This window comes from Silene latifolia, chromosome Y (assembly GCF_048544455.1).
Source record: "Silene latifolia isolate original U9 population chromosome Y, ASM4854445v1, whole genome shotgun sequence".
Lineage (NCBI taxonomy): Eukaryota > Viridiplantae > Streptophyta > Magnoliopsida > Caryophyllales > Caryophyllaceae > Silene > Silene latifolia.
The window spans coordinates 485,272,016-485,327,973 of NC_133538.1; the positions used below are offsets into that span (position 1 = coordinate 485,272,016).

A 55,958-nucleotide genomic window follows, 5' to 3' on the forward strand; every position below is an offset into this window, starting at 1 on the left:
AACACTTGAAAGATTAAAGAGAATTTGAGATTTGATTAATATTGAGATGAGTGATTACATCTTGATTAGTATTATCCAAACTAGATTAAGGCTAAATTAGAACTTGATAAACTTGGTTTTTAATCCACTAACACAATGGGGTATTTATACTAAGTACAAGTATTAGGGTAACTAAGGCCTTAAATGACGATTAAGTCCCTAAGAAGATGATTAGTGCTTTGCAAGTCCTAGAGGAAGCCGTCCGGATTGTCATTGAAGCAAACTCGTGCTGCCCAAGGATCCGCTCGACCTGAGCTCGGGACGCTCGGATCATGGCATGAGACGCCCTGATTGAGGGTGGAGTCGCTCGAACTGGGCTCGGGACGCCCGGATCAAGCTTGAGACGCCCGGATATTTGATCAGCTCCTCTTCTTCTTCTTTGACTGCGCAAGGATCCGTGGGGATCGATGGGAGGTCGTGGGGCTCTTCATCATTTCCCATTTATAATTCATTTATTCACTTAGGCCTTTAGTAATGGTCTCCTCTTTGATGCTTGGTCAATAGATGCACTCCATTTAGTTCTACTTTGCTCCATAGATGCAAGGTTAGCAATCGTCTCTTACCAAGGACACAAAGCCTCAAAGAATATGCAAAGTAGGGAACTAAAGATAAGAAACGACCCTAATAAGCGCTATAAAGCATAGGAACGAGGCTAGTTCGGGGACTAAATGTGCACAAATATGAGTCACATCAAATATCCCCAAACCGAACCTTTGCTCATCCCGAGTAAAGAGGTGACTAAAACTATGACCTTTATTAATACTACTAGCCAATGTGAGACAATTAGCGGGTCTCACTCTGCCCCTTCAACTCACAACAAGACATCCATGAGGTAAGATGCCTTCTTGCAAGGCAAGGCGGGGCTTGCCAAAATGGCGATACATCCAAGCAATTAAGCACACAAGATCAAGTAGAGGATGCATCTACGAAAAGAATAACCACTTTCCTCATCTAAGTGGCGAAAATCATCTAGAGGGGAAGCAATTTAAGGGTACACATTCCATTATAGATATTATTTCTCCAAGCTACTAAGTCCAAAAGGATACCAACTAATCACCTCCAAGTTGTGTCAAACTAGGGTACTTTTATCCTCAATCGCTAAATGCTTTTGTCAAGATTAGGCTCCTTATGGTGTTAGAAATACTGTAGGATCACGGAATTCCCCCTCTCTACCATGCAACAAAGAAAAGATTTATCCATGGATAAAAGGGATTGTTATGATTTGACTTTCACAATGGTAGTTTGCTTTTGTTTTGTTTCCCCCTAATTTCTTGTGGTATTTTGACTTTTGAGAACATTTCTTTGCCACTTTTGATGTTTGGCATTTTGATACTTGGCAAATTTTTCAATCTTTGCATTTTTGAACATTTTCAAAGTAACCCCATTTTGTAGCAAGGGCACTTTTATTGAAGCTTAGGAGTCTATTTTTGCTCCTCTTTTCATTGATACAATTTTTGTGCAAACTTTTTGATTTTCACTTTTGTACTTGAACTCAATTTGGAGATTTTTGTGCCCCCTTTTGTATTGGCAAAACATGATGATAACAATGAAAGAACGGTCGCATGGCATCAAGGGTCACCTTGGAATAAACGGTAGCCAAGGAGTCATCACACCACAAGGTACCCTTGAGTAGGCCTTAGTCCATGGGTCAAAAGATACTAGTATGACACATCCTAGGGTGTCTTGAGGGTATTCTAGCAAACAAAGTCTCAAGGAGAAAAATTATCTACAAGGGACTATATACACTTGCCAAGCTTCCCAACTAGACATTTTCACAAAATTTTTCCTAAAATGCAACTACATGCCATGATGCAACTAACATATATACAACCTAATGCAATGCTACTATTACTAGTATTCCATATAATCTAAATGCAACTTCTAGAATCACATTGGTTTGTACCGCATCAAACAAAAAGAAGCCACATTGTCATTAACATAGAGAGGAAAAAGGAGATTTGGAAACATCATACCATGCGGTCTTCATATTCCTAATGCCTCGGATGTGGTGTAGTCGGTCCAATGTAATAGGAGTGAATACAAACAAACAAATATATACAATATATACATTTCTATACTACAAAAGGAAGAACATGTTTTTGGATTTTTGAAAATTTTGAAAATTTTCATTTTTTGAATTTTTGAGTTAGAAGGTGTTAGAATTCCCCATCCCCACACTTAGAATGGACATTGTCCCCAATGGACAAAACAATAGGGAACTGTGCAAATGCAATGAAATGAATGATGCATGATTCTATACTAAATGCAAACTATATGTGAGATATGTACATGTGATAAATATATACATGTGATGCAAAGTAAACTATACTATATGATGCATGCTTTCTATTGTTCGGAGAGCTAATTTGAATTAACTCGCATTCCTTATGATTGAACTTCCCCAAACCGGAAAAAACATTATTGCTAGTGCAAAAAAAGAAAGGGAAGTTCATTCACAAGGCATGGAATGCAGTGCATGAATGAAGATTGTCGTTTTGAATTCTTGTAGTGGGAGCAAAAAGATAACACCTCAATGGGACCGAGGTGGGAGTCCTTTGAGTGGTGCTAGGATTCCAAACTCAAAACTACCAAGAACCCGAAATGACTCTCAAAGTGGTGCAAGTTAAATATTATACAAGTCATGGAAACATGAGATAAAAACAAAGCAAAAAGAGGGGTAGGAGATTTACAATGGAATTGGTTGGTACTAGCATAAGTGATCAACCCCGCATTGTAGTGCCCTCCTTCATACTTTGTCAACCATCAATTGTCACTCATCGTGACATCATCATCATCATCTAACCATCATTATCTTCACTTGAACTTTCTTCTTCCTCATCATCTTGGCAAGACCTACTACTTTCCCCGCTCTCATCATCAACTTCCTCCTCTCTCCTTGTATCCCTTTCTTCATCTTGAGAAGCATTAGGAAAAAAATACTTTTCTATCCACCCAATCCGGCAAAGAACTCGAAGGATCAAGGAGTCTTTGCCTAGCAAGATGGTATAGGGATGGATATTGGGCTTAATATGCACTCACCCGATCATTGTGAGCTTCTCTATGCATGTGTTGCATTAGTTGGGTCAAGTAGTCATTGCCCGCCATATCACCATTAGCTTTGAATTCTTGGTAGGCAAAGGGATAAGGCGGTGTAACAATGGAGGAGTAAGGTTCTTCTCTTGGTTGTTATTGTTGTTTGATGATGGTCTCGGCTTACTCGGAAACGGGGATGAGGTAGTTGGTCCGGTGGGTGGAGATGCGACAAATCTTACTTGGTAAGAAAATGGACTTGACATCCTTGATGAGCCACTCATATTTATGGTCCAAGTTTTCATGCTTGATCCATTGAAACTTGTGAATCATGTTGCTCATATCAAGAAGGTGGCTCCCTTTAACCGGTTTATAGGTGTTATCCTTGTTGAAATCCGAGTTAAAATGTTTTGCCAACCTCTTCACCAAGCCTCCATTAACAATAAAGGCCTCACCATCCTTCCCATTCTCAATATCCAACCATCTTTTTATCGATAGTTTAAGAACATTATAATCACTCTTGGGTTTCCCACCAACATTCCATAAAGACTCAAGGTAAACAAAGTCTAATTCCGTCAAGTGATTGGCTTCTTTTCTAATAATCAAAGTGTTTGCCACGAACTTGTGCCAATACCTTATACTCGGATGATGAATGTACAAGGCATGGCACTCTTTGAAAGTAGTGAACTTACGACCGGAGATAGCTAGCCAAATTGGTTTGGCATCAAATTCCAATGGTTTCTTTGTGAACCGGTCATGGTACGTAAGCCCGAAGACTTCACCAAATTCACCTTTGAGCATCGTTCTAGTCTTGTTTTCGAGACGGAATTCTACATAATTTCGAGTCTCAATCTTATACTCCCTCAAGGAGCTAATGAAATCCAAAGTCAAGGAGGGGTAGGTCAATTCATTCATTTAAAAGAGGGTTGCTAACCCCATGGACTCGAAAAATGCCTTAGTTTGTTCAAGGACACCCAATTTTCTCAAAGCATCTTGACATACAAATTTTGTAGCTAGAATCTTTTTCTTGGCTAGGGATTCGAATGCATTACTATGCTTATCGGATAAGAAAGTTACCTCCGGTTAGTTCTTCAATTGTTCCACTTTCGGGATAGATTTAGTAGCTTCCTCAATAGCATGGACGGTTGAAGTAGTAGCTTGCTCCCTTTGTACCAAGACCATTGCTTTGGATGCTAGAGCTTGTTGTCTTTTAGACATTGTTGGTGTTTTTGTTGCCTTGATTCCTCCCTTGGTTCTTGCCATTGCTTTCCTTCTTGTATCAACATACCAAGTAAATGCTTGAATGCTTCTTTCTTCAAGTTTCAATGGAATGCCCAATCAATATGGGTTTTTTAAAATTTCACCAAACCCTAGAGAAATTGATTGATTTTTTGAAGAAATTGTTGTTTGAATGGTCTTATGTTGATGAAGGAGTGATTTGCTTTTGTTTTGAGCAAGTTTGGACTTGATTTGGGTGAATTTGGATGAGAGATTGTTGTTTTTAGATGAGGGTTTGACGGTTGGAGTGAGGGAAATAATGGTGTTTGTGTTTGGATGTAATGAAATGAAATGAAGAAGAGGGGTTTTGGTCCGTATTTGGTGATATAAAAGGTCGGGACGGGCGACTCAAGGGCAAGTCGGGCGGATTTTTGGGCAATGGAAAATCAGTTTTCTGGAGGGCTTTGGAGACGGGCGTCTCAAGGTCAGGTCGGGCGGATTTTCAGTTTGCTCGCTCGACTTGAGCTAGAGACGGGCAGATTTGTACTCCAGTGCAAGTTTGACGATAGAGAACCCCTCCAGTCCCCATGACTTGAGGTGAGGTCGGGCGTCTTGAGCTTTGGCTCACTCGACCTGAAGTCGACTCGGGCAGATTCTTTCACAGAGCAGATTTTTATTTTGCAGCCCTTTCCCAATCCCCACGAGCTCAGGTCTGCTCGTGGGTCTTCACCCCGTGTCAATTCTTCTTATTTTTCTTCTTCAATTCTTCTTGGGTAGCATTATAAAGACTTGGCTGGCCTAGGCATGTGCTTCCCCACACTTGATCATCAAACACTACACATTTGAAGCACATTAAAATCCCTCCCTCCCTTGCTCTCATGTTACACAATTCCGTCAAACAAAGCATGTAAAATGCAATGCAAAAATGAGTAATGTACAAGTTAAATAAAATGCAAGTTAAGAGGTTAGAATATTTACAAATGGTGGTTTAGGGAGGACTCCACCAAACTCTCCTTCTTTTGAGAGGTGTCAAGGAGGCAAAGCCAAGGTGTTGTTGATGTTGCTCAACACCTTGTAGAAGTAGTTAAAGGCTTGTTCATTCTCATGGTAAAGGTCTTGCCTCTTGCACATTGTTGTCTTCATTATGGCGTTAACAAAGATCCATCAAGCCTTGGTCTATATGTTGGAGTTAGTGTCCTCCACAATAGTGCGTTAACATATTAAATCTCATTAATGGAATATAATCAGATATTTATTTATTTGATCCTCGTCAGTTGATTAACGTAAATCGATAACGGTTGGCTGACTAGAGTTTGACGTTATTGTCGTGAGACGGTGGTGATCAACTGACCCCTTTCGGTCACAACTAAAGGAACGAACCCCAATAGACAACTAATTAATTGTATGAGATACAATTTATTTAGTCCTTTGATTTGTAGACTAAAAGGTTAGTCAATTATTTTTAGAGAGATTTCGAGTTGCGAACTCGAGGAGCGGCAGTTATTATTTAATTATGCGATAATTGATTAATAAGTTTTGAGAGACGGGTTTTAGTTAATTAACTGTTAATTTACTAAAATTGTACTAATTGATTAATGTGATTAATATTAGTACGTAAATAATATGTGTAGTGGTACACGTATATTTACGGAGTGAATTGGACGAATTTATTATGGAAGTATTTAAACATGATACGATGTTTAAAATAAAAATTACACGGATTTGTGCGACAAATATAAGAACCAACATGGACCCGTAAATGGGCAAGTGGACCGTGTAAAATAAGAGTAGTGGATGATTACTCACATAATCATTTCACCTTATTTTGTATACTACCATAATTTATCTTATACAAGATTTTGCCTTCTATTTCACTCCATCAATTGTTCACATTTTCACTCAACCTTACTACTACACACAACACTTATGCATGTGAACTTTTCCTCCAACATCTCTCTAAAATAATAAGCATCTTTTTACTAAGTTGTTAGTAAAACAAAATTAATACTAAGAGTGTTAGTATTATTAACATATTATCAAGGGTTAAATTTTACTAGTATCTAGTTAATACTTGTAAAATTATTTGGGTGTAAGTTCTTGGGTGGATTAAGGAAGGAGACCTTCTACTTTGCAGGTTGGTTTTTCATATAGCTCAAGAACAAACTAGTGAGGAGAACTAGTTCGTGCTCTTTTTACCACCAAATCAATGTAAGGAAATTGTTTTTCCTTATACTTTCATTTTTATGCTTTCATATTAGCATGCATGTTACATAGATCACCTAAATGACAATTTATGAGATAAATTAATTTTATTAGAGAGTCTAATATGGATCTATGATCTTTCACTATAGTCATAGCATTCCCAATGTAGGGATTAACCAATCCTTCAAATTCATCGTCCCATAGACTATAAACTTCATTTGCTTTCTCTCCTATGTAGGGTGGATCATGAGTTGACAAGAGCAACTCTCCTTCCTTGTTATCATGGCCAATAAGGCCTTCATCAAAACTTATCATGGGTGAGCTTTGCAAGCTCTCATTCTTGTTGTGAAAAATTCCATGCTCTCCGAATAGAGGAATTTCAACTTCATCAATATCTTTCTTCCAATTGGGCGGTGTGTCTTTGCCCTTTTCTTTGATATTTCCATCTTTCCCTTGTTCTTTGGATGAAGATTCCATCTTGTTCTTGTCACCCTTCTGAGTATAGTGATCAACCATAAAACATGGCTCAATTATTTTGGATTTTTATTTTAATATTATGATTTTATCGATTAAATTAGCAAAATATCACCAAATCAAACTAATTATTTATCATAAAATTAGTGAGGACTAATTTTGAGGTTCAAAACAGTTTGGACAATTAGTTTCGACTTAAATGAGATTTAAGAGTTGATTATTGATTTTTTACATGTTAAAAATCGATTAAATCCACAAAAACCGAGATGGATGCCAACGAATGATAGATGGGGCGATTTTTGCATCATTTTACAGCATTTTAAGCATATTTATTTAAGTTGAATGAATGATTGTCATTTATTTAAAGTATTTATCTTGTTGTACCTAGTATGACCTAGTTAATTTTAATCGTTATTACCCGAAATGAATGGGAATATCGATTTGTTTGTAATTAAATACGATCTCGTATTGTCGGTTTGTAATTAATTAATAGTTTTATTTATTTTATTAATTAATGTATAATAGGAATAACTATGTAATTTAATTGTAATAGTTATTTTTACCGGCGTTTCCAAAAGACGGATTACAACGAGACGGAGTCTATTTTTGGAAGGTGTTCCAAATCCCACAAGGAAGAGCCACTTATGGAATGAAGAGGCAAGGGACCAAGGAGTTGGTTTCCGAAATGTAATAGACTAGTTTTTATCAACTAGGTGGCCATGCTAGGATTTATTCATATGCTTACATGTTTGCTTGTTTTATTTTCGCGCATGCCAAAATCGCCATTCACATGCATTTTATTTTTCGCGATTGTCAATTCACGTCATTTACATTCACCGAATTAATTCACTTATAAGGAATTTATGACTAAATTGACAAGATCTCTCACCTACCTAAAATTGAGATTAGCCTTACCAATTAGTAACACCTATGAATCTCTTGTTCATTAGAGCCACGCTCGCCCAAGCGGGGTGTTCTCTTTTTACCTTGGGTAAGTAGGGTGGTAAATGGTTATCACATGCTAAAATTGGTTGGACTCAACGGGATATAAGACGGTCTTGTGTTCCGGGGCTAGTAGATGGATTTAAGGAAATTCTTCGACCAAGAGTTCTAGAGGTAGAATTAGTCAACGTGACTTACCGAATTTACACAATTATGGGATGTTTCGCCCAAGCGATGCTCATTTTTTTTAATATTTGGGTCTTGGAATCATTTATATAATTTAGTGGGAGATCATTATATAAATGCTATAACTTGTTGAACATGTTTTTCACAAGTATTTTTAAAACATTGAATGTTATTTTTTCCTATTTTCCGTTCATTCTCATAAATGTGTGACATCGCGCACTTCATCCTCCTTTCTCTATTTATTGTTATACTCGTTTCGTTCTTTCATAGGAAGCGGTTTCTTTGAAGGAATTCGGTAGCAATGATTGGTAACATGATTTACTAATTCACCTACATCAGCTTACAACAATTATTTCGATTATTATACAACTTAACATCCATACATATTTAAAAGGGGTTTTCATGTTGCAAACTCTTATTACGAGTTTAAAAGGGAGTCACATTTTATCAAGAGAGTCTTGATTTCGGAAGTGACACCTCCGTCATGAAGATGACATATTAGTTTTTAATTACTTAACAGTAATTCAAAAGTATGCGAAAAGAGTTCTCAAAACACAAATGATACTCAAATATAATACCGTCAAATGGCTCAATTCAATAAAAGCCAAATCGATTGTTTATGCGCTAAGGAGTTTAGACATATGATGACAATTGAACGGTTAGGTAGTCCAATTTCGCAAGAAATTGAGATTTTGCCACATGTTGCACTCACTTTATAGTAATTCACTCTTACTAAGTGTATAAAATATCACAAATGACTTGAAGAGAGGTCTTCATGAGATTCATTTTTTGCTTGATTGAAGCAAAGAGGAATGTGAAAGTGAGTGGGAGTTAAGAAGAATCAACCCTAGATGTATGCGATAGAACAAAGTTGAAAGAGACATCTACTCAATGGATAGGCTAGTTCCACTATCTTGATATGAGATACCAAGTATGGATCATTTCTTTGTAAAGAAGTTTACATGAATTGATAAAACGTAAGACGTCTAGCTTAGGACATTTTTGTATCGAAATGGTGCTAGATTAGCAATGATTTCAATGAGGACAAATGTACCTAAATTTAGTTTTAAAAGAATGTAATCATCTATGTTCATACATAGAAGGCTTCACTTATGTGATTTAAAACAAAATGTTGTACCTACTCCTATGATGACTTAGTGGTTGGTTTAGACCACTCAAGTTAGAGGAATTTTACATCCTTCACGAAAACTAAATGTTATACTATCTTGTTGATTTTAAAGTCTCTACTCCGGTGAACCTAAATTGGTCAAACCTCAAATACATTCGTTTCACGTATAAACGATAAGCACATCGAACAACCATTTGATTGTGAGTCTTGATGTGACCATAATTGGCGCATATTTAGCCCCCGAATTAGCCTTGTTTCCATGCTTTTTAGTGCTTATTTGGGTCATTTCTTATCTTTAGTTCTTTGTTTTGTATATTCTTTGAGATTTTGATCCCTTGGTAGGAAAGGAGTAAGAATCTTGCATTTTCATGGCAAAACGAGACTAAATTGATCGAATTCAATGACCAAGCATCAAGGAGAGACAAGATTAGAAGGCCTTTGTACATATCATAATAGAAGAGAAATGTTGAGAAAGGATCCTTGAGTCCCCAAGGAAATCCCCAAGGAATTTATGAAGAAAAGGGAAGAAAAGAAGAAGTTACTATGCTGACTGACAATCCGAGCGGATTGTCAACAATCCGTCCGTCCAGCCCCTGCACAATCCGAGCGTCCCATGCCAGAATCCGCTCGGATTCCCCCTCAACAATCCGTCCGGACTCCTCAGAATCCGCTCGGATTCCACCGCCCAAATCCGTCCGTCCCGACCTTATTCCGCCCGGATTTCTTCACAGCACGGATTGTCTTCTTCAAGCTACGAAAAGAGAAGCCCTTCTCTCAGAAAATACCGGGTCCTCCTTGCTCAACTTAAAAAGTGTAATTACTAGTTTAGCCCTTAGTTAACCCTAATGCATCCTCTCTAATTTTCACTATAAATACCCCATTAGGCTAATTAGAGGAGTATGTTCTTCTTATCAATAATTAGTGTAGTTAATATCAATCAAACCTCTCTTCAATATTGTAATCAAGTATTAATCAAGTTTTAATCCAAGTTCTAGTTCTTTAATCTCTCTTTTGTTCATCCTTTATTTTGGGTAATTGAAGATTATTTGGGTTATTATTGGGAGATTGACAACCTCTCAATCAAACATCAAGTACTTCTATTATTCTTGCTTTATTATTGGAATCATTAGTAGATATAATCTCTTAATCCCTTTTTAATTATTGTTAATTACTTTCATTTATTCATCATGTTTCATATTGTTGGTATGATTGACAACCTTGCTAGCATGATCAACATGATAATGAGTGAGTAGTCTCTTAGCTAGGGTTAATGGGTGATTAGGGGAAACCAACATGGGGAATGATTCATGCTTAAATTAATATGCTTTCATGTTTTATTTGCTTGCTTGTTTTGATCTCAACTCATGCACATGTTATATTTGATGAAATGCTAAGCCTATGAATCCTTGCATTTACTATCATCTTCTATCTTTTCAATGAGACTTGTAAGACATAACCCAACTCGAGTCTCATTAGACCATGCATGTTGTTGAGTAGGGAAGATTAAGTCGACTTGTAGGTGTTGTACAATCTAATCGATTCGGCTCCAGGACCCAAACTTTCCTAGGATTGTAAGATATAACCCAACTCAATCCATCACAACAATAATTGCTTGCTTATAATTTGAGAACATGTTTGTATGATCATATCCCATGATTCCCCTATGACCCCATGACACCCTAGTGCCTTTAATCAATTGTTTACACCCCTTTAATTCATCTTGCTTGTTTATTTTCATTGTTATTCTAGTTTAGTAACCTTCTACATCAAACCAATTTGTGACACCCCTTAGACACCACTAGTTACAATAGAAATCTCATTTCAACTCCCGTCCCTTGGGATCCGACCTTTACTTGCCTCTTTACTAATTGTAGAGTTGCTTGTTAAGCTATAAATTGTGTTTTGATTCGACCGTGACCAACGACCACATCTTAATTTGTGAACACTTAGCGGGATCGCATCAAAAATGGCGCCGTTGCCGGGGACGGTGTTTGTTTGACTTAAATTTCCTTTTTGTTATTAGTTGTGTCTTTCTTCGCCTTGAGGAAGTAAAACTCCTCAAGGTTTGTTCTAATTGTTTTTGAGTTGTTTGATATTTTGAATGTCTAGAAGGTTACAAGGTGATTTGTTACCTTTTGACCGTGAAATCGAAAGAACCTTGACGAACAATAGGAGACTTGTTAGGAGGAATTTGAGAGGTGTTGGTAAAGTTGTTCAACCCACTAGTGAGTTTGTCAATCCTTTCGCAATAGAAGGAGAAGAAAACCCATTACACAATACCCCACAAAATCCACCTACAATGCCAAAATTCTCGTTACACTCCGTACCCACCGAGGAGAATCTACCAAAAGGTACTCCTACACCGCAACATCTCACCGGAAATTTTATTGCCAAGTCCGCCTTCATCCAACTAGTTGAGAGGAGCCAATTTGGGGGGATGCCTAGTGAGGATCCTCATTCTCATATGGAAACCTTTTGCGATTATTGTGATGCTATCTCTCAAACGGGCGTGACTCAAGACCAAATTAGATGGGTCTTATTTCCTTTTTCCTTAATCGGCACCGCAAAGCAATGGTTGAAGGGCCTTGATAAGGCCACCCTTGGAATAGATTCTTGGAAGAAGTTGGCTCTAGCTTTCTACAAAAAATTCTACCCACCGGAAAAGACCAACATGCTAAGAGCTCAAATTACGGGTTTTAAGCAAAGGGATGAAGAGTCTTTGTATGAAGCTTGGGAGCGGTTTAAAGGTATTTGTCGCTCATGTCCTCACCATGGACTTAGCGAATGGTTTTTGGTGCAACAATTTTGGAATGGTTTATATGAAGATTCTAGGAACATTCTCAATATGGGATCAAATGGAATGTTCACCGAAGTTGATGACAATCAAACATGGAACAAGATTGAGGAAATGGCGGTCCATAACTCACAATATAGTAGACCTCACAAGGCTACTAGAGGAGGAAAGCATGAAGTGGACTCCGTTACTCAATTGGGTGCTCAACTTAGTGCTCACATTGACACAATCAACTTGATGTTTGAACAAGCTATGGCTAGACTTGAGGAAAACTCAAAATCATCGAAGCATCATGTTAATGCCATGACAGCATCCTCATCAATCCCAAGTGGGATATGTGAGAATTGTGGAACTTTGGGACATGACCAAAATGAATGTAGGGGAACAAATGAACAAGTGAATGCTTTCCAAGCATACAAGAGTGGTACCCCTTATTCCAACTTTTACAATGAAAACACCAAATTCCATCCAAATCTCTCATACAAAAGCCAAAATGTTCAAAACCCTCAAACAACATACACTCCACCACCCATGAGAAACCAAAATCAAAGACCCTTTTACAATCAAAACCAAGGTTACCAAAATCAAAATCCATACCAATCACCAAAATGACCAAGGTTTTGATGTCCAAAAAGCGGTCCTCCAAATGCAAAAGAATCAACAAGAATTTTTCACCCAAATGCAAAAAGATAGCCAAGCAAAAGAAACCACCATCAACAACATTCTAGCTCACACCAAGATGTTGGAAACCCAATTGACTCAACTAGCATCTTCAAGCTCACAAAGATAAAAGGGGCAATTGCCACCTCAAAGTAATCCCCCTAGACATGAAACGGTTAGTGCCATTCACTTGAGAAGTGGTACAAGGTATGAAGCACCGAAGAAGGAATTTGAGGATGAAGTTGTGGAAGCTAGTGAAAAGGAAGAAATTGTGCAAAACTCCAAAGAAGGAGAATCATCAAAAGAAGAAAGTTCAAAGAAAAATGAAGACAAGGCCAAGGAGAAGGAGCCCATTGTGATTAGACTTCCTTTTCCAAGTCGTCAAGCCAAACCCAAATTTGATGATCAACTTGGAAAGTTCATGGAAATTGTGAAGAATTTAGAAGTCTCAATTCCTTTCACGGAATTAATCAATCACGTTCCGGCCTATGCAAAGTACATGAAAGATATCCTCACAAAGAAGAAGTCGATCCGGAAACTTGAGACTATCGCCTTCACTAAGGTGAGTAGTGCAATACTTCAAGGTAGTTCACCTCCAAAGTTAAAGGACCCGGGAAGCTTCTCAATACCGTGTACCATTGGCGACACGACGATCAACAAAGCCTTATGTGATCTAGGGGCTAGTGTGAGTGTCATGCCATACTCGGTGAGTAAAAGGTTGGGGATGGGAGAGCTTAAATGCACCAACATCACACTCCAAATGGCCGATAGATCGACGAAGACACCGTTAGGGATATGGGAAGATGTCCCCGTGCGAATTGGGAAGTTTTTCATCCCGGTGGACTTTGTCATTGTTGATATGGAGGAAGATTCCAACATTCCAATCATCCTAGGAAGACCTTTCCTACACACCGCCGGTGCGGTAATTGATGTAAAACATGGTGAGCTCACTCTAGAAGTGGGAGATGAAAGCATAACTTTTAATCTTGACAAGACTATGAGAGCTCCTCGTTTGCATGAGCCATGTTTCATGATTGATCATTATAGCCGAAAGGATGAAAGGAAGAAATCGGAACTCCAATGGAAGAAGAAAGTTGAAGATGCTCCATTCAAAGAGCAAGTGAATTATGACAAGGAGAGCTTGCAAAGCTCATCAAAATCAACCAAGGAATAAGAGGATGGCCTCATTGGCCAAGAGAAGAAATTGGGAGAGTTGTCTCCATCTAAGCAAGAGACTTTCAATGATCAACTCAATGAAGTTTGTGGTCTTTGGGACGACGAATTTGAAGGGATTTTTAATCCCTACATTGGACATGCCATCGATCATGATCAACAACAAGGGCCACGATCTATTGAGGACCTCTACCATGATAATGAACAAGCTTTTGATTACTTCTTCAAGGTGTTGAGCAACATCAACAACACCTTGAACATGCCCCCTTGACATCTCATCGAGAATGAGAGTTTGGTGGAGTCCTCCCTAAACCACCACTTGTAAATATTTCTAACTCCCTAACTTACATTTCAATTCTTGTATTGCATTTTTGTCATCTTTGGATTTTTATTTACTTTGATCAAAATAATTGTCATGCTTGAGAGAAGTGAGGGAGGGACTAACAATTTCAATTGATGTGTAGTGCTTTACCTTAGTGTGGGGATGGCAATTGCCTAGGCTATCCATGCCTTAGTAGTGCCCCCACAATGAAGAACACAAGACTTGAAGAAAGAATGAAAGAACGGTAAGGGAATGCGCTATGCACGGGTGGAACTGAATCCGTGTACATAGGGGAAGAATCCGAGCGGATTCCAAGAATCCGCCCGTCTTATGCAATCCGAGCGTCCTGCAGAAAAGACGCCCGTCCTGAACTGCGCTGAGTTTTGAAAATTTCTTGACTGTTAAAGAATCCGAGCGGATTTCTGAAAATCCGCCCGTCTTGTAGAATCCGTCCGTCCAGGGAGAAAGACGTCCGTCTTTGCAACTGAGGAAAACAAGCAAATTTCTCTGGACAGAAATCCGTCCGTCTTTGAAGAAATCCGCCCGTCCCTTAACAAAAGAATCCGAGCGGATTCTACAGAATCCGCCCGTCTTTAGGCGAGTTTTTGCAAAGGTAGAAGAAGCAGAATCCGCACGGATTGGGCCTAATCCGCACGGATTGCCCATGCAGTTTTGAAAAATCTCGGTTTCTTTAAAACCCTTCCCACCTTCATTCATTCATTCATTCATTCATTCATAAACACTACCCACAACATCAAAACCCTCATCCTCTCCATCACAAAAACAAAAACCCTCAACAACATTCACCAAAATCAAATCAAACCATCCTTCCAACAACAAATTAATCACTCCTTCTTCAACAAAAATCAAAACCAAGAACAAAATCTTCAACCTTTGAGTCGATTTTTGTTTTCATAAAGGCAAAGCCTTTCACCTTCAAATCGATTTGGGCATACTACAAATTGAAGATTTTTCATTCTTTTCTTGGTTAGTTCATCAATGGCAAGGACTAAGGGAGCAACAAAGGCAACAAAGGCACCAAAGGCTAAGGCACTCTCACAAAGGCAAAAGGCTCTTCAAACAAAGAAAGCTTTGGCTATGGTGGTAGCAACACCAAACTTGGAAGTGCAACAACAACAACAACCTTCTATGGGAGCAACAACACCTTCTACTCCGGTAATTAATCAACTTTTGCATTATCCGGAGGTAACTTTTATTTCCGATACCCATAGAAATACCTTTGTCAAGTTTGCTATGAAGTCATTACAATCCACCAAATTCATATGTGAAGATACCTTACAAAAATTGGGTGTTCATGAACAAACAAAAGCCTTTTTCAAAGCCATGAGGTTGAAGAAATTGTTTGAAACAAAGGAATTGACATACCCCTCCCTTGTCTTGGAATTTTTAAGTTCTTTGAAAGTCACCAAAGTTGAGAATAGAGAAAATCTCTAGACGCATTACCTTTAAGGAATTAGGTGAAATTTTGGGTCTTAGTGATGAATCGCGTTATCTTAAGCATTATGGAAAGTATGACCCCGAGCCTCTTTGGGAGGCAATCTCCGGGAAGAAATTTGAAGATTTTCATGCATGTCGTGCTCTTTTGGTCCATCATCCGGGCATAAGAGTATGGCACAAGGTTGTGGGAAATACCATAATTGCTAGGAAAGACACCAATCATTTCACAAGACTTGATTTTATTCTCCTTGAATCGGCTTTGAATATCGGAAGAATTCATACCAAGCCTTACAATTCTTTGAGGCTCTTGGTAGATAGATGGCTCAACATCGATAGTGGGAAGAAGGGCACGACCGTTATTGTCAATGGCGGCCTAGTCACGGTCCTAGCTAAGCACTTTGATCCTAACTTCAATAAGGATAACAAGTACAAAGCAAAGGAGGGTGGCCATCTTATTGATATGCATATTATGATTCACAAGTTCAAGTGGGTTGCCCAAAACCCCCTTGACACTAAGTATGGATGGCTAACTAGTGAAGCTAGATCGTTCACCTTGCCCTCGAAGATTTGTCGCCTAAGCGTCCACCGGACCAATTATCTACTTCACCTTTCCGAAGAAGCCGAGTATATCATTCAACAACAAAAGGGTGATCTTGAAACCCCCTCCTCTTCCATTGTCATACCACCTTACCCCTTTGAGTATGAAGAGTTCAAGCCGGAAGGAATTGAAATTGGGAAAGACTATGTGACTCTTCTCATGCAAGCAATGCACAAGCAAGCCTATGAAGATCGGAAAAATGCTTATTTGGCTCAATATCCACCCCTCCTACATTTAGCTAGGCAAGGACTCCTTGATCCATCTTGTCCTTTGCCTAGTTGGGCGGATAGAGAAGTCTTATTTCCGGGTGCATCTAGGGACGTTGTGGGAGACAATGAGGTTATTGGAAACGATAAAGAAGTTGATGATAATATTGAGGAAGATGCAAGTGAAGATGGAGAAAGAAATGGTGAAGATGATGATGAGCAAGATGAGGAAGAAAGTGAAGAAGCAAATGACAAGGAAAGCGGCAATGTGACCACTTCTCATGAGGGAAGTGATGATGGTGATAGCATGATGGAAGATTAGCAAGCCTTGGAGACTCCTACACTCCCATGGTTTGTCTATATCTCTTTGTATTTTATTTCATTTTGATCATTGTTGGTTTAGTCCTAGCCCCATCAAAGGACTCACACCTCGGTACCATTGAGGTGTTCTTATTTTATTGTTCCCATTTGTAAAATCCAAAATGACAAATTAGTTTCATGCATAGCATAGTGTGTGCATGAACTATACCCATCCTTGGACATTAGCAATAGTGTCTCACTCGGTTTGGGGAAGTTAATGCATACGCAACGGGAGGTAATCTAAATTATCCTCTCCGTCATAACAAAAACCATGCATCATGTAGTGTAGCTTAGTATAGATTGCATTTAGTATAGAAATCATGCATCATCTTTGCATAATTTCCATCATTTTGGCCATTGAGGACAATGCCCATATTAGTGTGGGGATGGGAATTCTAACATTTAACTCTTATTCAAAAATCCAAAAAAATTGAAAAATTTCAAAAATCATAAAAATTGAAAAAATTGAAAACCCAAAAACAAGTTCATTTCCTTTGTATATATTGTCTTGTATATATTGTGTTTGTTTCATCCTTGTTCACATTGATTGACTACGCCACATCCGAGACATGAGGATATTGAAGACCGCATGGTATGATCTTTCCAATCTCCCTTTTCCTCTTTATGTTAATGACTATGTGGCTTTATTTTGATTGATGCGGTATAACAATGTGAATCTAGGACTTGCATTTAGATTATATGTCATATTAGTTGGTAGAATCATATGCATTAGGATGTTTATATGCTAGTTGCATCATGGCATGTAGTTGCATGTTAGAAAAATTTTGCGAAACCGTCTACTTGGGAAGCTTGACAAGTGTATATAGGCCCTAGTAGATGCCTTTTGTTCTTAAGACTTTGCTTGTTAGAATGCTTGTAAAACACCCTAGGATGTGTCATGCTAGTATCCGTTGACCCATGGTTTAAGGCCTAGTCAAGAGTACCTTGTGGTGTGATAACTCCTTGGCTACCGTTTATTCCAAGGTGACCCTTGAAACCATGCAACCATCATTCATCCATGTTCTACCATACATTTTGTCAACAAAAGGGAATGGGCACAAAAAGAAATCAATTTGAGTTCAAAGAAATGAAAAGTGAAAGAAAGTTTGCAAAAATGCATCAAATGAAAAGAGGAGCAAAAATAGAACTCCTAAGCTTCAAATACAAGGCACCCTCGTTACTAATTGGGGTGACTTTGAAAATGTTCAAAAAGAAATGCAAAAAAAGTTGTCAAGTATTGAAATGCCAAAAATCAAAAAGAAATGGCAAAGAAAGTGTTCTCAAATGTCAAATGCCACAAGAAATTGGGGGGAAAAACAAAAACAAAAGCAAACTCCCAAAAGTGAAACTCAAATATCTATTGATCCCTTTATCCATCATTTCCATTTTTGTGCATGGTAGAGAGGGGACGACCCTTCTTCTTGTCTAGGCAAGAGGGGGAATTCCGCGATCCTCCAGTGTTTCTAACACCATAGGGAGTCTACTCTTGACAAAAGCATTTAACGATTGAGGACAAAGGTACCCTAGCTTGACACAACTTGGAGGTGATTTATTGGTATCCTTCTAGGCTTAGTAGTTTGAACAAATTGCATCTATGAATGATTGTGTACCCTTGAATTGTTTCCCTTGTAGATAATTTCCGCCACTTAGATGAGGAAAGTGGCTATTCTTTTTGTAGATGCATCCATTATGTGTTTTTGTGTGCTTAATGTTTGGATGTGTCGCCATTTTGGCAAGACCCACCTTGCCTTGCAAGAAGGCATCCTACCTCATGTTTGTCTTGTTGTGAGTTGAAGGGGCGGAGTGAGACCCGCTAATTGTCTCATATCGGCTATATTATTAGGATAGGTTAGTATTGGTCCTAGTCTTTGTCACCTCTTTACTCGGGACGAGCAAAGGTTCGGTTTGGGGATATTTGATGTGACCATAATTGGCGCATATTTAGCCCCCGAATTAGCCTTGTTTCCATGCTTTTTAGTGCTTATTTGGGTCATTTCTTATCTTTAGTTCTTTGTTTTGCATATTCTTTGAGATTTTGATCCCTTGGTAGGAAAGGAGTAAGAATCTTGCATTTTCATGGCAAAACGAGACTAAATTGATCGAATTCAATGACCAAGCATCAAGGAGAGACAAGATTAGAAGGCCTTTGTACATATCATAATAGAAGAGCAATGTTGAGAAAGGATCCTTGAGTCCCCAAGGAAATCCCCAAGGAATTTATGAAGAAAAGGGAAGAAAAGAAGAAGTTACTATCTTTGATCGACAATCCGAGCGGATTGTCAACAATCCGTCCGTCCAGCCCCTGCACAATCCGAGCATCCCATGCCAGAATCCGCTCGGATTCCCCCTCAACAATCCGTCCGGACTCCTAAGAATCCGCTCGGATTCCACCGCCCAAATCCGTCCGTCCCGACCTTATTCCGCCCGGATTTCTTCACAGCACGGATTGTCTTCTTCAAGCTACGAAAAGAGAAGCCCTTCTCTCAGAAAATACCGGGTCCTCCTTGCTCAACTTAAAAAGTGTAATTACTAGTTTAGCCCTTAGTTAACCCTAATGCATCCTCCCTAATTTTCACTATAAATACCCCATTAGGCTAATTAGAGGAGTATGTTCTTCTTATCAATAATTAGTGTAGTTAATATCAATCAAACCTCTCTTCAATATTGTAATCAAGTATTAATCAAGTTTTAATCCAAGTTCTAGTTCTTTAATCTCTCTTTTGTTCATCCTTTATTTTGGGTAATTGAAGATTATTTGGGTTATTATTGGGAGATTGACAACCTCTCAATCAAACATCAAGTACTTCTATTATTCTTGCTTTATTATTGGAATCATTAGTAGGTATAATCTCTTAATCCCTTTTTAATTATTGTTAATTACTTTCATTTATTCATCATGTTTCATATTGTTGGTATGATTGACAACCTTGCTAGCATGATCAACATGATAATGAGTGAGTAGTCTCTTAGCTAGGGTTAATGGGTGATTAGGGGAAACCAACATGGGGAATGATTCATGCTTAAATTAATATGCTTTCATGTTTTATTTGCTTGCTTGTTTTGATCTCAACTCATGCACATGTTATATTTGATGAAATGCTAAGCCTATGAATCCTTGCATTTACTATCATCTTCTATCTTTTCAATGAGACTTGTAAGACATAACCCAACTCGAGTCTCATTAGACCATGCATGTTGTTGAGTAGGGAAGATTAAGTCGACTTGTAGGTGTTGTATAATCTAATCGATTCGGCTCCGGGACCCAAACTTTCCTAGGATTGTAAGATATAACCCAACTCAATCCATCACAACAATAATTGCTTGCTTATAATTTGAGAACATGTTTGTATGATCATATCCCATGATTCCCCTATGACCCCATGACACCCTAGTGCCTTTAATCAATTGTTTACACCCCTTTAATTCATCTTGCTTGTTTATTTTCATTGTTATTCTAGTTTAGTAACCTTCTACATCAACCCAATTTGTGACACCCCTTAGACACCACTAGTTACAATAAAAATCTCATTTCAACTCCCGTCCCTTGGGATCCGACCTTTACTTGCCTCTTTACTAATTGTAGAGTTGCTTGTTAAGCTATAAATTGTGTTTTGATTCGACCGTGACCAACGACCACATCTTAATTTGTGAACACTTAGCGGGATCGCATCAAGTCTTATGGTATGTGTGCATGTATTATGTTTTCTTTTGTAGAAAAGAAACACAAATAGTGAGGTGATTGACCATATACATACGGATGTGTAAGACCGATAGTTGGTAATATACATACTTGGTTACTTTTACCGTATTTGTTAAGTAGATATGAAAACCTCGTATCTATTTAATAAGACATAAAAGTGATTTTTGAAACGTGAAATATTTTCAAAATGAAGTAGTAAACCAAAAGCACGTCAAGATCAAGATGTTGATCGGAAGTTTCAAAGTAATGACTTTGAAGATCAAATGGGTAATATCAAGTAATGATCTTGATAATCACTAAGAAGGTTGTGAACCAGTTCACATAATACTTTCTCCTTGGGACAACATAGAGTATGGTGAAGTCAAGTATATAAACGAACTTTATGAGATATAGTTTGAGGTATTTCACAATTTTGTAAGCTATTTTCTCACTAAAAGTTTAAAACCGACTATAATAGCCTAAATGACTCCATATGAGATATGGATAGGGAGAGTCTCTAACTTATCTTTTTATACATTTGGGATAATAAATGTTTATGTTCAGAACCAATTTGTGTATTTGTGAGGGTTATCCAAAATTGAACCACTTGGTTTTTACTCCTCTAAAATGAGAACAAAGAGTTTGTGGCTCATAATACTGTCTTTCCAGAAAGATTTTCATTTTCTGGAAGACAGAATGGGAGAAATTTTGAACTTGCGGAAGTCCAAGACCCACAAACTGAGTACAATGCAAAAAGACATTATTTATTGAGGCTCAGTGGTGAGTACAATGCAAGAAGACGTTCTTTATTGTAGCTCAGTGATTATAAGGAGATAATTTTACGATAATATTACGTTACTTTTCAAAAGTGACGAATCATAAACCCTCATCAAAGGCTTTTCTATAGTATGAACTCTATGTGATGGCGTGTCACCATGCAATTCGAATTGATCTCTTTGCACACGATGCGATAAGGAAGGAAACACGAGATGTTTTCAAGACTTGATTTAAGGTTAATACTTTGGTAGCTTACTTTGATCTTGTCATAAAGGTTACATAAGATGTTTAAAATTTGGGCTTGTTATAGAGAGTTTGTGACAACCCAAATGCCTTTATCAATTCGTATGATTTTAGCAATATAGCTTCTCATGAGGATGAGATTCGGAAAATGAATAATGAAACTTTCTCCTTGGGAAAAGTTTTGTTGATGTTGTCAATGCTAAGAAGCCTAGCATGCTTGAAAGATCCCTTTTGTGATCTATATACATCAAAGAGTTGGAACTTTGGGTTCAATCATGTAGTCTATCAAAACGGTATTACTCGAGTGTCGAGGTACCATGATGATACATGGAGTTTAGTGGGAGCTAAAGTGAGTTTCTTAGTCTAAATATGTGCTTGACATATTAGTGACTAGAAATGTAGCTAAGGTGATATTTCTTAGTCTAAATATGTGTTTGACATATTAGTACTTGAGAGTAGCATAACGCATATTAAATATCCGGATCTAATGAGATAGATCTCTATGGATATTAGCATTATAGTCAAGAGACTTATGTGATAAGATTCTTGACTCGTTCAAGTTGTTGAACAATTAATATGATCTCTTGTGCTTCCGCTGCAGGATCTATTAAATATGCTAAATGCTTCTCTCGTCGGGACATATCATATTGAGAATATGATAAGTCATTACCAATCATTTCCTAGTGAGTGTCACTAGATTATTATCAAGAGCATCCTTGAGTACTTGAGAAGCACTGAGGATTTACTCTTGTAGTTTGGAGAAATTTATGAATTTCGTGTACAAGGATTACACGGAAACATTCATATGCTTATAAGATATTACGAGCCTCGTTGAGGAATGGTTAGCATGTAAGAGTGTTATGTGCATGAAGAATAATATGTATAAGAAGTTATACATGTATAAAGCAAATATGTATGAGGAGTCATACATATAAGATGTCATATGAAGGATGTGTATGTATAAGTGTTATACATATAAATCATGAACGAAAAGCTAAGTACATCACAGCATCCGATGTTGTAAAAGATATAGTTGATATCCGGATTTTAATGGAACTAGAGTAGTTCTGTTAGCTGAATATCGTTCTCGGAGAGACTGTGAAAACAGTGGGAGTGTTTGACTGGCTTTAGAACTAGAGTCTAAAAACGTGTTTAGACATGTACTTAGAAAGGCTATATGTGATGAAAATATTGCATAGAACAAAGGAAAATTGCAATGGAAATTAGAGTGATGCAACTGTTGCTAATCCTCTAACCAAAGCCGTTGGCATAAGGTTGACATGATGGTTATGTCATCTCAATGTGATTGAGCAGTATACCTTAATTGCTGAAGATCGTTATATAAATATTGGATAGAGTATTGATATTTACATAAGTGATGATTGCATTCATTGTTAGAGTTTCTTTAAGAACTCAATTATTCAGTTTGACTGAAAACATTGAATACCTTGTTTATCTGAATAAGTTGTGGAGACAATGTTGAACAATATTCAAGTGAATAAGATGAACATTGTATTTTGTCCCTAGTCACTTAATGAGGTGACGTCTCGGAGTGACTAGATTGTAAATCGATTGATGGTTGTTCAACACCATAAGGTCATATGTGATGACTGGTCGATTACATAGGCAGAGTGTGTGACACATTGCCAGACAATGACCATTTAGAGAGTCCCTAAGTTCTATTATAGACTCCTGGTCGTGGCGGGGATCTCTAAGATGTTCTAATGAGTCGATTCTTTTGACTGGAGACTATTATTTGAGCAGGTGCAGTTTTCGAGTGACTTTGGTTTTTGTCCTAGGTCGTGCCGTGAAAAGAGGCCAAAAGGGCATTTACTAGGTCATGGTGAGCTGTATTGTGCAATAGGATAGATAGGGCATACAGGAATTGTCCACCCACGTTGGGTAACTATATCTCAAGGCCACTCGAGGAGTTAATGGCTACAAATGCGTGGCCACGCTCGGAAGTAATCTGTGAGAGATTTTTCCGGTCAGGTAGTCACGCTCCCGATCGAGAAAACCACTCGCGATGTGTTCATGTGCAAGTGCGACCTGAAAGACACCTTGCATTGAGTGGGAGATTAAAACGGACAAGAGAATTGGTAGCGCACACCTTGTGTCAGACAAGTGGGAGATTGTTGGAGTTAGTGTCCTCCACAATAGTGCGTTAACATATTAAATCTCATTAATGGAATATCATCAGATATTTATTTATTTGATCCTCGTCAGTTGATTAACGTAAATCGATAACGGTTGGCTGACTAGAGTTTGACATTATTGTCGTGAGACGGCAGTGATCAACTGACCCCTTTCGGTCACACCTAAAGGAACGAACCCCAATAGACAACTAATTAATTGTATGAGATACAATTTATTTAGTCCCTTGATTTGTAGACTAAAAGGTTAGTCAATTATTTTTAGAGAGATTTCGAGTTGCGAACTCGAGGAGCGGCAGTTATTATTTAATTATGCGATAATTGATTAATAAGTTTTGGGAGACGGGTTTTAGTTAATTAACTGTTAATTTACTAAAATTATACTAATTGATTAATGTGATTAATATTAGTACGTAAATAATATGTGTAGTGGTACACGTATATATACGGAGTGAATTGGACGAATTTATTATGGAAGTATTTAAACATGATACGATGTTTAAAATAAAAATTACACGGATTTGTGCTACAAATATAAGAACCAACATGGACCCGTAATTGGGCAAGTGGACCGTGTAAAATAAGAGTAGTGGATGATTACTCACATAATCATTTCACCTTATTTTGTATACTACCATAATTTATCTTATACAAGATTTTGCATGTGATGTAAGATAAAAATGGAAGACAAAATTGTCCACTAACACACTCCTCCACCCGCCACTTTCCCTTATACTTCTCTCAATCAATTGTTCACATTTTCACTTAACCTTACTACTACACACAACACTTATGCATGTGAACTTTTCCTCCAACATCTCTCTAAAATAATAAGCATCTTTTTACTAAGTTGTTAGTAAAACAAAATTAATACTAAGAGTGTTAGTATTAATAACATATTATCAAGGGTTAAATTTTACTAGTATCTAGTTAATACTTGTAAAATTATTTGGGTGTAAGTTCTTGGGTGGATTAAGGAAGGAGACCTTCTACTTTGGAGGTTGGTTTTTGGAGGATCTTCCATATTGGTCGGTTACTAAATATTTTCGGTAACTTGTCGTTAGGAGCACCTAGACCAAAACACAATTTATAGCTTCACAAACAACTCTACAATTAGTAAAGAGGCAAGTAAAGGTCGGATCCTAAGGGACGGGAATTCAAATGAGATTCTATTGAGACTAGTGGTGTCTTAGGGGTGTCACAATTTGGGTTGAAGTAGAAGGTCACTAAACTAAATAGCAATGAAAGTAAATAAGCAAAATGAATTGAAAGGGTTGTAAACAATTGATAAAAAGCACTAGGGTGTCATGGGGTCATAGGGGATTCATGGGAATTGATCATACAAACATGTTCTCAAATTATAAGCAAGCAATTATTGTTGTGATGGATTGAGTTGGGTTATATCTTACAATCCTAGGAAAGTTTGGGTCCCGTAGCCGAATCGATTAGATTGTACAACACCTACAAGTCGACTTAGTCTTTCCTACTCAACAACATGCATGGTCTAATGAGACTCGAGTTGGTTTATTTCTTACGAGTCTCATTGAAAAGGTAGGTGATGGGTAAAAAATGCAAGGATTCATAGGCTCGCATTTCATCAAACATAACATGTGCATGAGTTGAGATCAAAACAAGCAAGCAAATAAACCATGAAAGGATATTAATTTAAGCATGAATCATTCCCCATGTTGGTTTCCCCTAATTACCCATTAACCCTAGCTACGTAACTACTCACTCATTATCATGTTGAACATGCTAGCAAGGTTGTCAATCATACCAACAAAGTGAAACATGATGAACAAATGAAAGTAATTAGCAATAATTAAAAAGGGATTAAGAGAATTATACCTACTAATGATTCCAATAATAAAGCAAAGAATAATAGAAGTACTTGATGCTTGATTGAGAGGTTGTCAATCTCCCAATAATAACCCAAATAATCTTCAATTACCCAAAATAAAGGATGAACAAAAGAGAGATTAAGGAAATAAAACTTGTATTAAAACTTGATTAATTATTGATTACAAAACTAAAGAGAGATTTGATTGATATTAACTACTCTAAGAATTGATAAGAAGAACATACTCTTCTAATTAGACTAATGGGGTATTTATAGTGGAAATTAGGTGGATCCATTAGGGTTAACTAAGGGCTTAAATGACGATTAAGTCCCTACTTAGGGAAATGCCGGTATTTTCTGAAGGAAGGGCATCTTTCTTGAAGCTTGAAGAAACGAATTTGCGCTGTCTTGGAATCCGTGTGTCTTAGGCACGGGACGGCCGGATTCCTGTGTCTCTGCCCGGGCGTCTTTGGGAGAAGACGGGCGTCTTCTGGATGCTGCTGCCCGGGCGTCTTTGATGGAAGACACACGGATTGTGGTCCTGGGGACGGGCGTCTTCAGGGGAAGACGGGCGGATTGTCATGCAGCGTACTTTCTTCTTCTTTTCTTCCCTTTTCTTCATAAAATCCTTGGGGATTTCCTTGGGGATGCAAGGATCTTTCCTCATCATTGCCCAACTACTATAATATGTACAAAGGCCTTCTAATCTTGTCTCTCCTTGATGCTTGGTCATTGGATTCAATCAATTTAGTCTCATTTTGCCATGAAAATGCAAGGTTTGCACTCCTTTCCTACCAAGGACACAAAACCTCAAAGAATATGCAAAACAAAGAACTAAAGACAATAAATGACCCAAATATGCACTAAAAAGCATGGGATCAAGGCTAATTCGGGGACTAAATATGCGCTAATTATGGTCACATCAAATATCCCCAAACCGAACCTTTGCTCGTCCCGAGTAAAGAGGTGACAAAGACTAGGACCATTATTTAAACTAACCTAATAACATAGCCGATATGAGACAATTAGCGGGTCTCACTCCGCCCCTTCAACTCACAACAAGACAACCATGAGGTAGGATGCCTTCTTGCAGGGCAAGGTGGGTCTTGCCAAAATGGCGACACATCCAAACATTAAGCACACAAAATCAAATAATGGATGCATCTACAAAAGGAATAGCCACTTCCTCATCAAGTGGCGGAGTCAACTAAAAGAGAACAAATTTAAGAGCATATATTCCGTCACAAATACTAGTTCAACAAATCACTAAGGCTAAGAGGATGGCACTAAATCACTTCCAAATGGTGTTAAACTAGACTACTTTCGTCCTCAATTTCCAAATACTTCGTCAAGAGCGATCGGATGGTATGGAATGATGATCCCCATGATGCTAGTAGCATATGAAATGACAAGTCTCGAGTTCTCTACAAAAGTAAAGGTTATGGATCGTCCCAAGCTCGATAAAGTAGCTTGACAAAAAGGCTTTTTGGGAATGAAATGCTCAAATCGTTATAAACAAGGGTGGATATGACTAGTATTCAAAAATTGACCTCATTCAACTTTCACATTTCAAAAATTAGAGATGGGGTTTGTCCCTTCCGTGCTAATGTCCTTTGCTTTCGCCAATCGCTTATTAGGCAACCGGTTAACCTCTAGACAATAGCTTTTCCGGGTGATAGTCACTCTGTCTCTGGGCGGTTGAATTCACAACCGTGTGGGGGCCCAATTCAATGGATCCCTCTCCAAAGCACATCGAAGTGGTACGCCTCCATCAAAACAACTAAATTTCTCAATATTTCAACATTTCATAACATTTGAGGTTTCCTTGGCAATAAAACGTTTCCACGTACAAAATCCTTGAAATGAGCACTTCAAACTTATTGATAGAAAGTATTTTTGGGTTGCCGTACCACAAGGTCAATCAAGGTCACCTAGACAAGTTAACCAAGTCCACATCGCATCATGGGGTTGGATAGGTGACTCACATGCAACCCCTTGACTAGGCTTTGGGTCATGGGTCGAAAGACACTAGTATGACACAATCTAGGGTGTTTTACAACCATTCTAGTAGGCGAAGTCTTAAGTTGAAAAAGTATTTGTAATGGCTTAGTTGCTCTTGTCAAAGTTCTCAATTAGGCACTTTTCAAAATATTTCATCTAAATGCAATGATGCAACTATTATATACATCCTAATGCAAGTGATTCTACCAACTAATATGACATATAAACTAAATGCAAGTCCTACGTTCACATTGTTATACCGCATCAATCAAAATAAAGCCACATAGTCATTAATATAAAGAGGAAAAAGGAGATTGGAAAGATCATACGATGCGGTCTTCAATATCCTCATGTCTCGGATATGGCGTAGTCGATCAATGTGAACAAGGATAAAACAAACACAATATATACAATAATATATACTTGACTACACTACAAAGGAAATAAATATGTTTTTGGTTTTTCAATTTTCAAATTTTTATGATTTTTCGAAATTTTTCAATTTTTTTTGATTTTTGAATAAAAGTTAGATTAGAATTCCCCATCCCCACACTAATATTGGCATTGTCCTCAATGGCCAAAATGATGGGAAATTATGCAAACATGATGCATGATTTCTACACTAAATGCAAGCTACACTAGTCTACACTATATGATGCATGGTTTTTGTTTATGACGGAGAGGATAATTTAGATTACCTCCCGCTGTGTATGTATGTACTTCCCCAAACCGAGTTAGACACTATTGCTAATGTCCTAAGGTTGGGCGTAGTTCATGCATGCATGAAACTAAATTTGTCATTTTGGATTTTTAAAAGTGGGAACAATAAAATGAGAACACCTCAATGGGGCCGAGGTGTTAGTCCTTTATGGTGCTAGGACTGCTCCAACAATGATCAAGATTAATAAAATACAACAAAGAGAGAAATAGACAAACCTCAAGAGGGTAGGAGCCTCCAAAGCTTACTAATCTTCCATCATATCATCACTATCATCTTCTTCCTCACTAGAAGTGGACTCATCACCACTTCCCTCTTCACTTTGTTGTTCACCTTGCTCATCATCCTCTTCTCCTTCTTCACTAGCTTCTTCATCAATGTTATCATCAACCTCTTCATCACCGACAACCTCATTATCACCCGGAAACTCACCCCTAGATGCACTCGGAAAGAAGACTTCCCTATCCGCCCAACTAGGCAAAGGACATGAAGGGTCAAGTAGTCCTTGCATAGCTAAGTGAAGGAGGGGTGGATATTGGGCTAAGTAAGCATCTTCCCGATCCTTGAAAGCTTGCTTGTGCATCTCTTGCATAAGAAGAGTCATATAATCTTTGCTTGCTTCAACACCTTCGGGCTTGAAATCTTGGTACTTGAAAGGATAGGGTGGTGTGACAATGGAAGAGGAGGGCATTTCAATTTCACCCTTTTGTTGTCGGATAATGTATTCGGCCTCTTTTGAAAGGGGAAGGAGATAGTTGGTCCGGTGGACACTTAAACGACAAATCTTCGAAGGCAAAGTAAAAGATATAGCCTCACTAGTGAGCCACCCATACTTGGTGTCAAGAGGGTTATGAGAGACCCACATGTACTTGTTTATCATAGTATCAATATCAATGAGATGACCACCCTTCTTTGCCTCATACTTGCTATCCTTGTTGAAGTTAGGATCAAAGTATTTAGCCAAAAGAGTGACTAGACCTCCATTCACAATAACGGTAGTGTCTTGCTTCCCACAATCAACGTTTAGCCATCTATCCACCAAAAGCCTTAGAGAGTTGAAAGGCTTGGTGAATTCCCTTCCAATGTTCAAGGCCGACTCAAGAAGAACAAAATCGAGTTTGGTGAAATGGTTGGTGTCTTTTCTTGCAATGATGGTGTTCCCTACAACCTTGTGCCACACTCTAATGCCCGGATGGCGGACTAATAGAGCGCGACTAGCATGAAAGCTCTCAAATTTCCTTCCGGAAATCGCCTCCCAAAGAGGGTCGGGGTCATATTTGCCAACATTTTTGAAATAACTCGTTGAATCACTAAGACCCAAAGCTTTACCCATTTCCTCAAAGGAGATGCGCCTACTAACATTAGCTAGGCGAAACTCGATGGTTTCCATAGTCTCAACCTTGTTAACTTTCAAAAAACTCAAAAATTCTAAGGTAAGGGAGGGGTATGTCAATTCTTTTGTTGTAAACAATTTTTCCAACCCCATGGCTTTAAAGAAGGCTCTAGTTTCCTCAAGGACACCCAACTTATCTAAGACATCTTCACAAATAAACTTGGTGGATAGAAATGATTTTCTAGCAAACTTGGCAAAAGTGTCCCTATGGGATTTGGAAATGAAAATTACCTCCGGATAATTCGAAAGTTGAGCAATTTCCGGAGTAGTAGATGTTGTTGCTGTGGGAAATAATCTGTATACTTCCCTTAATTTAGAAGGATTATAACGATTTAACAAAGATGATCTAAGGTCATAAAATAAAATACATAAACATAAGTAAAAGATTCAGAAATAACCTTCGGTCCTAGCAAATATGGCCTAAGAACAATATCAAAATTGATATTCGCCTATTAGTTGCACCCAAGACGATCTGAGATATGCCCTTTGATTATGCTAGAAATCAATCTAAAATTTTCTGTAAAATTTAATTGTCTTTGTGTTCTTGTGATGAGAAAGAGGAGGCTAGGTCAAGAAAAAGCATTGGGGTAGAAATAATTCTCTACCTTTCTTTTTATACAGACCAAAATTTGGAGTCAATTAGGAAAGATAAAAATCTCCTAATTTTCGTCCAAGCTAACCGAAATAAGGAGTAAAATTCCCCTTATTTTTGGTCTTTCCAAAAATATATAAAGTGTGTTAAATTGTCATCTAGTGAGGATCGAAACCCATGACCTCTTGGCTTGTGTACCCTCACTATTACCACTATGACACATTCAACTTGTTGATATTAAATACAACTGATTATATTTAATTACGAATTAACAGATTAATTCGTCCAAACTAACCTTATATATATTTAATTTAAATATAAATTATTATATTTAATTTACGAATTGTGATTAATTGTCTCAACTTAATATTATTTAATTTTCATTAAATAATTATCTCATCAACACATTGACTAAATTTTTAGTCATTTTGGGCATCAATGTAATTATATTTCTATAACCACATTTGTCAAACACGTCCTATAGGTGTGACCTTTAGGGACCAGTTGATCACCGCCATCTGTATGATAATAACGTCAAACTTTCTAGAAAGCCAACCGTTATTAGGTAAACGTTAATCAACTGATTAAATATACGAAGTATACCCTTGTGAACCTGTAAGAGATTTACAAATGTTATCACACTAATTTGTGGAGGACACCAGCTCCAACAAACTCCCACTTGTCCTCACAAGTGTATGTGCGATAACCGATTCTCATATCCTATAAAATTTCTCCCACTCAATGTAAAACAATTTGCAAATCCGAATTCACAAAGGTCATATTTTACAAGCGATCAGTATCAAGAGTGGTTTTCCCGACTAGAGAGTAACTTAACTGATAAACGAATCAACATTCGAGCATGGCCATGCATTTCAGTTACAACTCCTTGAGTGGCCCTGAGAAATAACTATACCTGATAAGGGTTGGATATTTTCTTCAACTCGAATCCTGCATATTTAAACACAGTATGAAATGACCCAGAAAAAATCTACTTAACCCCAGTTACGGTAGACCGTGAGAAAGAAACCAAAGTCACCCAAAAACTGCCTTAATCTCAAGAGATAGTTGATAGTCAAAAGAATCGACTCTAGGAACAATGGATGTCCTATCCACGACCTGGCACTGAATGTTATTAAACATTTAGGATTCCATTACGTTGTCACAAAAAGTTGTCCTACGAGGTATTGTCATAATCTCGTATCTGTGATCGATCAGTCAACCGTTTGACTTATGGCTCGTTGAACCCACCATCAATCGACTGCACAATATAATAGCCGGAGTTATCAGCTCACATTGGCGATTACGGACCAAAACAAATATAATGTAATTCAGTTCACTTTGTGGCGTTCAATGTTGTCAGTACAATCCACATGAAAAACAAAATATTCTATATATAAAACGATGAAGTTATAAATAATATATGAAAAAGATAATGTATCAAATCCATAATCAAGTACTACAACTTAGGAACATGTTTAATTCCCATGGAATTAACATGCCCTACATGCTTATCATAATTCAACGGTTTGGTGAGAGGATCTGCGATGTTATCATCCGTCGCAATCTTGTCAATCACTATCTCTTCTTGCTCCACGTAATCACGGATCAGGTGAGCCTTCGGAAGTACATGTCTAGATTTGTTGCTAGACTTTGGCTCCTTAGCCTGGAAGATGGCACCTCTATTGTCACAATAGATGGTGATCGGGTCATTCGAACTAGAAACAACCGAAAGCCCTTGTAAGAATTGACGCATCCATATCGCTTCCTTTGCTGCCTCCGAAGCGGCATAGTACTCGGATTCAGTAGTAGAATCTGCTACAAAACTCTGTTTGGAACTCTTCCAGCTGACCGCAGCACCACTAAGAGTGAAGACGAACCCGGACTGAGATTTTGAATCATCTCGATCCGTTTGGAAGCTAGCATCTGCAGAATCGGTTAAGATAGCTTAGTATCGCCTCCATAAGTCAATACCCAATCCTTAGTCCTCCGTAGGTACTTGAGGATATTTTTGAATGCTATCCAGTGTGTTTCACCTGGAGTCTTTTGGTACCGACTCGTCATACTCAATGCATATGCCATGTCTGGACGTGTGCATATCATGGCATACATGATCGATCCTATTGCAGAAGGATAAGGAACACGACTCATGCGCTCAATACCTTCAAAGCGTCGTGGGTGATCGAGACTTGCTCAACTGCATCCCAGTCGTCATAGGAAGGTTCCCTTTCTTGGAGTTGGTCATGCTGAACCTCTCAAGAACCTTATCTAGGTAAGACTTCTGACTAAGTGATAACGTCCGTCGTGATCTATCTCAGTAGATACGGATTCCCAAAATACGTTGTGCCTCACCCAGATCTTTCATCTAGAAATGGTTCTTCAACCATTCTTTAACCGAAGATAGGAGAGGAATGTCATTCCCAATCAAGAGTATGTCATCGACATACAATATCAAGAATACAATCTTGCTCCCACTCGACTTGATATATAAGCATGGTTCTTCGACCGATCAAGTGAAACCATACTCTTTTATCACTTGGTCGAAACGATGATTCCAACTCCGAGAAGCTTGCTTAAGTCCATAAATGGAACGCTTAAGCTTGCATACTTTCTTAGGATGTTTAGGATCTATGAAACCTTCGGGTTGCACCATGTACAACTCTTCCTCCAAATAACCGTTTAAGAAGGCGGTTTTCACATACATTTGCCAAATTTCATAATCATGAAATGCGGCAATCGCTAAGATTATCCGAATGGAACGTAGCATGACTACAGGTGCAAAAATCTCATCATAATGCAATCCTTGCACTTGAGTGAAACCTTTTGCCACAAGTCGTGCCTTATATATATCTGGTTGCGCGTCTACAGAACGCTTTATTTTGTAAAGCCATTTGCACTGTAGAGGTTTTACCTTATTAGGTAAATCAACTAGAGCCCATACGTTATTCTCATACTTGGAGTCCATCTCGGATTGCATGGCTTCGAGCCATAGCTTTGAGTCGGAACAGGCCATAGCACCTTTATAGGTTACGGGTTCATTACTTTCTAAAAGTAAAACGTCATTCTCCTCGACCATACCAATGTATCTGTCCGGAGGATGAGAGTCTCTACCCGACCTCCTAGGTTCCTCAGGAATATTAACCGTATCATCAGTTGGAGGTACAACTTTCTCCATCTGTTCCACGGTTGTTGGTTCTGGAATCTCCGACAGCTCGAAGTTTCTATTACTCGACTTGTTCTCGAGAAATTCTTTCTCTAAGAACGTCGCACTAGCCGCAACAAAAACTCGATGTTCGGTTGGCGAATAGAAGTAGTGACCAAATGTTCCTTTTGGATAACCTATAAAGTATGTCTTGACCGATCGCGGGCCGAGCTTATCCTCGTGTCTCCACTTGACATAAGCCTCGCAGCCCCAAACCCGAATAAAGGACAAGTTAGGTACTGTTCCCTTCCACATTTCATATGGAGTCTTGTCGATGACTTTAGACGGACTTCGGTTAAGTATAAGAGCGGTGACAAAAGAGCATAACCCCATAATGAATCGGCACTATGGTGTGACTCATCATGGATTGAACCATATCAAGTAAGGTTCGATTTCTCCGTTCGGACACACCATTCAATTGAGGTGTTCGGTGGAGTTAATCGCAAAACGATTCCTGTCTTTTAGATGTTGATCAAACTCATTTGAAAGATATTCGCCACCACGATCTGAACGGAGTGCTTTAATCTTTCTACCCAGTTGGTTCTGATACCCTATTCGGTATTCCTTGAATTTCTCAAAGGACTCACTTTTATGCTTCATTAAGTAGACATATCCGTATCTACTCAAATCGTCCGTGAAAGTGATAAAATATCTATAGCCATCTCTAGCGGTAATTGACATAGGTCCACATACGTCCGTATGTATGAGTCCTAATAGGTCACTAGCGCGCATTCCAACACCTTTGAAGGAAATTCGAGTCATCTTGCCAATGAGACATGATTCACACGTGCCATATGCAGAAAATCCGAATGAGGGAATAGTCCCATTATCGACGAGTTTCTTTACGCGTTTCTTATTTATGTGTCCCATTCGACAATGCCATAGATAGGTTTGATCTTTGTCACCAACCTTTAATTTCTTATTATTCAGGTGTAATACTTCCGTGGTTTGATCTAAGATATAAATTCCATTCATGGAAACTGCTTTGTCATAAATCATTTCATTAAAAGAGAAAATACAACTATTATCCTTTATTGAAAATGTAAAACCGTCTTTAGCAAGTACGGAAACAGAAATAATGTTCTTAGATAAACTGGGTACATAGTAACAGTTATTTAAAGGTAACTCAAAACCACTAGGGAGTTGGATTACATATGTTCCCTTCGAGGTAGCAGCTACTCGTGCTCCATTCCCGACTCGCAGGTCCACATCACCTTTTTCGAGAGGTATGATGTTCTTTAGGCCCTGCAAATGATTACACAGATGAGAACCACAAAGATATCGGTACCCAAGTTCAAACTTGCATGGTTAATCTCAATCATATGAATATAAGATGACATACCAACAGGAACGACGCGGCCTGCCTTGATGTTCTCACGGTAGACGGAACAGTTCCTCCTCCAATGTCCAGTCTTGTGACAATGGTGGCACTCTATGTCACCGCCCTTGCTCTTTGTCTTGCCCTGTAAGCCACTAGTCTCACCAGGCGCACTCTTACCGTTTCCTGGCTTCTTAAACTTTGGCTTACCAACAGCTAGGTCGCCATGAGCCTTGCCCTTACCTTTACTCTTGTTGTGAATCGTGAGAACATCCTACTTCATGCTCCCACTCAATTTCATATCCTTCTCGGTCTGTACGAGAAGGGAGTGTAGCTCATGAGGACTCTTTTTCAAGTCATTCATGTAGTAGTTCGCCCTGAAAAGGGCAAAACCATCGTGAAGAGAATGAAGCATTCGGTCAATGACAATGCTCTCACTGATTCTACAATTCGGTGACTCGGTTTCTCGACATTCTCAATCATGTGAAGAATGTGTGGGCTAACCGGTTGGCCCTTCTGGAGTTTCGCATCAAAGAAGCGACAGGTATGCTCATATGTAACGATTCTCGGTGCCTTTAAGAACTCGTTAGTGAGCGTGGTGAAAATCTTGTTTGCACCTTGGGGAATGAAGCGTCTCTGCAAATTGGTTTCCATTGCAAAGATGAGTACGTTCTTTATCGCACCCGCTTCCATAACGAAATCACTATAAGCGAGTGACTCGTTGATGCCTGTATTTGGGCTTGGGTTGACCGGTATTGGCTCAGTTAAATACCTGAGCTTACCGTCAGCCGTGGCAGCATTCCGTAGTGCCGCCTCCCGTCCAGCAAAATTGGACCCATCATTCTTTGATCGAGTGGGTGATTCATTTGGTCCATGAACATTTTAAGCCAGGACGAACGATCTAGTGTGGCACTAGGCATTGGGATTGCGTTATTTCCAGCCATTTGTTGTAACAGTATTATTGATAATAAGCGTGTTCTACACTGCGAAAGAAGAATAAAATAATACGCATGTGCATCGTTTTGATTTTAAGTCTAATGAACTTATGTCATAACGCGAAGACTCAAAACATTTATACAATTGACCTCCCTCAAGAATTATATAAATGACCCCAAGACTCAATTCTCTGTAAATTGATAAGCTAACCTGTTAGCTAATTCTACCGTTAGAATTCCTGGTCGATAAATTCCTGTAAATTCTATCTTTAGTCCATCATAATCACGAGAAACTCTTCGGACTATGATGTTGAGGTAAACTAAGTCAACACAACTACTTACCCAACGTAGAAGGGGTCATATTAGGCCTACCGACGAAGAAGGGACTCATAGATGTTTGCCCTTATAAAGACTAATCTCAATTTCCGTTTTAGAGGAAGATCCCATCAACTATTTTTAATTCATTTTAAGTGAACTATAATCTAGCATGCGAGAATGATTTAAACTAAAGTGATGGCTTATAGACTGTGACATCTGCATGTCCATGAAAACTAACATACAACTATATGAGTCAATTTTCATGCATTTTAGTAGTAGGTGGTTTGCTTTTAGGCGGAATATGATGGAATTACTAGCATTTGAATGAAAAGCAATAAAATGAAAAACGTAACAAAAAACAGTAAAAGTCCTAGTGTGGCCTATCCTATCAAAATGAACAATAAATACAAGTTTGGAATCCATCCTTGGACCCGAGAAGCTTGTCTTGATGTTCCATCTTGATCCATGTAGCGGGAGTGAGCTTGAATCTTCATCTTTAGTCTTCTTTGAAATTACAATAAATAAAATTACATAATTGACCTATTATGTTTCCTTCATTACGAAAACATAATTTGACTAAGGCCACACTAAGTATTACAAAATACAACCGATTGCAAAAATAAATACGTAAATAAAATTCATTCATTCGATTCATTCAACAAAAATAAAAGCATCAACTAAAATAAATTAAACATACATAATACAATACATTAATTATGTTGATTAATTTATCCAAACCACCTATTTAAATTAAATTAAGTGACAATTCCGCAATTTAATCACATTAATTTCATCCTCAATCCATATTAAACTTGTAATATGAATTCTATCCGTCAAAATTTTAAACCGCTTTAAAATAGCTCGGTATCTTTAAATTGTGAACCGATTCACAATAACTAATTGGCCAAAATAAAAAAAACAAAATCCAATTTTTTTTTTAAATTGGTCACGGCTGGAAAAAGAATTTTTTTTATTTTTTTTATTTTTATTTTTTTTATTTTTCAGCTATCACGGCTGAAATTAAAAAAAACGGCCCCTTTCCTATTTTAATTCGGTAAATAGGAAAAACAAGGAAAAACTTTCCATAAATTTTGTTCCCTTTCTTTTTCGGTAAAAAGGCAACAAAAAAAACTTTCCTATTTTTTTTCTCTTCTCGGTTTACCAAAAAACAAAATTAAAATAAAGTTTTTTTTTTCTTCGGTAAACCCTAAAAAAACGGCCTGCTTTTTTTCTTTTTGCGGCAATATGCCCTAAAACAAGATTTGATGACTAAATTGTTTACCTTTGCTATTAGAACATGATTAGCATATGAAATAATAGACATGATCAATTTATATGCCAAAAACTATATAGCAAAAACAATCTTTTTATCATAAACATGACGATTCCATTTAATTTTAACTTAATCTGCATTAAATCAAAAACTACCAATTCTTCATATGATAATTTTAACTGATTATAAACTATAATATGAAAAATAGAATGGAAAAATATCATCAAACTGAAAGAAAAAACGGCAGGAAAAAACGGCACAAAGATTTTCGAACCACAAAAAAAAATCCGAAACCCTAATTTTTTTTTTTCGAAAATCCTATTGTTCACATACAAATTTTATGAAAATCATCAAAATTAAAATCGTAGCCTATTGCTCTGATACCACTTGTGGGAAATAATCTGTATACTTCCCTTAATTTAGAAGGATTATAACGATTTAACAAAGATGATCAAAGGTTATAAAATAAAATACATAAACATAAGTAAAAGATTCAGAAATAACCTTCGGTCCTAGCAAATATGGCCTAAGAACAATATCAAAATTGATATTCGCCTATTAGTTGCACCCAAGACGATCTGAGATATGCCCTTTGATTATGCTAGAAATCAATCTAAAATTTTCTGTAAAATTTAATTGTCTTTGTGTTCTTGTGATGAGAAAGAGGAGGCTAGGTCAAGAAAAAGCATTGGGGTAGAAATAATTCTCTACCTTTCTTTTTATACAGACCAAAATTTGGAGTCAATTAGGAAAGATAAAAATCTCCTAATTTTCGTCCAAGCTAACCGAAATAAGGAGTAAAATTCTCCTTATTTTTGGTCTTTCCAAAAATATATAAAATGTGTTAAATTGTCATCTAGTGAGGATCGAACCCGTGACCTCTTGGCTTGTGTACCCTCACTATTACCACTATGACACATTCAACTTGTTGATATTAAATACAACTGATTATATTTAATTACGAATTAACAGATTAATTCGTCCAAACTAACCTTATATATATTTAATTTAAATATAAATTATTATATTTAATTTACGAATTGTGATTAATTGTCTCAACTTAATATTATTTAATTTTCATTAAATAATTATCTCATCAACACATTGACTAACTTTTTAGTCATTTTGGGCATCAATGTAATTATATTTCTATAACCACATTTCTCAAACACGTCCTATAGGTGTGACCTTTAGGGACCAGTTGATCACCGCCATCTGTATGATAATAACGTCAAACTTTCTAGAAAGCCAACCGTTATTAGGTAAACGTTAATCAACTGATTAAATATACGAAGTATACCCTTGTGAACCTGTAAGAGATTTACAAATGTTATCACACTAATTTGTGGAGGACACCAGCTCCAACAGTTGTTTCCATGGGAGGTTGTTATTATTGCTCCTCCAAGTTTGGGCTAGCTACCACCATAGCCAATGCTTTCTTTGCTTGAAGACTCTTTTGTCTTGATGAGAGTGCCTTTGCCTTTGATGCCTTTGTTGCTCCCTTTGTCTTTGCCATTGATGAATAAACCAAGAAAAGAGTGAAAATCTTCAATTTCTAGTGTACCCAAATCGATTTAAAGATGAAAGGCTTTGCCTTTATGAATTCAAAAATCGACTCAAAGGTTGAAGATTTTGTGCTTGGTTTTGATTTTTGTTGAAAGAGGAGTGATTAATTTGTTGTTAAAAGGATGTTTTGATTTGATTTTGGTGAATGTTGTTGAGGAATCTTGTTTTTGTGATGGAGAGGATGAGGGTTTTGGAGTTATGGGGTTTATGGGTAGTGTTTTGAATGAAGGAATGAGGAAATGAATGTGGGATGGGGTTTATAATAAACCCGAAAAATTTGAAATGCAGGGGGAAGACGGGCGGCTTTCCTTCGGGACGCCCGGATTCTGTCTGGATGGGCTTCAGGAATTCTCGCCTAAAGACGGGCGGATTGCAGCAAAGACGGACAGATTTGAAAACACGGGACGAGCGTCTTGTAAGGAAGACGGGCGAATTCCTTTCCAGGGATTTTTCTTGTTTTTTCTCAGCCAAAAGACTGGCGTCTTTATGAAGACGAGCGGATTCTATTGTAGGATGCCCGGATTCGTTAACAGTCACAAAATTTCAAAATTTCAGCTCAGAAGGACGGGCGTCTTCTGCCCAATATGCCCGGATTGCCTCAAGACGGGCGGATTCTTTTGAAACCGCTCGGATTCTATCCCTTTTACCCGGATTCAGTTCCATCCGTGTACCTTGCATATCCCTTGTCATTTTTCATTCTTCTTCAAAATCTCGTGCTCTTCATTGTGGGGGCACTACTAAGGCATGAATAGCCTAGGCAATTGCTATTCCCACACTAAGCTAAAACACTACACATTAATTGAAATTATTAGTCCCTCCCTCACTTCTCTCAAACATGATAATTATCTTGATCAAGGCATAAAAAATCCAAAAATGACAAAAATGCAATTTAAGAATTAAAATGCGAGTTAGAGAGTTAGAAATATTTACAAATGGTGGTTTAGGGAGGACTCCACCAAACTCTCATTCTTTATGAGATGTCAAGAGGGGCATGTCCAAGGTGTTGTTGATGTTGCTCAACACCTTGAAAAAGTAATCAAAAGCTTGTTCATTGTCGTGATAAAGTTCTTCAATAGATCTTTGCCCTTGTTGTCGGTCTTGATCGATAGCATTACCAATATAGGGATTGAAAATCCCTTCAAACTCATCGTCCCAAAGACCACAAACTTCATCTACTTGATCACTAAAGATCTCTTGAGTTGATAGAGACAATTCTCCCATTATCTTGTTTTGGCCAATGAGGCAATCTTCTTCATTGCTTGACTTCGGTGAGCTTTGCAAGCTCTCTTTGTTACAATTCACTTGCTCTTTGAATGGAGCATCTTCAATTTTCTTCTTCCATTGGAGTTCCGACTTCTTTCTATCATCCTTCCGGCTATAATGATCGATCATGAAACATGGTTCATGTAAACGGGGAGCTCTCATAGTTTTGTCAAGATTAAAAGTTATACTCTCATCTCCCACTTCTAGAGTGAGCTCTCCATGTTTCACATCAATCACCACACCCGCGGTGTGTAAGAAAGGTCTTCCTAGAATGATTGGAATGTTGGAATATTCTTCCATATCAACAATGACAAAGTCCACCGGGATGAAAAACTTCCCAATTCGCACGAGAACATCTTCCCATATCCCTAATGGTGTCTTCGTCGATCTATCGGCCATTTGGAGTGTGATATTGGTGCATTTAAGCTCTCCAATCCCCAACCTTTTACTCACCGAGTACGGCATAACACTTACACTAGCCCCTAGATCACATAAGGCTTTGTTAATCGTGGTGTCGCCAATGGTACACGGTATTGAGAAGCTTCCCGGATCTTTGAGTTTTGGAGGTGATCTCCCTTGAAGTATTGCACTACTCACCTTAGTGAAGGCGATAGTCTCAAGCTTCCGGATCGACTTCTTCTTTGTGAGGATGTCTTTCATGTATTTCGCTTAGGCCGGCACGTGATTGATTAATTCCGTGAAAGGAATTGAGACTTCTAAATTCTTCACAATTTCCACAAACATTCCAAGTTGGTCATCAAATTTGGGCTTGGCTTGACGACTTGGAAAAGGAAGTCTAATCACAATGGGCTCCTTATCCTTGACCTTGTCTTCATTTTTCTTTGAGATCTCTTCTTTTGATGATTCTCCATCTTTGGAGTTTTGCACAATTTCTTCCTTATCACTAGCTTCCACAACTTCATCCTCAACTTGCTTATTCGGTGCTTCATACCTTGTACCACTTCTCAAGTGAATGGCACTAACTGTTTCATGTCTTGGGGGATTACTTTGAGGTGGTAATTGCCCCTTTTGTCTTTGTGAGCTTGAAGATGCTAGTTGAGTCAATTGGGTTTCCAACATTTTGGTGTGAGCTAGGATGTTGTTGATGGTGGTTTCCTTTGCTTGACTATCTTTTTGCATTTGAGTGAAAAATTCTTGTTGATTCTTTTGCATTTGGAGGACCGCTTTTTGAACATCAAAACCTTGGTCATTTTGTTGATTGTATGGATTTTGATTTTGGTAACCTTGGTTTTGGTTGTAAAAGGGTCTTTGATTTTGGTTTCTCATGGGAGGTGGGGTGTATGTTGTTTGAGGGTTTTGAACATTTTGGCTTTTGTATGAGAGATTTGGATGGAATTTGGTGTTTTCATTATAATAGTTGGAATAAGGGGTACCACTCTTGTATGCTTGGAAAGCATTCACTTGTTCATTTGTACCCCTACATTCACTTGACTCATGTCCCAAAGTTCCACAATTCTCACATATCCCACTTGGGATTGATGAGGATGCCGTCATGGCATTAACATGATGCTTTGGTGATTTCGAGGCTTCTTCAAGTCTAGCCATAGCTTTTTCAAACTTCAAGTTGATTGTATCAATGTGAGCACTAAGTTGAGCACCCAATTGAGCAACGGAGTCCACTTCATGCTTTCCTCTAGTAGCCTTGCGAGGTCTACTATATTGTGAGTTATGGACCACCATTTCCTCAATTTTGTTCCAAGTTTGATTGTCATCAACTTCGGTGAACATTCCATTTGATCCCATATTGAGAATGTTCCTTGAATCTTCATATAGACCGTTCCAAAATTGTTGTACCAAGAACCACTCGCTAAGTCCATGGTGAGGACATGAGCGACAAATTCCTTTGAACCGCTCCCAAGCTTCATACAAAGATTTTTCATCCCTTTGCTTAAAACCCGTAATTTGAGCTCTTAGCATGTTAGTCTTTTCCGGTGGGTAGAATTTTTTGTAGAAAGCTAGAGCCAACTTCTTCCAAGAATCAATTCCGAGAGTGGCCTTATCAAGGCCCTTCAACCATTGTTTCGCGGTGCCAATTAGAGAAAAAGGAAATAAGACCCATCGAATTTGGTCTTGAGTTACACCGGTTTGAGAAATCGCATCACAATAGTCACAAAAGGTCTCCATATGAGAATGAGGGTCTTCACTAGGCATCCCCCCAAATTGGCTCCTTTCGACTAATTGGATAAATGTGGATTTGGCAATGAAATTTCCGGTTAAATGTTGTGGTGTGGGAGTACCATTAGGTAGGTTCTCCTCGGTGGGTACGGAATGTGATGAAAACTTAGGCATTGTGGGTTGATTTTGTGTTGTATTTTGTGTTGGGTTCTCCTCACCTTCTCTTGCAAAAGGGTTGATGAACTCAATAGTTGGTTGAATATCTACAACCTCACTAATACCTCTCAAATTTCTCCTAGCAAGTCTTCTATTGGTTGTCAAAGTTCTTTCAATTTCACGATCAAAAGGTAACAAATCACCTTGTGACCTTCTAGACATACAAAATATCAAACAACTCGAAAATAATCAGAACAAACCTTGAGGAGTTTTACTTCCTCAAGGCAAAGAAAGACACAACTAATAACAATATAAGAAAATCTAAATCAAGATAACACCGTCCTCGGCAACGGCGCCATTTTTGGTCGATTACTAAATCTTTTCGGTAACTTGTCGTTAGGAGCACCTAGACCAAAACACAATTTATAGCTTCACAAACAACTCTACAATTAGTAAAGAGGCAAGTAAAGGTCCAATCCCAAGGGACGGGAATTGAAATGAGATTTCTATTGAGACTAGTGGTGTCTTAGGGGTGTCACAATTTTGGTTGATGTAGAAGGTCACTAAACTAAATAGCAATGAAAGTAAATAAGCAAAATGAATTGAAAGGGTTGTAAACAATTGATAAAAAGTACTAGGGTGTCACGGGGTCATAGGGGATTCATGGGAATTGATCATACAAACATGTTCTCAAATTATAAGCAAGCAATTATTGTTGTGATGGATTGAGTTGGGTTATATCTTACAATCCTAGGAAAGTTTGGGTCCCGGAGCCGAATCGATTAGATTATACAACACCTACAAGTCGACTTAGTCTTTCCTACTCAACAACATGCATGGTCTAATGAGACTCGAGTTGGTTTATTTCTTACAGGTCTCATTGAAAAGGTAGGTGATGGGTAAAAAATGCAAGGATTCATAGGCTCGCATTTCATCAAACATAACATGTGCATGAGTTGAGATCAAAACAAGCAAGCAAATAAACCATGAAAGCATATTAATTTAAGCATGAATCATTCCCCATGTTGGTTTCCCCTAATTACCCATTAACCCTAGCTAAGTAACTACTCACTCATTATCATGTTGAACATGCTAGCAAGGTTGTCAATCATACCAACAAAGTGAAACATGATGAACAAATGAAAGTAATTAGCAATAATCAAAAAGGGATTAAGAGAATTATACCTAGTAATGATTCCAATAATAAAGCAAAGAATAATAGAAGTACTTGATGCTTGATTGAGAGGTTGTCAATCTCCCAATAATAACCCAAATAATATTCAATTACCCAAAATAAAGGATGAACAAAAGAGAGATTAAGGAAATAAAACTTGTATTAAAACTTGATTAATTGTTGATTACAAAACTAAAGAGAGATTTGATTGATATTAACTACTCTAAGAATTGATAAGAAGAACATACTCTTCTAATTAGACTAATGGGGTATTTATAGTGGAAATTAGGTGGATGCATTAGGGTTAACTAAGGGCTTAAATGACGATTAAGTCCCTACTTAGGGAAACACCGGTATTTTCTGAAGGAAGGGCATCTTTCTTGAAGCTTGAAGAAACGCAACCATTTGTCTTGGAATCCGTGCGTCTTAGGCACGGGACGGCCGGATTCCTGTGTCTCTGCCCGAGCGTCTTTGGGAGAAGACGGGCGTCTTCTGGATGCTGCTGCCCGGGCGTCTTTGATGGAAGACGCACGGATTGTGGTCCTTGGGACGAGCGTCTTCAGGGGAAGATGGGCGGATTGTCATGCAGCGTGCTTTCTTCTTCTTTTCTTCCCTTTTCTTTATAAAATCATTGAGGATTTCCTTGGGGATGCAAGGATCTTTCCTCATCATTGCCCAACTACTATAATATGTACAAAGGCCTTCTAATCTTGTCTCTCCTTGATGCTTGGTCATTGGATTCAATCAATTTAGTCTCATTTTGCCATTAAAATGCAAGGTTTGCACTCCTTTCCTACCAAGGACACAAAACCTCAAAGAATATGTAAAACAAAGAACTAAAGACAATAAATGACCCAAATATGCATTAAAAAGCATGGGATCAAGGCTAATTCGGGGACTAAATATGCGCTAATTATGGTCACATCACATATTCATATAGCTCAAGAACAAACTAGTGAGGTGAACTAGTTTGTGCCCTTTTTACCACAAAATCAATGTAAGGAAATTGTTTTTCCTTATACTTTCATTTTTATGCTTTCATATTAGCATGCATGTTACATAGATCACCTAACGGACAATTTATGAGATAAATTAATTTTATTAGAGAGTCTAATATGGATCTATTATCTTTCACTATAGTCATAGTATTCCCAATGTAGGGATTAACCAATCCTTCAAATTCATCGTCCCATAGACCGTAAACTTCATTTGCTTTCTCTCCTATGTAGGGTGGATCATGAGTTGACAAGAGCAACTCTCCTTCCTTGTTATCATGGCCAAAGAGGCCTTCATCAAAACTTGTCATGGGTGAGCTTTGCAAGCTCTCATTATTGTTGTGAAAAATTCCATGCTCTCCGAATAGAGGAATTTCAACTTCATCAATATCTTTCTTCCAATTGGGCGGTGTGTCTTTGCCCTTTTCTTTGAGATTTCCATCTTTCCCTTGTTCTTTGGATGAAGATTCTATCTTCTTCTTGTCACCCTTCTGAGTATAATGATCAACCATAAAACATGGCTCAAACAAATTGGGAGCTCTCATAGTCTTATCAAGGTTGAAGGTGATTGTTTCATCACCTAATTCAAGTGTGAGCTCTCCATGTTTTACATCGATCACCGCTCCGACGGTGTGTAGGAATGGTCTTCCTAGTATGATTGGAATGTTAGAATCCTCCTCCATATCAACAATGACAAAGTCCACCGGTATGAAGAACTTTCCAACTCTCACGGGTACATCTTCCCATACCCCTAGTGGTTTCTTTGTTGAACGATCCGCCATTTGTAAGGTCATGTTGGTGCACTTGAGCTCTCCTATTCCTAGTCTTTCACATACCGAGTATGGCATGACACTCACACTTGCACCTAGATCATATAGTGCCTTGTTGATTGTGGTATCACCAATGGTACATGGAATAGAGAAACTCCCCGGATCTTTGAGCTTTGGAGGGGAATTCCGTTGCAGAATTGCACTACTCACCTTTGTAAAGGCAATGATCTCCAACTTTCGGATGGACTTCTTCTTGGTAAAGATATCTTTCAAGTACTTTGCATAGGTCGGAACATGATGGATTAGCTCCGTGAATGGTATAGAAACCTCTAAGTTCTTCACAATCTCCATGAACTTTCCAAGTTGCTCATCAAACTTGGACTTAGCTTGGCGACTTGGGAATGGAAGTCTAATCACAATAGGCTCTTTCTCAATTTCTTTAGCCTTCTCTTCATTTCTCTTCTTTGATGAGTCATTGGTTGTTGTCTCTACCACCTTAGGATTTCTCCTTAGTGGCTCAATCACATCACTTTGCTTGTCATTCTTCTCAACAATACCTTCTTCAATTTGCATCTTTGGTCCCTCATATCTAGTACCGCTCCTCAAGTGGATAGCATTGATGGTTTCATGTCTTATGGGAGGATTACCTTGAGGAGGTAATTGTCCCTTTTGTCTTTGGGAGCTAGAAGAGGCTAATTGAGACAATTGGGTCTCCAACATTTGGTGTGAGCAAGGATATTGTTGATGGTGGTTTCTTTGACCTGGCTATCTCTTTGCATTTGCTCAAAGAAATCTTGTTGGCTCTTTTGCATTTGGAGGACCGCTTTTTGAACATCAAAAGCTTGGTCATTGGGTGGATTGTAGTATGGTCTTTGAGTAGGATTTCTCATTGGAGGCGGTGTGTATGTGGGTTGAGGGTTTTGGACATTTTGGCTTTTGTATGAAAGTTTTGGATAGAATTTGTTATTCTCATTATAGTAGTTGGAGTAAGGCCCTGTTCTTTCTGGCTTTTTAGAGCCGAATCGAATCGAATCGAATGGAGTGATGAATCGAATCGAGTGAATCGAATCGAATGGAGTTGAATCGAATCGAATGGAGTGAAATGGATGAATGAATAAGAAATTTGAATCGAATCGAATGAATAAAGCCAAATTGTTTTAATCGAATGAAATAATTATATTAATAATAATAATAATAATAATAATAATAATAATAATAATAATAATAATAATATTTAATATTATTGTTATTATCAACTATAATAATACAAATATTCATAGTATAATACTATTTATACTAATACTAAAAATTTTAAGAAAAAAATTATAATATTATATATGAATAATCATAAATTATAATAATGAAAAAATAGTAATTTTTTACTAATAATATTCTTAATAACAATAATAAATAATAATGTCAATATTAATAATGATATTAGTAAAAATAGTTGTTTCGAATAAAAACACTCAAGTAAGAGTTGCTCGAATCCGGGTCTGGTCAACGCGCTCCTCTCAGACGATGGCACCTCGAACCTATGCTTGCTCTCTCCGGATGGATCTTTTACGCGTAACAAATAGGGCCTCAAAGGGTTCGCAATAGGTCCTTCTCTGATGCCTTACGGTACTGGTGGATAGTTGAGACCTTGCTTGAAGTTAAGGTTTCCGTGCCCTCTCATAGTAGCTCGAGTAGTCTTACTTCTAGAGAGGGGAAGTTGTTGGTGAGAAGTATTTTACCATTGATTGGTCAATAATGAGGTATTTATAGGTTTCTATGTGTACCTCAAATGATGGCTTGGAAAGCATGGTTACCATATTCGCTATGAATACGCCTTACCGATTTGCGATTCGCTTATAGAAAATGTGATATATGTATTTTCAGTAATCAATTTGATAGAATTCGCTTTTAACGATTCGTGATTCGTAGGGTATCAAGCGAATCCGTAACCATGTTTGCAAGCGTGATGATTGTATGACCCCGTATTGGCTAGTGGGTCAAGTCGGTTGAGCGTGCCCCATCAATAATATTAATAATAAATGTATTAATTTTAATAATAATACCAATAATAATTATAACAACAACAACAACAACAACAACAACAACAACAACAACAACAACAACAACAACAACAACAACAACAACAACAACAATAATAATATTAACATTAATAACATTATTATTCACAACAACAACAACAACAACAACAACATTAACATTAATAACATTATTATTAATTTTAATAATAATATTCATAATAATAATAAATAAATTATTTATAAAATTATTATTAACAATATTATTAAATATAATAATAATAATAATAAAGAATAATAATATTAAAAAAAATAGTATGAAGACTATTAAATTTAAGATCAGTAAAGCTGAAATGAACTGAACTTAATGCAAATGAATCGAATCGAATGGAGTGGTGAAATGAAATTTGAATCGAATCGAATGGAGCCTGAATCAATTGAACGCATTGAATGGAGTGAATCGAATCGAATCGAATGGAGCCGAAGCCGAATGAAATGGGCTGAAAATAAGCCAGAAAGAACAGGGCCTAAGGGGTGTCATTCTTGTATGCTTGGAAAGCATTTACTTTTTCATTTGTTCCCCTACATTCATTTTGATCATGCCTAAGGTTCCACAACTTTCACATACTCCATTTGGGATTGAGAATGATGCCATCATAGCATTGACATGTTGTTTGGGTAATTTGGAAGCTTCATCAAGCTTAGCCTGGCCTTTTCAAACTTCAAGTTAATGGTGTCGATATGAGCACTTAGTTGAGCACCCAATTGTGTGATGGAATCCACCTCATGCTTTCCTCCTCTAGTAGCCTTTCTTGGTCTACTATATTGGGAATTATGAACCGCCATCTCTTCGATTTTAGCCCATGTGTGGTTGTCATCACCCTCGGTGAACCTTCCATTGGACCCCATATTAAGCACATTTCTTGAGTCTTCATATAAGCCGTTCCAAAATTGTTGAACAAGGAACCACTCACTAAGTCCATGGTGTAGACAAGAGCGATAAGTGTCCTTAAATCTCTCCCATGCTTCATATAATGATTCCTCATCTCTTTGCTTCAACCCGGTAATTTGGGCTCTCAACATGTTGGTCTTTTCCGGAGGGTAGAACTTCTTGCAGAAGGCAAGTGCTAACTTCTTCCATGAATCAATACCAAGGGTAGCTTTGTCTAGGCTCTTTAACCATTGCTTTGTGGCTCTGATCAAGGAAAAAGGAAACAACACCTATCGAATTTGGTATTGGGTTACTCCGGTTTGAGAGATAGCATCACAATAGTCACAAAACGTTTCCATGTGTAGATGAGGATCTTAACTAGGCATCCCTCCAAATTGGCTTCTCTCAACTAGTTGTATGAATGCGGATTTGGCAATGAAATTACCGGTTAAGTGAGGTGGTGTTGGAGTACCATTTGGTAGGTTCTCCTCGATTGGTACGGAATGAGATGAAAATTTAGGCATTGTGAGTTGATTTTGTGGTTGGTTTGAATTGGGTTCTCCTCTCCTTCTCTTGCAAAAGGGTTGGTAAACACAACACTATCCGATTGGACAACACCGACGTCCACAAGTTCTCCAATACCCAAACTTGTTGAAGCCCCTCTAGCGGTTCTTCTAAGATTGGTCAAGGTTCTTTCAATTTCGGGATCAATAGGCAAAGGTCTACCTTGTGATCTCCTAGACATGCAAAAGCAAACAACTAAGCTAGAAAACAATTAAAACTACCTTTGAGGAGTTTGACTTCCCCAAGGTTAAGAAAGACACAACTAAAAACAACAAAAGATAACAATTCAATTGAACACCGTCCCCGGCAACGGCGCCATTTTTGGTGCGGTTCGAAACTTTGTCTTCTAAGTCAACCAAACAAAACAATATTTATAACTAAACAAACTACTCTTAGTAGAGTGGTAAGTAAAGGTCGGATCCCAAAGGACCGGTATTGAATAAAGTTATCGGTTGTAGAAAGCTATGTCTTAGGGTGTCACAAATTGGGTTGAGATTTGAGGTATCAAGCTAAACTACTATAATAATGAAATGTAAAGAAATGAAAGTAAAACAAGCAAGTAAAGTGGGGGTTTGTAAACAATAGATTAAAGCACTAGGGTGTCATGGGTTCATAGAGGATTCACGGTGGTGATCATACAAACATGTTTTCATAGTTGTAAGCAATTTATTGTTGTAGTGGAATCAAGTTAGTTTGTATCTTACGATTCATAGGAAGATTTGGGTCCCGGAGCCGAGTCATCTAGACTGTACAACACCTACAAGTCGACTTACTTCCTTCCTATTGACTTCTATACATGGTCTAACAAGACTCGAGTTAGTTTATATCTTACAAGTCTTGTTGAATAGATAAGAGATGTGCAAAATGCAAGGTTTCATAGTCTAGCATTTTATCAAGCATAACATGTGCATAGGTTAACACTACAACAAGCAAGCAATCATATGATAACATATTAGATTAAGTATGAATCTACCCCCATGTTATAGTTACCCTAATCCCCTATTAACCCTAGCTAGGTGACTACTCACTCATGGTTGTGTTGAACATGCTAATAAGGGTGTCAATCATATTAGCAAAGTTAAACATGGTAAATGAGTAAAGTAATAAATAAGCAAGGGTAAAAAGGATTATACCAAATTGAGGATGATCCAAATAATAAGCAAAGAATAATAGAAGAACACTATGAATGATGAAGAGTTGTCAAGTCTTCAATAAACCCAAATAATAATCAAATTACCTAACTAAAACTAAGAACACTTGAAGGATTAAAAAGAATTTGAGATTTGATTAATATTGAAATGAGTGATTACAACTTGATTAGTAATATCTAAACTAGATTAAGGCTAAATTAGAACTTGATAAACTTGGTTTTTAATCCACTAACACAATGGGGTATTTATACTAAGTACAAGTATTAGGGTAACTAAGGGCTTAAATGACGATTTAGTCCCTAAGAAGATGATCAGTGCTTTGAAAGTCCTAGAGGGAGCCGTCCAGATTGTCATTGAAATAAACTCGTGCTGCCCAAGGATCTGCTCGACCTGAGCTCGGGACGCTCGGATCATGGCCTAAGACGCCCGGATTGAGGGTGGAGTCGCTCGACCTATGCTCGGGATGCCCGGATCAAGCTTGAGACGCCCGGATCTCTGATCAGCTCCTCTTCTTATTCTTTGACTGCCCAAGGATCCGTGGGGATCGATGGGAGGTCGTGGGGCTCTTCATCATTACCCATTTCTACTTCATTTATTTACTTAGGCCTTTAGTAATGGTCTCCTCTTTGATGCTTGGTCATTAGATGCACTCCATTTAGCTCTACTTTGCTCCATTGATTCAAGGTTCGCAATCCTCTCCTACCAAGGACACAAAACCTCAAAGAATATGCAAAGTAGGGAAATAAAGTTAAGAAATGACCTTAATAATCGCTATAAAGCATAGGAACGAGGCTAGTTCGCGGACTAAATGTGCACAAATATGAGTCACATCAGGAACCCGCCACAAGAGGGGATGTGCACATTAAGGAACATGGGTTATCGCTCGTGTGATGAGCGGGGATTAGGTGGGCAAGGCTGCGGTCCCCCACTGGCAGGGCTACACACTTTAGTGTGTAGTCAGTTATGAGATGTGTTTGGGAGTTGGATATGTATGGTGGAACAGCTGGTTTATCTTTGTTGCATTTGCTTATCTTTATTGTACAGTGAACTTACCCCGTTGTGTTTTCAAAACTGTGGTGATCCATTCGGGGATGGTGAGCAGTTGTTTAGCAGGTACGGTTGGTCTTGATCTTACGGGACATGGAAGGGAATCAAGTCATCACGCTACCGATGTAGATATCGCCGTCACTCATGTCTAGTAATCCCTTCTGTTGTCTATGTTGTATTCTCGTCACGTTGTTATTGATGTATTGTATAAAGTTATTTAATAAACTTTCTACTATTGTTTATTTGATCTACTTACCTAGGGAAACTGAGATGGTAGCACCTTTATACACTAGGGTGATCCTTGATAAGGCACCTTGGTGTATGGGGGTGTTACACTTGTTACTCGATCGAGTACCCCGTACCCCATCGAGTATCCCTGATAATTTATTGTACGTGCTTCTGATCTTCACCTACTCGATCGAGTAGGCTGTACTCGATCTAGTAACCCCTATTTTGGGTCATATGCTTATCTTTTACCTCGTCGCATATCATATTTAATTTAAGATGTTCCTTTGCTCTTTTATGCATTATTTTACATATGTGTTGGTCCTGATGTGTAAGTTACCCAATCTTATGATGTAAGAGGAGCACCTGATGGTGGGTATGAGTTTGGTGGGGAGGACATGAGTTATATGTGCTTGTGAGGGATAGAGGAAAAGGAAAGGGAAGATTGATGAGTTTATTGAGGCAAGCAGCATGTTTTATGAGATGTGGGGAGTAATATAATCGCGAGTTTGGGTAATGTAAAGGTAAGTGAATATGGGCAACGGTTGATGTAAGTGTAAGGAATGTGAGAATGAAAAGATTGAAATGAAGGATGCGAATGGTGGTAACTTGGGATGTTTAAGGATTTATGGACGGAGATAGTTATAACTAGGTTGGTTAAGAATATATATATAATGGAAGGTCGTTGTAAAGGGATGGAGAAGAATGGTATATAGCGAACTTAGATTGAGTTATGCCACGATCTGGATTTGCAGATAGTGACTGAGTTTGGGAATTTGGATTATTAAGAGGTGAGCCTAGTGTGTAATTCTTTGGGAAATTAACGGTATGAAGTGAATTTTCGGTTTTCTAGGGATACAAAAGGAAGATACAACTAATTGAAGAGTAACCGTTGGTTGTGTGGAGCTAATGGTGGCAATTGTGAGTGAGTAGTATGATGAGAGAGGATCCATGGTAAGAAAGACTGAGAAGGTACTGATATGAATTAACGGAATTTGAGTTTTGGAGCAATGAGAAGATAATCGGAACACTAAAGCGTTAGGTAGTGGGAATAAGGATTTGAATTGTTAGTTGATTTTGTCGAGTATAAAAGAAAAATGATGAGGGGAGTAAATTAAGAGAATATTGACCGGAGTTACGTGATATGGAAGTAAGGAATCGTCGAGATGTATAATACTATCATGAGGGTGTGAGTTAATGGTTATATAGGAATTTCAAGACGACATGTAAGCCATGAGTTTTGAGAAATTAAGGGAGTAAAAAGGTGGTAGAGTATTTGCACGATATGAAATTTTGGCGGTGAGTTGGGTGACGATATAATTAAGGACAGAATTGGGATGAATGCTGAGGTAAATTTTGTTGATAGATTTGTTGTTTGTTAATTGGGATGTTAACCGAATCATAAATGAACTGTTATGTTTAGAGGTGAGTGTGAGAGACTTGTTATACGAAAGATGGTGGTGTTGTGATGTTATCACTAGTAGTTAAGGATGACGTTAAATAGAGAAGATAGCCGTCCTATAGAGGTTGATTTTGTAGAGGCCGGATTGATATGTATGGCCGTGAGGGAGTGTAAGATGTGGTTATAGGAGGCGGTTACTAGTAGTTGGGTATTAATGATATAGTTACATGTGTCATCTGGTGGTATTTATGCGATGGGAGGATGTGTTATGAGGGGCATACAAGTTAAGCTCGGGCGAGAGGTAACCTTTATTAGGCGGTAACTTACGTGATCAGAATTGGTTAGTTAGATTCGATTATGGGGTTATGATTTGTGTAAGTGTTTGTGTGAGGTTCTGACCTCACTAATAGTGGTATGGTGTGATGGTTATAAAGTCGTTATCTGAGTGTTCCGCATCATATGTTGTATACGGTAACCTAATAGGATGATATTCAAAAGGTAATAGTTTGGGTGATCTAGATTGGCTAGTTATACTTGTATGTGTATTTGATAAGGTTATTTTCAGTCGTTTGGCCTTAATAAAAATAAATCCTATAATACTACTAACAAATAGCTAGCGGTAAGTAAGGTATCGTATCCACAGGGAGGCGAGGTAATTAATCTAGTTTGTTTATATTTAGATCGTCTTAAAGTAACCAATTTTATGGGGGTTTTTAAATGCTTGATATTTAACAACTAATAACAAGTGAAATAAAGATGAATTCAAATATATTAAAAGAGTCTAGGGATCGGGTTTACTAGGTAGTCATCAAAGGGTAAGCTTTAATTCATTGATTGAGCAATTTATATTGTTGAAAGTCATATGATCGGTCGATTCTAATATGTCTTTTTAGATCTAAACTTAACATGCAATCGCTATTATTAAATCGGTCTAATTCAATTATCGTGGCCTATACTAATCTTAACCCTGTCGGTGGTAATCCTAGTTTATGCAAGACTAATTAGCCAATTCTGATCAGTAATCAATTAACTAGATGTAGAACAATAATTGAACAACAATTAAGAGCAGTTTAACAATCAATTCATTAATAATCCCTTTTCTAACAACCTAGATCCCCTTTCACCCTAGACTAAAGATTTAGCTACTTATGATAAAGGGAATAACAACAATAAGATTAATGAACAACATGATTAAAAGCATAAAAGATGAACAAACAATTGAATTAATAATTGAGAAAAGATTAGAACAATACCGTAATGAAGAACAATAGATCCGATGCTAAACTAATCTAAAAGTATTCTAAGAGAGTTTATAGAGTAGTTTTACGAAACTAGGTAAAAATAATGCGTAAAATAAACTAGGGTATGATTTAGGTATTTATAATAAAACATAACCGACTTAAGGAAAATTGCGGAAAATCTGGAAATAAGTGGTTCCTCGATCAAGCCTTGTCTTACTCGATCGAGTCACCAACTTCCTCGATCGAGCCTTGGCCTAGTTGATCGAGGAACCATTCGGTTCAGCTCCTTTCTTCGTGTTGTCTTCTTAACTTCTCTTCCTTCATTCTTGTGGATTCCCGTGCCATACTTCGTGTATTCCTTCATGCCCACTCCGCAATGCCCATTTTATTCCTTTGCTCCTCAAATGCATCATTCCTGCATTAAACATCAAATAGCGGAAGTATCGACATTCTAACATAAAAGGCATGTACATAATATAATTTAGCACGAAAACCGTATGAAAAGCAACTAAGGGGAGGCATAAATATGTATATAAATATGACTCATCAAACTCCCCCAAGCCATCTCTTTGCTTGTCCTCAAGCAAAGCAACACACAATACAAAAGGCAATCATACAAATGGCGAATAAACAACTCAGAGCTAATGTTGATGTTGGAATATGTGTACTCCGACAATAATGCGATCACAACTGTCGATCATGATGATCACATGTTTAAGTCTCATTTTAAGAATACATGTGGGAAGTAATATTTTAGTATCAACTGGTCCACACATATCGGTAATGATTGGCTGACTAGAGTTTGACATTACTGTCGTGCGACGGTGGTGATCAGTTGATCCCCTTAGGTCATACCTAAAGGGTAACACTCTTAATTGATTATTTAATTGATCGTATGGCGATACGGGTTAATTAAATTACTTAAAATTGACGGACGATTTTGGAAGTAATATTTACGTATCTCGTTATAATTTGATTAAATAAGATACGGTCTAAGTGATCGAATTGTTTTATTACTTAGATGAAATTATTGTTTACAGAAATAGTTGAATTTGAATGAATAATTTATTATTAATACAAGATGTTGTGATTAATAATTGGTATATCATTTTGGTACAAGTAATTATGAATTACTAAGTCGATTTTGTATATGACGTATTTTTATTAATGCGTTGATTTTTAATATGTTAAAAATGCATAACAATTTTACATGACTTGTGACATGTGACAAATTGACAAAGATAAAATGGAATCCATTTTATCTTATATGGACCAAAAATAGGAGGGAGTATAAGGTTTATATTGTGTTAAATATTTTAGTGGAAAACACAATTATAACCTAGTCTCTTAGTCATGCAAGCCTAGTCTTTTCTTGGAAGAATAGAGGCTCATGCATTGGCCTTTTTCTCCCTCCCATACCCGGTTTTTCCAACCCACACAAGCCAAGGGTTTTGTCTTATTTTTGGTAAATAAACTACTCTTGTGGAGAAATAATTCATTCATTCTACACATCTAAAACAAAAGTATTTTAGAGAGATAAAATTATTCCATTATACTCTCCTCTTGACCGAAATTCCAAGAGGACAAAGATAGTTTTGGGTCATTTTATTTAGATTAATATTGTTCTAGTATTAATAATATTAATCTTATTAAGAGGTTATCTTGAGTATTATTCCTTGGGAGGGATTCTATACTTGAATCCATTGTTCATCCATATTAGGAGAGCTCAAGAACAAGTGAGTAGGAGAGCTCACTTGTGCCCAATAATCCGAAATTTCCAATGTAAGAATGATGATTTCTTCACTATATTTACATTTGTTTGCATGCATAAGATCTAATTAATTTTATGACTAAATTAAATGGAACATATAAGAATATGTTGAGTATTATGAGATATAAATTTCTAACAAGCGGTATCATGAGCCTTAGGTTGTTTGCATGCAAATCGGTTATAGTTTTTCCGAGTTATACGATTAATATATAAAACTTATAAATTTGTGTTTATTATGATATATCACGAAATAAATTATGCATGTTAAAGTTTCTGATCCTAAAATGTAATTAGGATATTTTG

At 37.7% G+C, this 55,958-nt stretch overlaps 3 non-coding genes across 3 annotated transcripts; 2 read left to right on the forward strand and 1 right to left on the reverse strand.

Annotated features, from left to right (window-relative positions):
• Positions 1-11,891: 11,891 nt before the first annotated feature.
• Positions 11,892-11,998, reverse strand: LOC141634718 (small nucleolar RNA R71). The gene has a single exon (XR_012539443.1). It is a non-coding gene; the product is annotated as a small nucleolar RNA R71 (small nucleolar RNA).
• A 29,892-nt stretch (positions 11,999-41,890) lies between these two features.
• LOC141634855 (small nucleolar RNA R71) lies at positions 41,891-41,997 on the forward strand. The gene has a single exon (XR_012539573.1). It is a non-coding gene; the product is annotated as a small nucleolar RNA R71 (small nucleolar RNA).
• Positions 41,998-48,299: 6,302 nt separating this feature from the next.
• LOC141636241 (small nucleolar RNA R71) lies at positions 48,300-48,406 on the forward strand. Its single transcript, XR_012540866.1, has one exon. It is a non-coding gene; the product is annotated as a small nucleolar RNA R71 (small nucleolar RNA).
• The last annotated feature ends 7,552 nt before the right edge of the window (positions 48,407-55,958 follow it).